General features: G+C 42.6%; 1 protein-coding gene across 4 annotated transcripts; it reads right to left on the bottom strand.

Moving 5' to 3' along the window:
• Positions 1–29,016: 29,016 nt before the first annotated feature.
• SLC5A7 (solute carrier family 5 member 7) lies at positions 29,017–63,085 on the bottom strand. 4 transcript variants are annotated; one of them, XM_028727982.2, is made up of 10 exons: positions 63,025–63,085; positions 51,335–51,552; positions 49,948–50,175; positions 44,698–44,811; positions 42,950–43,105; positions 39,644–39,792; positions 37,898–38,041; positions 36,039–36,192; positions 34,350–34,567; positions 29,017–33,419 (listed from the first exon to the last, which is right to left on the bottom strand). In XM_028727982.2, exons 3-10 carry the CDS (start codon positions 50,123–50,125, stop codon positions 32,805–32,807), a joined length of 1,728 nt encoding a protein of 575 aa, XP_028583815.1. In that variant the 5' UTR covers positions 50,126–50,175; positions 51,335–51,552; positions 63,025–63,085; the 3' UTR covers positions 29,017–32,804. The 4 variants fall into 4 exon arrangements, with proteins under 4 accessions (XP_028583815.1, XP_028583817.1, XP_077783755.1 ...); XM_028727984.2 differs by lacking the exon at positions 51,335–51,552 and having other exon boundaries at positions 63,025–63,083; XM_077927629.1 differs by lacking the exon at positions 63,025–63,085 and having other exon boundaries at positions 51,335–51,918.
• Between the last annotated feature and the right edge of the window lie 9,004 nt (positions 63,086–72,089).

The raw sequence follows: 72,089 nt of genomic DNA, 5'->3' as shown, positions 1-72,089 counted from the left end.
TTATTGACAGATGCTAAAGAAAGAGGTGGATTCTCCTTACCAGATCTGAAATGATATTTTGAGGCCTCTTGTCTTTGCTGGTTAAAGGAATGGATAGAGTTGGAAAATGGTTCCTCTCAAGTGGGTGCCATTGCCATTCTTAGAGAGCAAGGAAGGCATTCTTGGTGCATTCTGGCACCTCTTTTTCTAGAAAAATAGGTATGAAAATGGCAACCATCTTAAATGAGGTATTCTCCTTTCTCTGTCAATAGAAAGAAACGCCTCTGCAAACCTCCCTACAGCATAATTATTTCTTTTCTTTTTTTAAGAAAGAGGACTTTATGCTTCAGAGGCATTTCATTCCCTATGAAAATGTGACTAGTCAGTTATTGAGTAAAAATTATTTAACTGTGTAGTAGCCATACAATAAATAACAATAGCTGTGGCTCAGGAAAAGCTTCACCTACTGAATTTTTGCTTGTCAAAGGTACTGGAACCTTTCCAGAAAAAAGTGGAAAATCCTCAGTTCTGGAAATTCCTGATTCTACCCTTCAGATCAACATATTAGTGAAACGCCCTATGCTCCTTGGGATGGTGGCTGAAGAGGCCATAGGCTGCTATAAGCATCCCTCTGTGCCCTGTCCTTGTATAGAGCTCTCCTGAGAGCAACAGCAGAAAAACAACAAAAACCCTGACACACACCCTTGGAAAGCAAAAAAGTAGTAGTATACCTGTCTCATTTTCCTTCCCATTAGTGTCAACAGAAGTAATTCAAAACAGCAACAACTTGGAGAGAAAAACTGTAGAAAATCCATCGCCACAGCCTTCCACTCTGGTCAGTCTAGATGCTCCACTGTAAATCTCCACCTTCCTGAGTATGTGGGATTGTCTATGGTATTGCTGGGTAATTTTCAGCATGTTTATTTTGATGCAAGTCACACTGTGTTCAGTGGGGCTTACTCCCAACTTCCCAAGTAAGTCCTTTTAGGATCAGAGTTTCTTTGGAGGGCTTTTAATTGAGCCTGGAGAAATCTGGGACACGATTTTAGCACTTAGCATCAAGTGTGCATAAAATTCCAAATAGATTAATATAGTGTCCGGTCATATTTTATTGTCTTAAAAATAAAATAAACTGCAGTAACCCAGTAAATATCAATTATGTCATTGTTGAGAAACCTGCAGGGTCTATTACCTCACATAGTTTAGTGGCAAGAGTTCATATTGCATATGACCGCAGCAAATGGTCACATCTTGAAAATAAGCTTGCAGTCTACCCTGATACCTAACCACAGAGCAGAAAACAGCAATATGTCTAGAAGAGCTGTTTCCTGCACATATTTCTTACTGCTGTCTTCAGTTTTGCTGCAGAAACATAGTATTTGATCAAGAAGACCAGTCACAAAGTTCAGTTATGGTGCTAGCCCTTGTTTGGCAAGGCTCCTGTGTCTTTAATAGTTATATAACATGGAGAATTCAACAGGTGTAGTGTGCCTGGCATAGAGCTGTGCCAATGCAATTAGTGTCATCCATTAAATGTCTACCTGCCGTAGAGCTGTTAAAGGCCCAGGAACACAGCCAAACAAAGGTAGCGACTTGAAATAATCACCCTGTAATAAGCATACAGTGGTTACTGTCAGAATTTGTTCTGAGGACATTAGGGGAGAGCGCGGGTGGTGCTGTGGTCTAAACCACTGAGCCTAGGGCTTGCCGATTGGAAGGTCAGCGGTTCGAATCCCCGCAACGGGGTGAACTCCCGTTGCTCGGTCCCTGCTCCTGCCAACCTAGCAGTTCGAAAGCACGTCAAAGTGCAACTAGACAAATAGGTACCGCTCTGGCAGGAAGGTAAACAGCGTTTCCGTGCACTGTTCTGGTTCGCCAGAAGCAGCTTACTCATGCTGGCCACATGACCCAGAAAAACTGTCTGTGGACAAATGGTGGCTCCCTTGGCCAGTAAAGCAAGATGAGCGCCACAACCCCAGAGTCGTTCATGACTGGACTTAACTGTCTTGGGTCCTTTAACTTTTTTTAAGCATTGCACAGTCTGTGATGAACTGCTTAGTCCAAATATTACATGGTTCTTTCAAGCGGAAAGAAGAAATAAATAATTTTATGTGTATCTAGTACCTGTTGCTTTTACTAAATAAAACAAGTATTTGTTTCTCTAAATAGGGTTTCAATGGCAACACTCTATATACCTGAAGGAGCGTCTCCACCCCCGTCGTTCAGCCCGGGCACTGAGGTCCAGCTCTGAGCGCCTTTTGGCAGTTCCCTCATTGTGAGAAGTGAGGTTACAGGGAACCAAGCCGAGGGCCTTCTCAGTAGTCGCGCCTGCCCTGTGGAATGCCCTCCCATCAGATGTCAAGGAAATAAACACCTATCTGACTTAAAAAATATATGTGAAGGCAGACCTGTACAGGGAGGTTTTTAATGTTTGATGTTTTTCGTGTTTTGATATTTTGTTGAGTGGCTCAGACACTGACTCAGGTCCCGCTTGTCCACACCTTATCCAGAAGTTTCAGAAAAATGGAGCTGGGTATCACCAACATACTGATGACAACACCGTCAGCCCCAAGACTGCTCACTCTTTGGTTCAGTTCAGACATGCATGTATGCCATTTATCTTCTCACCACTTGATGACTGGCAGCTGAATGTGTGAACTCAACTGGTTTTATTGTAGACTGAGTAGAACTGTAATAATTCATCAGCCAAACAGGCTGATGAAGTCATCGAGGGATGAATTTCTGCGTGTGACCCATCTCTTAGCAAGGGCTGCTTTTCTTTTGTGTATGTAAATATTCTGAATCTTGTACTGAGCTTCTTTCGCTAAACATCTCAAAGCCTTACCGAATGCCTTAATTATATCTGTATGTGCTCAGTTGCCTTTATAAGTCTCTGAGGAAGAACACACGCATTTCCTCCACACAATTCTCCATTTCTCTCGCTTTTAGTTTTATGAAGAGGAAGGGACCATAACTTTGTATTGATTCTGCCCCCCCCAACACAATACTAGTTTATTGCCCAAATGGGAGCCGTCATCTCATTAGAAACGGGCAGTTTAATTTTGACCCATGCAATCTGCTCTTAGTTGCAGCATGAGATAGATTGTATGCATTAGCCCAGAAGACACAAAATGTTTTGAAGCTAGTGAGTTAGAACGGACAGAAGGGGAAATATAGGGAAAATATAGAATCTCTCAACATGATGTCAAATGCTAATAATAACTAGATTGAACGGACAAATCTAACGTGATACTTTTAAGGGAAGAGCATGAACACACTGATCAATACACTTGGGGATGGAGTGTGTACATGTGTCTTAAAATTACCTGGGCAGATGTGTCGCCCATCTCTTGCAAATCTAACCATCCCCGGACAATTAAGAGATATTTCATGTTTTCTGCTTTAGTATTTCTCTGACACAGTAGCATCTGGATAGTCTTAATTACTGATTTGGCTCAGTGGGAAAGAGAAGACATAAGTTGTGCTCACATGATTAAAAATCTATTTTCTTCATTGAGGTTTCTCCTTCTACTGTAATGCAGATACCCTGGGTGCCTTCTCTGAAAGATCAGTATGTTAGGCTGGTTCTACTCAATAGGAACTCCCCCTCCCCCCGACTTCAGTTGAGTTAAAGACTTTAAGACCAGCAAACATCCGAGCCATGAAATGGTAAGGGAGCACTATGGCATTCATTCATGCAGTAAACTCAGCTAAGGTCTGAAGTTAGACACAGAATAAATGTTATTCTGCAAATGGGAGACATCTTGGTTACTGGATACGTAGGCACAAGCCTCAGTAATTACACAAACTGATAAATGAAGCTAATATACAGAATCTGGATCCTTCAGTTCATTAATTTTCTTATAATCCTCTCTGAGTGCTTTGGAGGAGGCACAATAGATAATTTAATTCACTAAATTGATACATTTCCGATGCAACCTGATTAAGAGCATTTTAATTTATTGTGTGAATTTTAGTCGATTAATCTATTGATTCTATTTTTTGCATACAGATAAAAACAGTATTTCTGAAGCAAGATGCATTTGTTGCTTTTAGATTATGCAGATTATGTCTTATGCTCATGCATGGGCACAGAATTCTGGCCCCATCCATCAGCCAGGGGAAGAAGGGCTGCTGGGTTACATGCATTTTGTGGTTTGTAATTTATTATTAGATGCTTTGGGAATCATTTGAATTTGAGATGTGATATGGAATGGCGAAATAAATAAATAGCATGAATAATTGGAGAAGGCATTACTCCTTTGTTTGGGGGGAAGGGAGAATGCCTCTTTCAAGATGGAGATTGCCCTCTGCAGTTTTTTTTTTCCATTTATTGTTTGTTTATTTCAATGCTTTTCACACTGCTCTGCAGCCAGAAAGACTCCCAGAGCACAGATTCATCTACAGAGACTCTCTCTCTCTCTCTCTCTCTCCCTCTCTCTCTCTCTCTCTCTCTCTCTCTCTCTCTCTCTCATAGACACACACATACCATGATTAATCAGGGCCTTTTTTAACTGACAAAACGCAGGTGGTGCTGTGGTCTAAACCACTGAGTCTCTTGGGCTTGCCGATCAGAAGGTCGGCGGTTCAAATTCCTGCGATGGGGTGAGCTCCCGTTGCTCTGTCCCAGCTCCTGCCAACCTAGCATTTCGAAAGCACGCCAGTGGAAGTAGATAAATAGGTACCACTGTGGCAGGAAGGTAAACTGCATTTCTGTGCGCTCTGCACAGTGGGACATGCCCACTGTTCCGAACAATCAGGGGGTGGAGGAGGCTGAGGGTGGAACTGAACTTGGTGTGGCTGGTGGCTCCTCCTCTTCTGTAATGGAAAGATGGGGGAAGCATTCCCTGGCCAGTGATGGCGGCAGCAGGAGGAGGAGGCTGAGAATGAGATAGGAGGGACCACTGGTCATTGGAGCCTCACTGCCACTGCATTTGGCTCTACCCTGGCTCCTCCTGATGTCATGATGCCCCAACATCACATGTGTGAATTCAAACATGAGCCATCAGTCAAGTTGGTGCCTCTGCGTGTTACAAAAAACAGGTGCATGTAGCATTATTCCTCTTACTCCCTTCTGGGTTGCCAGTATAAGAGTTCAGACATGCATGTTTCAGTTCAGCTTTGTTGCTTTCAACCACACGTTTATCAGCTGTTATTTTGCACATGCACAGCTCAGCCACCACAGACAGGGCTTCAGTCGCAGCTCGCTTTGCTGCAAATACATTTCCATCCAGCAGAGGCAATTCACACAGAGAAAAACCACATGGCAAGTCACAGAGTGACGTCCTGTTGGATAATGTAGAGATGTGTGAATCAGTCCTTGAAACCCTCTACTAAGAGCCAGTCCAACAGACTGTTATACACCTTTCCATGCTTTTGGAACACAGCTCAGGTGCACATCCAAGAGAGAACGAGATTGGCCAGTAATTAATGGATGCACTCTGTGGCAGCCATGTGCAGATTTGGGACAGCAATGGGATACGCAAGATGACACTGATTATATAATAGGAGTTAAGAGACAAGACAGGCAATATTTTTAAGTATGGAAGTTCCAAGTTGCACAAGTAACACTTTTAATATGACTTTGATAACCAATCCTTCACAAAGGCTTAACTTTCTGTTGGAAACTAAATAGAAAGAAAGATTCCCCCCTTGGGTTATGAGTCCCCCCCCCTTTATTTTTAAAAGCCCTTTGAAGAGCTACTGTAATCAGTTTAGGGATTGCTCGTGCGTAAGTTGCCGCCACTCCTGGCTAGGTTACCTGGTTAACCCTTTCTGACTGAACAGCCTCCAGCATCGTGACTGTCTCAGTCGCTGGCAGAATCCGTCAGTGGGCGTTTCTTGAACCTTTTTCCAGCATAAAAGCTCTTTGACGCCTAGTCTCCTCCTACTCTCCCTGCGCGGAAGTCTTCTGTGCAGGGAAGGTGTGGGCAGCGGAGTACCCGTACTCTCTCCGCTGGTCTCCGGCGAAGAGTCCTGGAGCCTCCTCTCCGATTCCCCCATCTACCCCCTTTCTCCACTGGTGTTACGCTGATTTCCTTCCCCAGCAGATGGGCTGCCTCTCTCCCTGCTGGGACCCTCTCCAGCATCACTCTGGAGCCTTCCCTCCGCCTCTAGCTCCGATGGCAGTTCCCTGACAGCTACAGATTCCTTACTAGCAGTGATCTTCATCTCTCCCTGCTGCTTATTCCATTACATGATGAAGCGGTCATTTGGGTAGCAACATGTTGGCTTGCCACAGTGAGAACTATTACTTTCCCAAGAAGAAGAAGAAAAGCAATTAATTCACCTCAAGCAAGCAATTATCACCTTTTATTGAATATAGAGTGCCACTATAAATAAATAAAGTCCCTTGTTGCAGTGCTGTCCAGGTTTCTTCTTTTCATTCTGAATAATGCCTCAGTGAAGAGAAAAATAATCCAGATCACTCGAACTTCAGCCAAGAAGTAAACAACAGGTTCAGATGAACTCAAATAATTACAATATGGTAGAAAAGAAAGCAAGAGAAACATGCAGCAGGTAGAGCGATAGCTTTGAATGGCCAAGATTGTCTGCTTCGGATTTTAAAGTAGCAGAGAACATGTTGATAAATTTTCTAGTGTGGTTGAACCCATCTGTGCATCTAGGCTTGACAGAAAACATGGTTTATTGCCTCCCCCCAATTTTAGAAACAGCCATTTCACTTTTAAGTATAGAAATATTTGATTCAAGACAAATTGTTTTCCTAACTTCCTGTTGGTTCTGTGACCCTAATGTCAGAGCTGGCGGGGGGGATTTATAAGGAAGATTTGCCAGGTCGAAGGGGAGGGGGTATCTTATCCTTTGCCTACTCATTGGTTCTTCTCTGGAAAGGCCCCACCAATAGCCTGTGGCGTAGGTTGGAAGCAAGTCTGGCTGTGCTAAAAATGCCCAGGTGTGATTTATAGGGAAGAACTGGCATACATGATTAAACAATCTCGTTCCATGCTGTTTCTTCCTTATGAGTGTCATCTCCCAACAATTCTTGTTGCATCAGTAAACATAGGGTTGTGTATGCACACAAGGAAGATGACATAGTGGGGTAAAAGATTGCATAAAATTGCCTGCCAGAAATCTCTCTGCTAATGCTATTGCCTGAAACAGCGGAGGAGAATGTGGTTCCCTCCAAATGTTGTTTGACTTCCATCCCTGACCATCCTACACAGAGTCAGTCTGCATCCTATTCCCACTTACCTGGGAGTAAGCCCCACGGTACTCCACGTGACTCACTTTTGCTTGTACACTTACTCACCTGGAATATTAAGCACAACTTTAAAGAGAATAAAATATCTTAAGAGAGTTCATGACCTTCTTTTATTTTTAGAAGAAAGATACGATTATGCAACATTTCTCAAATAAAAATCTTGTTAAAGCAAACAGCATTTTAATCTAAAGGATGATTGCTGCAGTTGGTTCTGAGTATTTTCAGTTTCATCTTGTGTATATTGGGGGTTTTTTTGTGGGAAAGGGGGAGAGCTTGAAATTTCATTATTTACTTTTTACCAAAGCGAAGTACTACTGCAGTCGTACCTTGGAAGTCGAACGGAATCCGTTCCAGAAGTCCGTTCAACTTCTAAAATGTGCAGAAACCCTGCCGGATGTTCAGGTTCCAAAGAACGTTCGCAAACCAGAACACTCACTTCTGGTTTTGCAACATTTGGGAGTCAAAACATCCTAGTACCAAGGCGTTCGGGATCCAACGTACGACTGTGTTAAGTTGTGGGTGAACATATCAGACGACACAGCAATTCTTCAAACAGCTCTTGTTTATTCACAGGCCAGAACAGAACTGAACTGAAGGGTTCAGCCAACCTGCTTATATAGAGCTCCAGAACAACGTAATTGTAACAACTTTCTGTAACTATCCAGTCACTGAACGTCACTTTAGATCCCTTATTTGCATATGTGGACCTGAACTATCTATAGTATCCCCCTGCTGGCCCAGGTTGAGAACTCAGTACATAACAGACTGTACATTGCTTAGGAAGCTTTGGCCCCTTGCCATAAGACAAATTGGCACCAGGGAAGGAGGGAGAAACTGAGCTACACACACAGCAAATTACAATAGGAATAAGGTGGTGTCGTTCTGGCATGGCAGAATGGACCGAATCACTTTAGATGGGCAATCAAATTTCAGAATGTTTGTGAAGGTGGGGAACCTGCGGCCCTCCAGATATTGATGGACTGCAATTCCCATCATCCCTGATTGTTGCCTAGGCTGACTAGGGATGGAGTCCAACAACATCCGGACAGTTTTTCCACCCCTACTGTAGTTGAAAAATTTGCCACAAGTAGGAAATTAGTACATCAGGGAGCAGGCCAGTTTACTTTAGATATGAATGAGACAGGGATGTGAATAATAGACTATCACTCCCCATTCCCAGCTCTCAGAGTACTAAATTCTGTCCGATATTCAGTGTTGGGAGTGCATAGCAAGCAATACCGTGGATAACCAGATACGTGAGCAGTAGAGAGTGCTGGATTGTGACACCAAAGGTAAGAAGGGAAGCACATTTTCCAAAATATGCTGCCCAGCTGTTCTGAGTGCCACACTTGTCTTTAACATTTCACCGTGTATAATGGATTTTTCTGCTTCTGTGTAACAGAACTTCAAAAGGGAGAATAATGACAGAACTAAATGGATTTCTAGGGTAGGTTCACATTAAATTTCTAACCACTCAGTGACACTATTATTTGCTAACTTAAGATGCCTGCTGGCACGGTTCTTTCCCTCTCCCTTAGGAGTTGAAATACCTGTACATTTCCAGAAAAGGTGGTTGTGTGTAAAATAAAGCTTTGGCAGATGTGACTAATAGGCTGTTACACAGTTCAGGCCTCTAATAATTGCATGCCCTTTACAAATGCTGCATTGTTTGTTAATACGGCAATGCAGAGGTGGCATAGAAGGAAAACCTGCTCCTCCTGTGGCTGCTGATTAACCTATCTGACAATACGGTTGGAGTATGAATTTATGATCAGTGTAACCAAGAAGCAACAGCCTCAGTTCCAGGCTCAGTTCTCAGGCGAATAGAAAAGCCCTCCCTTCTGTTTGCTAATTCCAATGAACTGCTCCTCCTTGTAAAGTGTGTAGGATTACTATAAGATAAATCAAGCCCTGGAGAGTGCTAGTACACTTGTGTCCTTCTTGTGGACACCAGGATGAAGGACAATATTGGTATTCCACCTGACCCACCAGGGCTCTTCTTAGAAGGCAGAGAAGCAGTTGTGGGGAAAACAACTTAGGATATTTAATTTGTACCTTTTATGAACAACGCCCCCATGAAAAATGGTTAAAGTGGAGAGTAAATTTTAAGCGCAAATCAGACACTACAAAGTAGGACTGTGGTATGTAGGGAGTGGGGTTTAATACCCTACCCCTCTGCTGTATTCCTCCTCCCCCCATGATGACAGTGGAAGCTCCCAGGACTGGCAGGAGAGGAAAGGGTGAAATATTCCTCCCTGTGTGCTGCAGTGTTGATGTGCTTCACCACCTGGCTTTTATTGTTAAAACAAAACAAAAATATATCAGATACATTCAGGGCTTTTTTCCCCTCAGCCAGAATTCAGTTCCAGCACCTCTCGATTGGGCACCATTATAAGAGAACCAGGGAGATGTTCAGGGTGAGTTCCAGCACCTCTTTTTGCTAGAAGAAAAGCTCTGGATATGTTTATGTGCTTATTGTCCCATCTATTTTGACCCTTAGGGACGTGGGTGGCGCTGTGGGTTAAACCACAGTGCCGAGGGCTTGCCGATCAGAAGGTCGGCGGTTCAAATCCCCGCAACGGGATGAACTCCCGTTGCTCGGTTCCTGCTCCTGCCAACCTAGCAGTTCGAAAGCACGTCAGAGTGCAAGTAGATAAATAGGTACTGCTCTGGCGGGAAAGTAAACGGTGTTTCCGTGCGCTGCTCTGGTTCGCCAGAAGTGGCTTAGTCATGCTGGCCACATGACCTGGAAGCTGTATGCCGGCTCCCTCGGCCAATAAAGTGAGATGAGCGCCGCAACCCCAGAGTCGGTCACAACTGGACCTAATGGTCAGGGGTCCCTTTACCTTTATTTTGACCCTTAGCTGGACAGCTCCCCTGTTGCTTCAGCAACCTTGCCATAGTCTTGCTCATTTGACTTGCTGGACTGGTCCCTGGCTTCTTTAGTAAGACATGGACACCAAATTACGTAATTCAGTAGTGGTGGCAGAAAAGGGGTCTGAAGCTTCACTGGAAAAAGCCATATCAAGGTAGGAAAAAATTGACATTGTATCTGCTTGCTTCCGTGCTATCAAAACTAGAGAAGAAGAGAGCCAAGTTCTCTGTGGGTAGCTGAGAACCACCCAATATTCTCAGTGGAGAGGTTACATTAAGTAATATGTTTGAACGCTGAATGTGTAAGTTTACATCTTGAGTCCATGGATAAAACAAACACCATCAGATGTACTGCTGGATAAGTCTTTAATGGTTCTTATTTTTATATTTATTTAAAACCAATTAAAAATGGCATATTTATATGAATCACATGTTTTAGTCACAGAAACCTTCCTGGAACATGGTGAATGATACTCAGGGGAAAAAAGACACGCTGAATAGCAAAACTACACAGTCACATATTCTGACATACAAACAACGTGGCTGAGCTTGAGCTGTATGCAATGCAGCTGGGATTTCTCCTGACATAATTGGTTTATCTTTCATTTCTCCATAAATCCAATTTGCCTCTTTGACTTCCTGTATTGATACAAATGGGGTAAATCGGAATATGGCTTAAGCAGTCATGTCTAGGCAAGCATTTTTTCATTCCTGTTTTATCAATTAAATGAGTTGCAATTGCATTACGGACGACTCTGCCCCAAAAACCCATAAATATTCTTAATGCCTTCTGTCTAGCTGAACGGAGAGTGACGCAGACAGCTGCATTCGTGACCTCCTTTCTTTTCATTCCTTGACATATGGCTTGGACAGTTGCAATCGTGTGTTTTTTTGTTTTTTGTTGCATGAGATGGAGAAATGGCAGAAGGGCTTTTCTTTTGTCTTCTTTTTTTCTTGCTTACACAGAAACATATTCTCTGACTTTTGTTTTGTTTTGTTTTGAATACTGATAGGATGTCAACCGATTTAGCTGGAAGGGCAATTTTACAATGGCAAGGGCTTGCGTTCAGAAAATCATTGTGGAGCAGCCGACATCTGACACTCAGAATTTATTTTCCAAGTGGCTCTCATTAGATAGGAAACTAGACTTGCAACAAAAGGGGTAGAAAGTAGCATCTTCTGTTTTAATAGACCCTTAATACACACACACACACACACACACACACACACACACACAGACACACACACACACACACACACACACACACGATGAATGATGAAGTAGGAATGATACAATTTAGAGGTGGTGCTCATTTCGTCACTTTTAAGGGTGGAATTAGGTGTACTGTCTCCCAAAGCTGTCCTGTGCTAAGTTCCTTACTCCTCCTTTATTAATGTCTGGTACCACAGACATGTGAGGAAGGGTATATACAGCGGTGGGGGAAGCTGTGTGTCATAAAGTGGCAGGACTTCAGGGAGGAGGAAGAGGTGGAAAGGATTCCTGTTGAGGGGTTTAGTTGGGACTGGCACACCCGGGGAGCAAGCTGGGGATGGGGAAGGGGAGGCTGGTGTAGGTAGTACTCACAGGGTGACAGAGGATGATGAGGGCACAGGGGTCAGTTCACAGGAAGTCGAGTTGTGGGACCCCTCGCCAGAACCAGAAGGGCCCCCATCCCCATGAACACGGCGGGTCTTGAGACATAGGGAACAGTGAGCGGGGCACTTCAGGAAGCAGAGGCAGGCCAGTTCACTAACTGGCCAGGTAGGGAAGGTGGCATGTGACTCCTTAGCTGGAGTAAACAGGTGAAGGTCACCTGCCTCATCAAGCCCAGAGGCTGCAATCAGCAGGCACAGTACAAGAAGGCAGCAGAGCCGAGGTGATGTGTCTGCTCAGCTGCCCATGTTGAGGGACCTTGTCTTGGATATTCCTGGACCTCCATGGGTTTCTACTTTGGGCTTGACACTGGACTGCCTTTGAACTAGGATTGACCCTGAACCTCATTTCAGGACTTTCAGTCTTTAACTTTGGATCTCGGACTGTGGACTTTGCGGGTGCTGATTTGCTGGGATTTTTGACTACGTGCCATTCTGGGCAGCTTCACACAGAGTCAATTAAGAGTTGGCCGACAGCCAAGATGACTGAGCAGAGAGGAGTTATCTGCTTGGAGATATGGGACCCTGGATACAGCTTTACCATTGGTTGAAGTCTCACACAGGCATGTTGACTTATGACCTTAATGACGGGATAGTTTGTTGGTCAGTGTGGTGTTCTGAGAGTCGTTTGGAGTTTGTTAAGAGAGAACTAGTTAAGATCCTTGTATCTGTTCCTGTATATAGTAATTTGTAGAGTCTGCTGTAAATAATAAACACATCTAAGTAACCAAGTTACTAGTAGCAGCGTCTGGTTCCTGCTTCGTCCATCCTGCCTGCAACTGATTGCTTTTTGGAACTCTGCGTATGCTCTGCTAAGGTCTGGCTAAGGTCCTGCAACAGGTCAAAGTTGCAAAACACCAATATGACTGACCCTTGGATTTTGGACTTGGTCTTGGCACACTGTCTGACTGCCAGGTAAGCCAGGGGATAAGGACACTGTGACTCTCCAGATGTTGTTGGATGTCAGGCTGCTGCCAGCGACTACCGCGGCCTGTTGCTCAGGAATGTACAAAGACAAGGAATGTTCTTACCGTCCACTTTTTATTCAGTATTTACAGAGAGAGGCTATAAAACCCAGCCTCTTGGATAATGGCATTGTCCTGAATGAAGCTCCACTCTCTGTCTCTCCCACTTCCACATTCCTCATCTCTACAGGTGTTGCTAAGTGCCCTCTGTCTTTGAGCTCTTTGCTCTCCTACTTTTAAGGCTTGCCGGGTTCTGGGAGATGCTTTTTAAAGACACTGTGTCGGTCAGCTGTCGCCCCTTCCCGGTGCCTCCTCTTCCTTCTCCTTCTCTCCCATTATTTCCCAACTTTCCCCCTCTTCTGCCTCTGAGCTGTGACCTCCCTCAAACCCCTGTTGTAAATCTAAACTGTCTTCCTGTTTTCTGGAAGGGTCAGGCTGGGGAGGTGGTCTCCACCATTCCTCCTCTGCCCAGTCCTTGACATTGGACTCCAATCCCCATCAGTCACAATTGCATATACAGAAAGTCTGAGGTGAAATAATGCTGAACTTTGATAGAATTAACCAACAGCAGATAGTTCCCGTCCCTCCAGCATGCATGACTTGGGATCACAACTAGCAAATTTATTCAGTAGTAGCTTTGTTTGATTTTTTTTTTTGGGGGGGGGCTTTCTGTTGTTGAAAAATAGAACACTTACGTTGATGAAACAAACTACTCGGACGCTGAGTGAGAGAACTACTGCTGTGGCTTGAAGCGTGAAAACACTTTTCATATTCTCTGCCCTCACAGCGTGCAAGGAAAGCTGCAGCTGGGTTTAAAAATGGACAAAGTAAACAACTAACTCTTCACAAGAAAGCACACCATGACACTAACAGGGCCCTGCGTGGATTGCTCCCATTTTCATTGGCTCCCAACAATACTAACTTGATTGCACCGTTAGGAGGACAGTAATAATGATGACGGGGGGCGGTTAAAAGTGGTTTCCAGAAGTATTTGTGCTCTAGTACATTTCACTGTATTTTCATGATTGAGCACATCTGTATAAAAACATTCCCAAGGAGTCAGATGTGTAGCATTTGTACTGATTTCATTCAATTCAGCACTGCTAGTATGACTTCATTTGGTATTCTGGCCCACTGTGGTTCAAGAAAGGCACAGGTGAGCTGAAAAAGATTCAGAGAAATGTTCTGACATAATAATAATAATAATAATAATAATAATAATAATAATAATAATAATAATAATTTTATTATTTATACCCTATCCATCTGGCTGAGTTTCCCCAGCCACTCTGGGCAGCTCCCAATCGAGTGTTAAGAACAATACAGCATTAAATATTAAGAACTTCCCTAAACAGGGCTGCCTTCAGATGTCTTTTAAAAATAGGATAGCTGCTTATTTCCTTGACATCTGATGGGAGGGTGTTCCACAGGGCGGGCGCCGCTACCGAGAAGGCCCTCTGCCTGGTTCCCTGTAACCTCACTTCTTGCAGTGAGGGAACCGCCAGAAGGCCCTTGGCACTGGACCTCAGTGTCCGGGCTGAACGATGGGGGTGGAGATGCTCCTTCAGGTATACTGGATTGAGGCCGTTTAGGGCTTTAAAGGTCAGCACCAAAGACAAGATATTTATTATAGCTGGTTGATTGTTGATGGTTGCAATGCGCATTTTGTTATACAGGTTCTACTAATTGAGTTGCATGGTATTTAGTATGCAATAACTGCTTAGGGGATTAGGTGAAAGGTGTTGATGTATGTTGGGTGTGAATGCAGTTGCATTTGGAACTAGAAAGTGAGAAACTGACTGACTGTGTCATATTTCAGATGATATGGGCTATACTGTCTGAACAATCCTGTGAATATATTTTTTGTTCTTTTGCAATCTACTACTTGGCCTGATCTGAAATTGAATTTTTTTATATTATAGAGGAAGTTTGTTGTGAAAATGACATATGTATATTTGTTGCGTAATACCATCAATGATAAAATAAAAGGTAATTTTAAGAAGACCTAGTGTATAATCCTCCTGGAGGTTCTCCTTATAAGCCCCTTGTTGTCTTCTTCTTCTTTGGTGATCACTTGCAGCCGAGTAAGATTGTCTTCCATAAACACGGTTTTAAGAATGAGTCCATAAGTGACTGTGGAGGCCAATTCTGGATCAACACATCATTCCACAGTGGGGACATTGGTTTCCGGGCGGGAGTTGATCACGGTGTGGATTTGCCATACGTGCCTTCCTCTTAGCACATTTCTCCCTTGTGTCCTGAGTTTGAGTGTCTTCAAAGCCCATGACACCTTTGGTAAGGCAATTTGGTCCAAAAATGTCACATTTTACTTAGTGCAATTCAAGATTTAAGATTTTATCATGTTGCAAGAACCAAAGATCATAGGAACAAAACAAATGTACAAACATATACATAAAGAATTGCAAGGTATTAAACAGCCTTAATGATACACATTTGCCAGAAAAATGTAATACATATCAAATGTCCTACCTAGAAATAATAATAAAAACCCAGCAAACTGTAATAGAAATACTTTGGTAAAACCAAAGAAGAGTTGGGAGATGCTGGATGGAAGTCATGCTAATGAAGAAAATGTATGGTTATGTATCCAGTTTACATAATTTATTCCAGTCTCAATGTGGATTCTTTTGGCTGAACAATTTGAGATTCTTAGTACAAAATTAAAAACCCTCTGCCAGAAGACCTTTTTTATGTTTTTAATCATCACTTGTTCGGTGTTAGTGAAAAACAGCTCCTCCTGTGAATTATTACTATGGTCTCAGAACACTGAGTATATCTTTTCTTTTTGCCCAGGGCAAATATAACTGATTATTCATCCTTTGGGAAGAGAAATGCACATATGACTAATAGCTAACTTCTAAGGATGGAGCCTAGCATTAAGCAAGGACTACTTTTTCTTCTCCTGTTTAGGGCACATTCTTATACAATTATAACAGCACAGAATATAATGACGAGCCCTTTGAACAAATGGCAGTGATTTAAGATGGGGGACGGTGCCCACATCAATCTGGATGCAATTATCCCAACAAACAAAACAAATCGCAATGGGTTTCTCAGAGCTTCTAATAAATAAATAAATCACTCGTAGCATATCAGACCCTTATTTTGTGCGCAAGGGTGTTGGTTTCTATCTCCTGTAACGTCATGTCTTTTCTCCATAAAGTCAACTGAGCCCATTCCCCAAAAGGCCTATCTATTAGCCATTTAGCAGATTAGACTCTGTGTCAGTTATTTGTTTAGGAAGCCATGGAACTGGCAGTCAGTTGCTGGAAATGCAGAGGCTTAAATAAAGCCTGCACAGCTTGTAACTCCACGATTACTGCCTTCCAGCCAGGGACTTGATAAATCTCATGATTTGCTGCCTATAAACAAGAAGGACTTGTAAATTACCTTCCAGGCCAAAATGCAGAGCTACTGGTCTACTTTTGACCTGGCTTGAATTCTTATCTCAATTGCTTATTTGCATCCCATCAACACACAGACTTGATCACATGTGCCTGTACATGGATATTTACAAAGGTCAGCAATGATAGTACAAGATCTTAGGCTTAGGAACTTTATACACCAGAAAGACATTGGGTTGCATCCAGCCTGTCATGGGTGTCAACTTTGCATTTTTAAAAACTCATTTGTTATTTTCCATGATGTTTTTGATGGTTTTCAAAGCTATTTTATTATATTGTACATTTATATTGTATTATATTATATTGTACATATTATATTATACATCAACTTGAAACATATACCCTCCAACATTTCTCCGATGAAAATAGGGACGTCCCATCCATGATGATAATTTTACTATTTATACCCCACCCATCTTACTGGGTTGTCCCAACCACTCTGGGAAGCTTCCAACATATATAAAAACATAATAAAACATGAAACATTAAGAAAACTTCCCTGTACAGGATTGCCTTCAGACGGCTTGGGGTCGAATAACTCCATACTCTCCAACATTTCCCCAATAAAAATAGGGAAATCCTAAGGAAAAGCAGGACATTTCAGGATCAAATCAGAAACTGGGATGGCTTCTCTAAATTTATTCTGAATAGGGCCACCAATGATTACAACTCGCTGCCTCTTTAATAAAATATATTTATTGTTATTTTTACATAAGCTAATGATTACATAAGTAATAAATCATACATTCCAGTCATGAGGAAAAGCAAGAGTTTATATGTATTACAGAACAGAATACATGGAATGGATACAAATATATTTGAGTGGACCACACCAGCAAAACATCGTCTGGATCAACAGCTAAATTGAATTAGTTTTGTAGAAGAGGACTGAAACAGTAGGAGATGTTGGTGGTGGGACTATTGCTGCTCTACAAGGAGATGGGAGGTTGCTAGGGTTCCTGCACGGAGGCATGGAATTGCAATTGTGGGGAGCCTGCCAGGTGAGCCTGGGCCCAATTTCTGAGGATGAGGTGTTTCCCATCAACTTCCACCGTATAGCTTCAGTTACACCACCACACATGACCAAGCTGAATGGCCTTAGGGATCCTGCATAAATCAGTTCCCCTGTCCTATTGTTCTTCTACCCCTAAGTTGTGAGGGAGGCCTATGCCCTCCTAAAAGCACATCACTATCGAGTTGCTGCCATGGCAACTCATCTGTTCTTGATCAACACTTTAGACATGTAAAAGGGGGGCTTACAAGCCTGACTAGGGCTATTAATGCAACAAAGAAACCGGTTTGACCACTTTAGCATTTCCTTCTTCAGTCTTACAGATAGAAAATCATAGGATTAATCCAAACGAACCCCACATCCTATAACAGGGGTCAGCAAACTTTTTCAGCAGGGGGCCGGTCCACTGTCCCTCAGACCTTGTGGGGGACCAGACTATATTTTGAAAAAAATATATGAACGAATTCCTATGGCCCACAAATAACCCAGAGATGCATTTTAAATAAAAGCACACATTCTACTCATGTAAAAACATGCTGATTCCCGGACGGTCTGCGGGACGGATTTAGAAGGTGATTGGGCCGGATGTGGCCCCTGGGCCTTAGTTTGCCTACCCATGTCCTATAACGACACCCATAAGGGAGGGGAAATAATTTTTCTGGGACGTTTGGAGAATTTCTTGTTTTTTCCACAAAAGGATCTAAAACATTCTCAGTGAGGTTTTTTTTTTTGGGGGGGGGGAAGCAAAAAAAAAAAAAAAAAGCTATCCCATTTATCATGTCAGCACTCTCTCTGAGTAGGATGACTTTCCAATAAATTTCATGTCAATGTAGAAGACAAGGGAACTGCTGATGCTCCGTGTGACAGACTAACCAGCTTCTTCTAGGCTACTGAGAGAAATGTTAAACTCCTAGGGACCTAATGTTCATGGTATATCCTGTACAAAACAATACAAGATTCTCCGAAATCTGCACTAGGTTTTGAGCAAACCTCTGGTTTTATATGTTGTTCTTGATGTTTTATTGCACTCTTTTATCCTTTTGTCTTTTCAGTCCCACTAGATGTGAACTGAAAGGAGAAGCTGACAGCAGCCGTGTCTGGTGCTGGTGTTATTCGCATTTTATAAAAATTCAAAACCTTTGCTTCCTTTCTGTCAAAACAACTGGCTTTCTCCTGGCAATAAATATACATAAGATAACCTGTCATGACATTTGGTACCAAACCAAAGATTAGTCATCAGAGGAGAACACTGTGTTTGCATAGCACTCATTTCATATTTCCCACCGTCTACTTTCTGAGGAGAAAATAACAGCAGAGCTAGAAATAAATCATGGGATGCAGCAGTGACTTGATGAACAGTCAATAAATCATTTCTGCAGAGAGCAAAACTCGAGAGTTTTTGATTTTCCTCTAGAGGTGCTGGTTGTCATTATCATCATGAGCAGCGGTTTGGAAAGCAAAACAACAACAAAGTCATCCCTGCAAATGGCCTGCTGAGGCATTTTGGGGCATGGACTGCAGTGAGCAATAACACCCAGTCACAATTGCCACTCATCCTCTAAATACTTCAGACTGATGTTCATGTGGTTAATCCAAGCATGATTGTACAGACCTACATAATCAGCTCTGATTGCCTTGCATACTTTGTTTTCTGTTTTGCAAAGTCGGGAAAGAATTAAAAAGAATTCAGGTACATAGAACTGCATTACAAACAATGTTGGGACATCCAGACATTGCTTGAACTACAACGCCCACCAGTCCTGACCATTGGCCATGCTTGCTAAGGCTGTTAGACTGTGGTTCAACAACATTGGAGGGAGACATGCTCTCTGCACCCAGGGCTTTTTTTTCTCAGCCAGAACTCACTGGAACTCAGCTCTGGCGCCTCTCAGGTGGGCCCCATTGCCGTTATAAGAGAACAAGGGAGGCGTTCATTGTGAGTTCCGGCACCTCTTTTTCTAGAAAAAAGCACTGCCCAAACCTGATCTAAAACATGCATGAAAATATGTGATGTGTATATTTGGACATGTTTTCTTACCTGATTTTGGTCTTAAGCTGGATAAAGAGTATGGATGATGTTGATAATAGTAACAGCAGTAGCAATACTACACAGGAGTAAAGAGATCCACACATCACGGTATTGGGGAATTACTGTTGCACACTCCCCAGCGGTGGGAAGTTCCATGGGTAGCACAACCCATGTTTACTTTCCTTTGCAAATGAGAGCACTGGAGATATTACAAAAACATATTATATTTGCTTTGTTTGCAAATAAGCAGGTAGGCCTACCAGATAACAGAGCAATGCCGGATTTATGTATAAACTAAACAACTATAGCTTAGGGCCCCACTCTCTTGGCCCCCCCCAAAAAAAATGTAAAGGGAAAAAAACCTGGATGTACATTTCCAAAATATAAGATAAAAAACAAATAAAATAAAACCCACATACAGCAATAGTGTTTTGTAGGCTCCTATGATGTAAGTAATGGGCCTCGCCTGCTAGCCTGCTCCTTAAATATCACTAGTTTGCTCATTTCTATATACAGTGGTACCTTCTTAATTGTATTTCAGTTCAACAATTACTTTGATAAAATACATATTTTGTTATGTGCAAATGGCTTTAGATACCTATTAGGTCCATAAATTGACATATAGCATATATTCAACACAAAAAAACAGTGACAATTTGCTGTTGACAAAGGACAGCTGGACATATATAGGGCCCCATTACCTTCTGTAGCTTAGGGCCTCATCAAACCTAAATCCGGCCCTGTCCCAGAGAGAGGTGTCCTGCACCCTAAGGGTCCTTCAGTTCTCTCACTACTCTTCCCTCTCTCTTTTATGAATCAACAATCTGTGCTATCCCTTCTCTCTTGCACTTGTAGACCTATGGTCAGAGCTGGTCCGCCAATGAGGTGGGGTGAAACACTCGCCTCAGGTGGCAGAACTGCCCGGCCCACTGCTTCCACCACTGCCGGAACACTCCCCTCTCGTGGGTGAGAGGGAGGAGTTCTGGTGTGTGGCATTGACACTCATCCCCTCCTGGGGTGGAGAAGACGAGTAGTTATGCCTTGTGGAAAGCCCTGGCTCTCGCTGAGTCCAGTGAGAGCCGGGGAGGGGTGGGGCATGGCAGGGCAGGGAATGGCACATTCCCCTTTCACCTCAGGTGGCAAAATGCTATGGGCCACCCCTGCCTATGGTAACCTGATGAAAAAGAGGTCAGGGCTCCTCCATCTTTAATGTATAAGACGGACCTTCAGGAGGTGTAGCTAATCTTTTTTTTATTAGTACATGCCATTTTGAATTGGAAATATTTGTTGAATAATTCTCCTTTTTGGTCCCTTTGGACCAAAACGCAATACAGTATGTAAATAAAGTATAACATAATATTTACACAGGACCACACAGTTGTTTCCTCTGTACTGATAAATCCAGGATATTTACTACTCTCAGATTCTATAGTCACAGTTACTGAAATAATACTGAATAACTATAAGCATTTTTTAGAGGGACCAGCAAGGATCTGGAGTCCTAATTTGAACAGAACTATTCAATGGATGGACAAACTTTATATTAAAAAACAAACAAACATGATAATATTAATCCTATGGGACTATATTTGGCTTTTTAAACTTACAATATTTGAAAGAAGGTAATGACAAGAAGGGGGGGGGGGAATCCCCAGCACTTCATAATTCAGAGACCAATATCTTCTCTTGAGACCTCACATCCTGATGTTGAACTAGACCTTCTGCTTCAATGAGATGTGCTGCATCATATTCCCGTGACTCATGCTAGGAGCTGGAATTCCACCATATGGATGTGACTGTATTATGAAAAGGGCAAGAGAAAGCACGAACCTTTGACGAAGCCCAGCCAGAAGATCTTGGCTAGTTCTCAATGCCATTAGCGCTAATGAAAATGCACATTAGTCATTGGAGCCTAAAAGCCTGCCACTCGGCAGGTCAGCTGCTGTGCAATGTTTGGCGACACAAATTGCCAATCAGTCAGGAGGACCTTTTAGCTAGCTAATGAAAATGCTCTGCTACCTAGAAGTGTATTCAATCATTCATTTGTGGTTTTGGCGCAAAGGATAGATATTGTGAACAAACATGCTACACTGCACTGCAAAATATTTTCAGCCTCTCGAGTCCACAGCACCAGTCTTTTTTTATGAAGTCCCAGTAATATGTCACCTACAGTTTGATCATATATACGCATTGCTGTTTTCTGTATTGACAGGTATCTTGTGGGAGGTATCTTGCTGAGGCCTGCTTAGACCAAGTTTGGTTCCTGGCAATCATGGAAAAATTAACTCACAAGGTGCTCCTACTCAAGGAACGAATTAAAAGAGACACACTTTATTCCAATTTATTATGCACACAGGAAACGAGGAAACAACTCAGAGGGTTCCAGCAAGTTATGCACTTTTATGGAATTTGCAGCCCACCAGCCAAGTAATGTGTAGAAAAGTGCATATACTAGGGCAAAGTGTCCATATATATGCAGGTATTAGTGAAAATCATGCAAAAATGTATTATATTAGGCAAAATTCTATGATTCTGTGGGATAATAATTTTTCAAGTTAAATAAGAAAGGAAAACATGAATCCTGTAGGCTTCCTTTCTTATCATTAAGGTAAAGGTAAAGGGACCCCTGCCCATTAGGTCCAGTCGCGGACAACACTGGGGTTGCGGCGCTCCGAGGGAGCCGGCGTACAGCTTCCGGGTCATGTGGCCAGCATGACTAAGCCGCTTCTGGAGAACCAGAGCAGTGCACGGAAACACCGTTTACCTTCCTGCCAGAGTTTATCTACTTGCACCTCGTGCTTTCAAACCGCCGACCTTCTGATTGGCAAGCCCTAGGCTCTGTGGTTTAACCCACATTGCCACCCGCTCTAATTAGCAAATTATGCAATTAGCAAAGAAGGGGAAAGGTGATCTGTTTGGGGGATCAGATGTTGTACCTTTGTGTGAAATCCCTTTTCTCATTTCATGCACCAAGGTAGAAATATATGCCAAAGAAATCAGAACAAACCCCTCCGTTGAGATGTATGCCTTTCGGCTAATATATCAAGATTAATTTAATAGATGCGTGAAAGAACAGCAACTGTGTTTATTCAGTGTGCAGAGGAGGAGGTGAGGGAGTTACCAGTATTTTGAGCTCTGGTTCCTGAAGCTCGACTGCTTCACAGAAGGGAAACAAATGCGTGCTAAATCCTCAATAGAATATATGCAGCATTATTTGGGGCTGCATTGCTACTCCATGAAAGAGAAATGTATGCAAGGGGTGTCTTAACATCAGCAATACATCCCTGGTCACAGGTTTGCATTCCTGCTAAGACCACTGCAGAACCAAAATGTGTTTCTGGCTCATGAAAGTATCTCTCTCACTCTGTCTTGCCTTAGCACAGGTTATTTTGCTTGGCTGCAATCACAAAATGAGCTGAGCCTTGAGTCTTGGAAGGTTACCCACTAAGAGAAATGCAGCCACATGATGCCTTTGTCATTCACTTGTGTACCCCTAGGCAGGTTTTCAGCTTTTATAAGTGATGAGCTTATTAAGGCTCCTGCATCTTAAAAGCCCCTCCAGACAGACATTCGTCTGACTTTTTGCTCGCCTGTATTTACAGTTTGCAAGCAGCGAAAATGGGGGCGCTTCTTTTCTCAGACTCCCCACCAGCTCCCGACATGTTATAAAACAAGACTTTGTGAGGGTGAGCAGTTAACGAAACGCTGTTGGAGATCAGCTTTTGTTTCTTCATTGATATCAGAGCTGCTTGTGAAGGTAAATACACATTGCTCTTCACTAAATGTAAGAAATGATGCATAAGGGTATCTGAAATCCTCCCTTGAATAGAACAATATTCACAGGAGTGTTTGTCTAGAGAAGGTACATAGAGTGGTTAGGTTAAGGAGTTGCTGCAAGTCTCCAGCTAAAAGTGTAGTCAGCCCAGGGGTGCCAATTTGAATAAAATATTGAGGTGAGCCCTGCCCTGTATAATTGATCATGTGATGTGGCGTGCACACACCATTTAAATGACAATGCCCATCAACTTGGACTGCAAGAAGATCAAACCTATTCATTCTGAAGGAAATCAGCCCTGAGTGTTCACTGGAAGGACAGATCCTGAAGCTGAGGCTCCAAGACTTTGGCCACCTCATGAGAAGAGAAGACTTCCTGGAAAAGACCCTGATGTTGGAAAAGATGGAGGGCACAAGGAGAAGGGGACGACAGAGGACGAGATGGTTGGATAGTGTTCTCGAAGCTACTAGCATGAGTTTGACCAAACTGTGGGAGGCAGTGGAAGACAGGAGTGCCTGGCGTGCTCTGGTCCATGGGGTTACGAAGAGTTGGACTAAACAACAAGAACAAGATGGCCTCATAAATTCCTTCTCCTAGATGGGCTACCTTCTCAGGTTGACAAGCCTCATCTGCCCCTCATTTCCCTCTATGACATGTGCAGAAACTGTCTTCTTGACTGTTTAATCCACTATTGGTCTTATCTGCTCAATCCAGATTCAGGGAAGTCCCTAACTCACCAAAGGTTTGAGACCCATTGGCTACCTTCACCTGGTTTCGCTGGCCAATCACAGCCATTTCCTAGGATGTGGCCCCTGTCGCATGCTGACAGCTCCTAGGAGCCACAAGTGAGAGCTGAGTGTGGGGTGGAGACCAAAGGTGGACAAACTACCCCAGAAGGAGCATGACATGTCTTCCACCAGAGGTACCACCCCTCCCCTAACACCCCATACACCCGCAGTGTATCTAAGTGTGAATAAAACCAATTCACATCACCCCACCCACTTTAAAATGAACACGCAAATGTAACGGAATATAACAGGACAACATCTAAACCCCAAACACATCTAAACCCACAATAACTAGCCATTCCCACCCCCCAAAAATGCTATATGATACTGCATGGAAAACAATGATTAACCCAGTAGAAGTGGGTAGAAAATAATATCCAAAATGAAATCATGTTACACAATACATGATTTATTGAGGCGTCAGTGTTGCTTTTATGGACTGGGAGGGAGATCTTCATCCTGCGAAATCTTCCATGTCCTTCTCGGCATTGACCTTGCATTTGAAGCTTTGATTGCGAATGGATCAGAATTGATGGCTGTAATTTATACCTCATTTTCCTTGCTTGGAGTCACTTGATTTCTGTAAGAAACAACTAAACTGCAAAATCTTCCCCAATCTCTTAAACACCGAAAGAACAACGGCTAATGCAGAAGAAGCTTAAGGCTTTAAGGAAAGTGACCTTAAGCCATCCACTTTAACTTGAGGAAGTGAAAGCATTGTGGGAATGGTGTCAGACTTTTTAGCTGCCTATAGTGGAACAGTAGAGAGCCTGTTGGTGTGATGAATTAATCTGAAGCTCTTTAAGCCGCTGAATCTCACTTGGGTGGGTGGTCACTTGTGACCCGTAACTGGGTATCAACTTGACCAAAAGTGACTTGCACCACCAGCACTATGATTATCACTTGCAGGAGAAGAAGAAAGAGAAAGAAGAGGGAGGGAGGTAAACAGAAAGAAGGAGACTGAGAGAAGTCAGTCAAATCTCAAGTTGAAGTGGGGTGGGTGTTCTTGAGCCTTTTAGGATAATTTTCCAAACCTCCTCCTCCTCCTCATTATTATTTTGTATTTTTTTCTGGAGGATTGTTTGGTTGCCAGGCCTTGCCTTGGGGCTTCATAGCTCTGGCTTCTAATATGAACAGTCAAACGTGTTCTCTTGTCAATTGCTGATACGTTGTTTTCCAGCATTTGGGATTATTAAGGATGACTTCCTGCCTGTCTTCTAGTGTGAGATCTCCAGCCCCATGGAATGGTTTTGTACATGAAGAGTCCAATCATCCTCATGCTGTCAAACAGCAGGGCTGGATTCATGTCAGCACCAGTGTTTGAGACTAAAACGTTCCATTGTCAGAGCCTGGCATGACCTCGTCATCTGGAATCAAAGTCACGTTACATCCACTTAAACTGCTTGTATTGTAATCGCAAAAGAATAATTAATAAAATGATGTGCAGTGATTTGGGAAAGGCAGATCTCTTGGCAAACAAAAACAAGGTGTAAGTGAACTGCTAATATATTATGAGCTGCAGTCCTGTTCCCAGTCACCTGGCTATGGAACAAGCCCCACTGAACATCTAGGTCCTTGAACTCTCTTGCTTATCTGGATGGGAGAGAGCTGTTTGGGTGCGTCCAGAAACTAGCATCTTGCACAAAGGCAAACTTTACATTAATTGCCCCACCCACTTTTGCCTCTGACCTTTCGCCTCTGGCATGTGGCCCTCGAAAGATTGCACCAAAGGAATGTGGACCCCATACTCCACGGTCTCCATGTCTGTTGCCTCGTTCTGCCAAGTGTAGCTGAGTGGAAGAGGCCTCCCCATGCTGTAAGATAGATCTGTTTCAGTGTATGATCAAGAATAATGCATTTCTAAATCGGCTTTAATTTTTCAATATCAAATTACACTTTGTACCTACCTCTGCTAATTGGATAACTGCTATTTATCAACCCCACCATCTCTGGAATTCATCAAGCAGTCAGGCTCACCTGTTTATCTTCATTATGCCGCTCGGGGAAAATACACGTTCACCAGACTCCTGATATTGTAGGCTAGACTTCAGCTGTCAGGATTTCTGTATTGACTCGAGTGTTTTCTGAATATTGGTTTTATGACATCCTCTGTCATAATGCAACCGGCATGCCATTACTCTCTGAGCTGCGCTGACAAATTTACATTGCGTTTGCATTGTAGGGCATTTAATAAAGAAATATTGTAATTGAAAGCGAGCTGGGCTGCAACCCCCCCTCCCCTTGCTATGGATTTCATAGAATCACAGATTTGGAGAGTTGGAAAGGACCCTGAGGGTCATTTAGCCCAACTCCCTGCAATACAGAATTTCAGCTAAAGCATCCATGACAGGTTTAACCTCTGCTTAAAAACCTCCAATGAAGGAGAGCCCACCACCTCCTGAGGGAGTCAAACAGCTCTTACTGTCAAAAAGTTTTAGTCAGAAGCTCCTTTCTTGTAGCTTGAAGCCTCAGGTCCTACCCTCCAGAGCAGGAGAAAACAACTTGCTCCATCTTCCCATATGACTGCCCCTGAACTATTTGAAGATGGCTATCATTTCTCCTCTAACTCTCCTCTTTTCCTGGCTAAACATACCCAGCTCCTTCAACTGTTCCTCATAAGGCTAGGTTTCCAGACCCTTTATTTATTTATTTTCATTTATTTTTATTGATTTTCCAAAATTTTAAAAACAAACATAAATCTTATGTATACTTAATCCAATCTTCATAACATTGTTAGGTGACTTCCTCTAATCCCCCTGGCTGAATTTCAGTGTATATCATTGTAACAGTTTTCCAAAACTGAATTTCTCATAAAATTAACTTAATCAGTTAACATCATTCTTTCTTTTCATTTTGACGTTAAACATTTTATTCTCTATCATCACCTGTTTAAATCATAAACCTATCTGGTATTTGCAAGTATTCCCAGTTAAGTTATCTTAGCATGTTTAACTAAATAGTCTTTAAATTTCATCCATTCCTTCCGGTACTCCTCCTCCTTCTGGTCACGGACTCTTCTAGTCAGGTCGGCTAGCTCTGAAAAGTCCATCATCTTCATCTGCCATTCCTAGGTTTCCAGACCCTTTATAATCTTGCTTGCTATCCTCTACACATATTCCAACTTGTCAATATCCTTCTGTTGATGCAACCTAGAATAGCAACCTCTTTTTTTCTTTTTCTTTTGCTACTGCATCACACTGTTGACTCATGTTGACCCCTAGATCCTTTTCACATGTACCACTAGCAAGTGCCACCCATCTTATATCAGTGCAGCTGGTTCTTCATGCTTAAGTGCACAACCTTACATTTGTCCCTATTGATATTCATTCTGTTAGTTTGGGCCTAGTTCTCTAATTTGTTATGGTCACTTTGAATCCTGATTCTGTCTTCTGCAACATCTAGCTTGGTGTCATTTGCAAATTTGATGGGCATCCCTCGAGTCCAACCTGTATGGCAGAACCTCTATGGATATGGCACACCTAGAGTGGCACTGGGACATAGTAGGGAATGAAAAGGAGGAGGAGGAGTTTGTATTTGATATCCCGCTTTATCACTACCCAAAGGAGTCTCAAAGCGGCTCACATTCTCCTTTCCCTTCCTCCCCCACAACAAACACTCTGTGAGGTGAGTGGGGCTGAGAGACTTCAGAGAAGTGTGACTGGCCCAAGGTCACCCAGCAGCTGCATGTGGAGGAGCGGAGACGTGAACCCGGTTCCCCAGATTACGAGACTACCGCTTTTAACCACTACACCACACTGACTCACAGTGCACCAGTGCTCAAAGGGTACCAGACTCAGCTGCTTATCACTTCTTGAAGCACTGCCACTTCTCCCCAAGGAAGCTCACCATGACATGTTGAGAGAGGATTGGGCCAACTGGAGGCCTATTACTTTGCACACAGCCTATTCAAATCTTCGCAAAGCTCAGCAGAAAAGGCATGTTTGTGTGTTGGTGTACGTGTGACATGGGGAGTATGTGTGTTAATTTTACAAAACCATAGCTTATAGAGTAGAGATGTGTGAGGTTCAGGACTGACTCTATGGAGTGTGGTGCCCACCTCAGGCAGCAGTGGTAGCTCCTTAGCTATAGTTACTGAGATAGCTGCCATTGACCTCTGTTGGAGGACAGAGTTGAATATGAAAGCCACATAGCTTGGTCTGGGCCTCTAAACTATCCTGGTGCTTCAGGTGCAGTGGAAGAATGCAGTCCCATTGCCAGTGTTGAAGTAAGATCCAGCTGCCAGTCCAGTGGCCTTCTATATGTGGAATGGGGAGGGGAAACCATATTGCTTTTGCCTCAGGTGGCAAAACATCTTGGCCCAGACCTGATGAGGCTCCATCATAAGCTTAAGCCCAGGACTCCATCATCTCTACCATCTTAATCTAGTCTTGATACCAGTTTTCAGCCTTTCCTGAAATGAATATTCTATCAGAGAGATACTAATTGGGGTGAGTATTGGGCAGAACAGGAATGTACAGGAGATAAAGTCATGAGACAAAGACCAGAGAAAGTCATTGGCTGTCATGAACAGCTTGTTACAAGTTCCATTATTCATGTCAGTGGTCCTCTTGTGTCAGTCTTGCTGACTTGATCCCCCCCATTACGGTGCAGGCATGGCAGGTGAGAACGGCAGCGTATTAGCCAAAGCTGCCATGCTTTCTCCGCCTATTATTTCAAATTAATGTGGAGATCCTTAATTGAAAATACAGAACAAGCCCCTTAACTGCAGGCTACCCACTTCCTTCTGACATATTTGGCGTCCATGAGAGAGGTAACGTCTCTACTAATTAGTGAGGGAAAGAGAAAGGAAATTGTATTCACTGAGGCAAAAATAGGGTGAAGAGTAAGGTTGGTTTATGGTTATTGAATGAAAAGATAACCTCATGAACTCTAAGGGAAGATCTCTTGTTTCTGTGTTGATTGTGTTACCAACTGCTTGTCAAAGTAAACAACTGTATTTTCTAGCTTAAGAAGTCTTTATACATTACATTGGTTCACTTTCTTTTCTTTTTTCTTTTACCTTTGCCAGGAAGCAGAGATAGGAAATGGTTTTATTTCCACATTAGATTGAATTGTAGACACTTAGCCAGCCTCACTGTTGGCCTCAGACTTACATTCTCACAAACGTCCTAGATTACCTCACAGAGTTGTTGGGAAGCTAACATTGAATTGTATCTAGAAATCTGTCTGATAGCCATAAATGACCAGGAATCCCAGGCGTTATTTTCTTTAAAACTCTGCAGATATTTCAAGAGCAAAATGTTTCGTTATATATCAGACACAACACACATTGCTTAATAATAAAATAAATGTATATATTTTTTAAATAGCTGGACAAAAACAAAGCCAAAACTAGACAATATTTGACATTTCCCCTCTGAACCTCTTGGGCACTATTGAAATACATTGCACATGCAGAGAGAAAACTTACACGTCTACAGCATGGTTCTTATTAGATCCAACCATTTTTAATATATTTCTGACACAGACAAAAATATACATCTATTAACAAATAATAGCCACAGATACTACCCTGTTTAAATAGCAGACTTACAATTATATACTGACGAGTTGCACATTTTACTCAGTCAAATCAGCTTGAAGGGTAGACAGGTGATCTTGACCATTTTCTTTCTACTATTTAAAATATTTTAGATACATTTCAAAGATTAAATGGCTGTACTCTATGAAAATAAAAGGCTAAGATCTTATTGTTGCTGTGTATATGATTAACACTGTTAACGTTTACATTCATTTGAGGCTCTTGTAAGGTTAGTAATGTACATCTATCACCAGCCCTTGAGGGCAAAAAGAGATAAAATAATATTGTACTGTTGACATGGGCTCATCTGTGGACAGGCTTAGAATCTAGTCCCATCCCCTTCTCTTAGCATTACAGCTTCTAGTTTGTGCAAAGCTGTGCCACTGTTAATAGCAGTGAAACTTGATCAGTTTGGGCAAATGGGGCACTGCCCCACCAACCTCAGTTTGTCCCCAGGCAACTCCCACCTGCCGCTCTTTCAAACAACCAGTCCAGGACATGCCTATCAGCTTCCACCCTCAAAGTCTCAATGCTTCCCTTGTTCAATGCAGCAAGGGGATGAAACTAGCATTAGCTGGGTCTGACTGCTATTGGCTCTGGTTCCACCTGTTCTTGGTCACCCAATGGGTGCCCGTTCCAATGGGCACAGGATGGAGTGATGGAGGACCCACTCTGTGGGCTTTACAGGGCTTGGCTCTCCTGTCCACATCTGAGCCTTTCCTACCCTAAAAAAACCCACTTGGCTGAGCCCTTGCGCCATGTTGCTCTTGCAACAACATCAATGGGCTACTGCAGTGCTGGAGCTCCTTGCGACAGACCTACAGTTTCAATAACCATTGCTAGTTATCAGACGCCGTGGTGGGGAGGCTCCCTCGCACTCATGTACAGAAAGAACAAACAACAAATAAAAATAAGATAGAGCGTAATCCAGTCCCACACAGGCACAGTGCCCACAGAAATGGAGGATTTTTGTAATGGCAAGAGACCCTGTTTCTCACCCCTCCTCCCTGCCTGCAGGTGCAAAGGCAGGGGAGCAACGAGGTCTCTGTTGAGCCTACGGGAATCCTTCCTTCATGGACTGGGCCTGTCCTGGTCCAGGAGTCAGCTTTGCCTGTTGAACAGCAGCCTGAAGAGGAGAAGGCGGAGTGACTCCACCTTCAGCTGATCAGTCATTGAGGAAATGGGGGAGATGTCAGTGGTGAAATGCAGCTGGCTTTGGCATTCTTAAATGGAGCTCTCAGCAGCAGCCTGGGGTTCCTAGCTCTACCTAGCTGCTTCCTGCTTTCCATCTGGACCGTTGGTCCCGTGGATTCTCTATCCTCTGAACTGTCTCACTATGCAGATTGGTGCCTGTTCAACCCTCAGAATGGATTTGACTTCAGATGTGGATTCTGCTGTCAGGCCAGCGTTTCTTGGAGACTTCTAGCCCCAGCTTGTTCGGCAGTGGGACCCAGATGGGCCCACCATTTTTAAGTGTATGCATTCAATGTTTTGCGTGAAGATATGGAAAGGTCATAGAGGAAAGAGCAGCCAGTTCCCAGCTCTGGAAATTCCCAGCACCTGAAAAACTCAGCACAAGAATTACCATTCAGTCTTTGGTTGTACATTTCTTTCTATATATCTCTGGATACAGGTGACAAAAATGTGCACCCAGCCAATCGGCTCAAAGATTTCCCATCTGGCACATACAGCAGAATTATTACAGATCATTTGCCAGGTTTTTGTGGTGTTCTGAACAGTGCTATGGCGAGGTTTTCATCTGTGAAAAGCTCTAGGCCGTCCTGTTGTGCAACACTGTATGCTCGTACAATCATTTTAAGAGATGGCCATAGGAAAGGCTATGCAACTAGGGAGGCCCTCTGAACCTTCGGCCATCGATGTTGTGAGGGTGCCTTCACAGAAAACATATGGAAACCACTGCAAAATATTGCTTCCTTCAGGTCTACCTTGTGCCAGCTGTCCTGACTTGAAATAGTGTGTGATAGGCTCAAAACATCCCTACTTTCTTCTTCTTGTTAAGATACTCCCTGATATGATACAGGAAGATGAGTCCTGATTGCTGAGCCATGATAAACCTGGGTAGAAATGTGGGAACCTGCTACACTAGAAATGTACCAAGCTGCAAAAAATTTGATTACTTAAAAATGCCGCAACTTATCCATAGTTTTGCTTTGACACTCAGGAAAGCACATTTACAGCAATTCATTATTTGTCCCTGTCCCCCGTTTCATAAAGAACAGGGTGAAGTAGTTCTCAGAGTGAACTTCTGGAACTCCCGAGATATTAATAAATGTTTTAAAAAAATGAAATACTTTTGGATGGAAATTTGCATCATTTAATTTTGAAACAAAACTATTATCACAGTTCATTATCCCATTATCGGATCTACTTAGGATTAAATCATGTGCTATGTAAGAGATCTGTGAATGGATCTCTCCATGTAGTTTTGTTCTCCTAAATGGAATATCAGTGGGCTAGGGAAAGAGGAGATCTAAGCCTTGCGCTGTATTCCCATTCCTCAGGCATCACGGCCCATGGCCAGGGGTGCTTTTAGCTAGAAGTAGCAGCCAAGAAATATAGTTTTCCTCAGGGGATCATGGGATTTGTAGTTTTCTCTGCTTCATTAATTGAAACCCATGATCTTCGTCAGCAAATACTGGCTGAGATGCACAGCATTTTTAGTCGTCGTCCCCTGCCTCCCAATTAAATTTGAAGGGAGAAAATGACAAACTCCCTAATTCCCAGCGGGAAACAACACTCCTTAACACCAGTTTCAGTTAGGAGGCACCACAAGTTCCCTCCCATATGTAGTGAACCCTCCCTGATGTTGGTTGCTCATGTTCTCTTTGCAAAATTAAGGTTTTTATTGCTTGGGATGGAGGATTGGCAGGGAAGGACTGCCTAGCAGTTGAGGTGCTGAATAAACCAATCAGATGGGTGGGGTACAAATAATAAAATTATTAGTATTATTATTAAACCAGATGGACCCAAACTCAATGGAGTGATGCCTCTCCAATTGCCCTTCCAATTCGCAGTTCATTTCCAAGTTTAATTGAAACATTCAGTACTGTCCTACACACTGAAATGGTACAACCAAGCAACAAATGAATTGCATGGGAGGTTCTGTTCATTTGTAGTAGGGATTGCTTATTACACTTCCTCCGAACCAGATGCTGAACATTCATTATGGCTATAGTTGATTCTTTCAGGTACCTGAATAAAAGTAATTTTAAAATAAAAAAGTTACTTAATCTTTTTATTTTCAAACATTCCCCTCCCAAATACTAAGTTACTTGGCTTCATTCAAATGCTAGTAGAGCAACTTATTCTATTCCAGAGCATTTTATCGTAAAACACAACAATTTATTCCACAGACTATTCCTAGAAATGAGCTGAAGAGGGTTGTGCAGTGGTTTTTGTTTGCTTGTTCCCTGTCCATTCTTTCTCCCTCAACTAAAACGCCTCTGATCTCCCTTTGTTGCATACCCTGTTGCATTGTGGGGGATGTGAAAGCGATCTCTCTCCTCCGTTGGGCCGTTGTCACTTATCTTCTGCTGCGGATACATCGGGACTTGAATCGATATCACTGAAGGCCTCTTTGTTTGTGAAGGTGCTGCTTAGAGTCAAACTGTGCCGAGGGTTCACAGGGGCCAACTCGTTTAAAACAATATTGTCACTTTTCACAAGAGTGGCCTTGTCCATGTTCTCCTTACTATGCTTCGCAACAACGGCATCCAAGAAGTCAAATTTGGGTGGCAAAGTGCTGCTTTCAAACAAGTATTTTGCCAGATAGGATACTCCAATGTTAGTGAAGAAAGAGGTAAGCATGGCTAATGTTTTAAAAGGGAATCTCTGAATTTGCTGTTCTTGATCCCAACCAGGATAGAAAATCAAGGGTTGCAAGTGCAAATACGGTTCTCCTCCAGTAATTCGTAGTATGACACCAAACAGATACCCTGCAACGGCGCCGTAGGTGTTGGTTCCTTTGATGAAGAGGACACACAAGAGCTGGGGGAAGATGATGATGTAAACCAGGTCAGAGCTGAGGTACCAGAGCCCATAAACCGACTGAGCTAGTAGGGCCATTGCTGTTGCTGCTGCTCCAAACACAAAAATGGTAATTCGCATGACCCAGACTATTTCTTTGTCTGACGCCTGTAAAAGAAAGGAACAAAACATTGTTTTCTACCAGTGAGTTTTCTTACAGGAATATCCATAAAGGACAGAATTATATAGATTTAACGTGATTAGCGGGGGAAAAAACCTCTTGAATCTGAAACATCCATAACCAAACTGACCTGAAAGGATTCTGATATTTATCAAGTTCACTCTTCAAATCTCCAATGACTACAGAGCTTTGGAGAGGAAATCCCGTTGTAGGACACGGTACTTAATATTACTGAAGTCAAGAACAGGTCTCGAAATATCACAGACCATGAGCTGTATACAATAGAACAAACATTGGTTGCAGCTTGAGGTTAATCTGGAGAGACCTAAACAGTGATCCCAGATTTGGAAGACGCACTAAGCCAAACTATGACTTAGCTCAGTGCAGCGCCACAGCAAAATGACAGGGGAGGATTGTGAATCATCTTCAACAAGTAGCTTGAACCGAGGCAGAGGTTCATTGCTCAGAATATACAACCACTGAGTATACCAAGAAAATCTGGGCTTCTTTGTGTACCAATTTAATGTGTGCTCAAGGTATTGAATTGCCTTCCCTTGTTCCTTGTGGGTAGAACCAGGAAGGCATTTGCACACAGCCCAGAGTTTCAGGGCATCAGAAGCTACAGTTGTAGGTTCCTTAGATCCAGGGCTATTTTTCTAGAAAAAGAGGTCACAATCAGCACCTCCCACATTCTCTTGGAATGGCAATAGCACCCACCTGAGAGGTGCTGGAACTAAGTTCCAGTGACTCCAAGCTGGGGGGGGGGGAAAGCCCTGCTCATATCTCTATATTTTGTGCAGCTCAGAAACAACTAAGTGCTCATCTTTCTTTCTGTGTTCATTGTGCCACCAGTCACTATTGGCAGCATGGCTAATCCTATCGCAGAACGAAACTGGGGTTGCAATAGTGAATCTTACACTTTGCCGAAAAGATAGCTGGTAGATGTTCCGGGCAAACATGGAACTCGCCGATAAGATGGAAGAGTCGGCAGATGACATGACAGCAGCAGACACTGCCCCAAGGCCAAAGAAGGAGATATACACTGGGCAAAGGTACTGGAGGACGATGGGTAAAATCATGTCAGCTTCATAGTTGTCTTTGGGGTCTGAATCACCATACTCTGTCTGGTTCCAATCTGTAATGCAAGCACACGAGTATTATGACCAGATCAGCACAAATGAAGCTTTGACTTCTGCACTGAGGGAAGCGTTTGGAGCCCCATTTGGAGCATTTCAGGGGTGTCCACTGCCAGCGGTGGTTGTGGCCAGAGACAAAAGTTGGGTGGATCGATGGATGTGATTCTTACCTTTGACAACAGGCTACATCGCACTCACCTAAAACTCAGGTTTTTACACCAGTTCACCTCTCCTTCCAGACAAGCAGAACACATTGTCACTGTTCAAGGACACCTTCCAGCTAGGCAAAAACTCTCAAGGAGGGTGTGAGGCAAAAGCAAGGAGAGGTGTTGCTTTGGCAGGAGCAAGGAGGCAGTGAAACAACTGAGGACCAGATAAATCGGCCTGGAGGACTACGTCTTGGCCCTGAGTCTGATGTTATCTACCTCTGCATTAACCCTTCTTTTATAAGAGTAGTATTTCCAAGTATGGTGTGTGTGTGTCCATATCTATCTATATTTATAATCTATCTATCTATCTATCTATCTATCTATCTATCTATCATCTATCTATCTATCTATCTATCTATCATCTATCTATCATCTATCTATCTATCTATCTATCATCATCTATCTATCTATCTATCATCTATCTATCTATCTATCATCTATATCTATCTATCTATCTATCTATCTATCTATCTATCTATCTATCTATCTATCTATCATCATCTATCTATCATCTATCTATATCATCTATCTATCTATATCATCTATCTATCTATCATGTATCTGATTTTGGGATGGGATGGGGAGAAGAAAAACTTCCCAAGATCACCCATATATATATATCCATATCCCCACCCCAAGTGTGGGCAAGTGCTGAATACAGATTTCCTAAGGCTCAAACTAGTTGCTACATGTATGGCCACATTTAATAAACAATTTGACCCTTAGAAAACCTCGATTCAGCCTTTGCTTGGTAGGTGGCTCAGCTTGGGGACATCCACACATTTAACGTGTGATAATATAAATGTTCTATGCATCTCTCTGTGCTTTAAAAAAGGAACTTCAAGGGGAATCAAATCCAGACTGCAGCGCAGAGGACCTTTCCCTCCATGTCATGGTCCCGATGGAAATTCCCCCCTCACCTACAAAGCTGCTGTTTGTGCCAGAAAGGAAGCTGCTATTGATGCCAGTACCAGCTTCCCTGGTGGGTCAAAAAACATCTTCAACAGAAGGGAGAGTGCTAATCTCTTTCACCACTCACTGTGGTCCTGATCATTGTCCAAATACTGTATTCCAAAATTGGGATAAGTGCAAATTTCTATGGATAGTAATGCTTCATTTTGCATATTGTTTCAGAAAGTGCAAATTCTACGGATTTCCTTGTAAATGAGAACTGGATTGGGTTTCTTCGCCATCCCTGCAGTAACGTCATTCCCTTTGTACCCACTGCTTTAAGTAACGGTGATCTGGGCACTCAGTGTACCTGTTGATGCGCCAATGGCACCAATGAGTACAGCAGGCACTGCCATCACAATACATCCAAAAGCTGCCAGAAAGGATAACACTTGTGCGTATGTAGCAGAAGAGGAAGAGAGAACCCGCTGGAAATATGCTTGCCATGGGATTCCTCCTAAGGTCTGCAAGGAAAAGGAAGGAAACCCTCCATCATTTCTGGGCTAACAGAAGATCATTTGAGTTCATTTGAATACATGCCAAGCTACTATTTTACTATTTCAAAATGATTTCACCCAGTATTTAAACCTGTAATCATGAAATAGCGGCACCTTCAGCTCGAAAATGTATTTAAAAACAAATATTGGAAGGGTTTTCTTCTGATGGCAACATGTGGAATTGAGGCAAGAAGGTGTTTGCTCCCATAAAGCTAGATTTGCTCTGGTGCCATTGCTCCTTGGCCCAAGTGTCTAGAGAGCAGTATCAGAGGAGAACATTGATGCAAATTTTCAGCACCCCACACTTGCTAAAAACACAGCAGGAAAGGTCAACTCAGTCTTTTAACATCAGGAACGCTTGTGCTCTCTTATTTCTGAACAAAGCGTAATCCCAGAGAGCAGCTCCCTTGTAAAAGGGAGATGTGGCAAGCCTCAAGAAACATAGTGTACCCTGTTATGGTGTGTAGAAACTCTCTTCTCGAACACAGCATCCCCCCCAAAAAAACTTCTGCTCATTTCCAGTCTTGTTCAAATTATCTACCAGTCTACTTTCCTTGCTCCCTCATTATTTTTCCATTCTATCCTCCAGCGGGTGCAGAATGCTGCAGTGAGGCTCCTCACAGGGTCTCTGCCATGGGAGCATATTCACCCAGTGCTTTTCCAGCTGCACTGGCTCCCGGTGGAGTACAGGGTCAGATTTAAGGTGCTGGTTTTGACCTTTAAAGCCCTTCACGGTCTAGGACCCTCGTACCTATGGGACTGCCTCTCCTGGTATGCCCCACGGATGACTTTCAAGTCCATAAATAGCAACACCCTAGAGGTCCCGGGCCCTAAGGAAGTCAGATTGGCCTCAACCAGGGCCAGGACCTTTTCAACACAGGCTCTGGCCTGGTGGAACGCTCTGTCTCATGAGACCAGGGCCCTGCGGGATCTGATTTCTTTCTGCAGAGCCTATAAGACAGAGTTGTTCCACCTGGCCTTTGGCTTAGAATCAGTTTGATTCCCTCCCCCTCTTTCTTTTTCCTTTCTCCTCCTGTGAAGAGGCTGCATCCTAATGTTTTAATGTTGTATTTTAATCTTGTTTTTTAAATTGTATTTTAATCAACTTGTTTTTATTATTGGTTGTTAGCCGCCCTGAGCCCGGTCTTGGCTGGGGAGGGCAGGGTATAAATAAAATAATATTAATAATAATAATAACTATCCTCCGTGCCTCCTTAATACAAGATGCTATGGAAACTGGAACTGGAAATCATTTTGAATTAATCACTGTTAAGCTTCTTTAACTTTTCTCTAACCTAATCTTCTTCTTCGTCTTCTTCTTCTTCTAAAAAAATCTATCAAGTGCCACCATATTCCTGCTCCTGACTATTGGTATCCCACCTTCCCACTCCCTTTAATTACAGATTCAGTCATCTAATGTACCTCAGTATCCAGCCAATCCAATCATAATAAGAGTTTCCTAAGTCACCTGCAACAGAGGTGTCTGTCCACTTTTTCAAAGCTGCTACATTAATGCATGATTATTGTTAAGTGGCATGTGGTTTGCTTCAACATATGGTTAGATAATTAAAAAGTAGTTATTGAGCATCTCTTGCTTAGTTGGTCTGCAATTGTAGAGTTTGTAGAGTAAAACTGTGAGTGGCAGGCCATGGTTTGTCACAGGAGTGCTCACCAATAAGAGGAAATTGTCAATCCACTTGTAGATGTCAGGTTTTTTAATGTTTCCAAGCCAAGGCTCTTGAAAGACAGTGTGTACAGCTGTGTATCCAATATCTGTCACTGCAGGATGGGACATGGCAAATGGAACACTGATCCACTAAAATAAAAGAGAAGCTATCATTCAAAATTGGTCACTAAGGAAATAATGAAGAAATAGCAGCAATATTTGATTAATTAATCTCTTCCTCTTTTTCCTTTTTAACTGTTATTCAGGTCAAATATAGATTTCAATAACTAAGAAAATACAGGCATTAGTTTTTCTGAGTACCAGGATTTCTTTCAAACAGAAATAAAATTTGGCACAGAACATAGGTAACAACAGATTCAAATGGAAACATAAAATGAGTATATTGCAGACAGGATATTTTCTAAGCTAAGCTTATAGGGCAGGTGTAATACCTGTCCTACCTTGAATGAGATTGATAAAGACGCGTGAATGTATTGTTAGGATATTCTCTTCTGAAGAGTGAGGACACACTATGCAGTATTTTACAACCAAAACACATACACAAGTTAAAAATGAACTAAACAAACTTTAAAAATGATAGACCCAACAAAATAAAAATAATAATTTTCCCCTTTGAAAAAACATCAAGACAAAATCAAACGGCAATGCAATATCTCTGGAAGATACTTGGGTTCTGATTCTGCTAAGTTTCCAATGGGAAAGAATGTGGACATTTCTCTGTGCACCCTTCCCACATGCATTAAACACCAAGTTAAGATGTTGCTCTGATTAATTTTGGATATAACGTCTGTAAAATATAAATGGTCAAAAATATATAAGGTCAAAGCCATCCTCTTGACTTGAGCCTGAAGCATAATAGGGATCCAGTGTAGAAGAAGAAGAAGAGTTTGGATTTGATGTTCCGCCTTTCATTCCCCTTCAGGAGTCTCAAAGCGGCTAACATTCTCCTTTCCTTTCCTCCTCCACAACAAACACTCTGTGAGGTGAGTGAGGCTGAGAGACTTCAAAGAAGTGTGACTGGCCCAAGGTCACCCAGCAGCTGCATGTGGAGGAGCGGAGACGTGAACCCGGTTTTCCAGATTACGAGACTACCGCTCTTAACCACTACATCACACTGGCTCTGTGTAGGAACAGAGCAGTGGTCTAGTAATCACTCTTGTCAAAAGACAATTGTGTCTACCACTACTTTTCATGGGCTGCACCACACACAAGTCCAGCCTTAAGGGTCACAGGGGAATCACAAAGAGTCCAGTGTTTCTCAAACTTGAGACTCCAGCTGTTGTTGGACTACAACTCCCATCATTCCTAGCTAGGAAGACCAGTGGTCAGGGATGGTGGGAGTTGTAGTTCAATAACAGCTGAGGGCCCAAGTTTGAGAAACATTGTGGGAACAGTACTAGTATTCAAACTGGAAGCTTTGCTATTGGGGTAAGGTTATCCTGTTGTTGTAAAGAGGTGGGCACAAAACATCTTTGGTTCTAGTTCTTTCCTGACCAATAGGAGTCAGTTAAAACTGTAAATGTTGCAAAGGAACAAGGCATGTTCCTTCTGCACATACTACAGATACTATAATTATAATTACACCTGTACAGTTTGACTGATGAGAACATTATTCCCCCCCTTCCACACACCCACAGAGTTGTGCAGCACCTCTCTCACAATTCAGGCTTAAATAAAGCACTTGCAAGACAACCATCGTTTCAGACACATAAATATTATACAGAAACTTACCAGTCCAAAGAAAATGCAGAACAGCTGGACCACATCAGTATAGGCTACTGAGTAAAGTCCACCCACCAGTGTGTACAAAGTTGCAATTAGGGCAGAAATAGTAACCGATATATTGATATTGATATCAATGATCACACTTATGGTGGCACCTGCAGCAGAGGTTGGGGTTAAGGAAGGGAAACAAACCTATTTTAGAAATGCACGCTCCTTTTCAATCTGTTTCAGTTTTCCCCAGTTTCTAAAACAACACTATTGCTTGCTGGAATCTTTTAAGACAGATTCAGAAATAGTCTAATCTTTTGTAGGAAATGTATACTTTTTGTGCATTCTGCAATTTTGTTCATTCTGCAACTATGTCTTTTCAGAAGTCTGAGGTACATGATTTCTTAATTTAAAAAAGTGGTTGCTTCTTGAAAATATATCCACGTGGTATTTTCTCAAAACTACCACTGTCAAGTTGGTCTTCCCCATGACAGAGTGTTTCAAATTCTCCACTGGCCATCTTTAGAAGCATTCAGCGCTGGTGTGAAAATTCTGTAGGCCACGCAGGAGAACTGCATGAGGCACTATCACCACAAACTATCTTGTTTGAAAAAGGGACACCTGCCTGTAGAGTTGTGAGAAGAAAACACAGAAAAAAAAGGAAGAAGGAAGATCTGGCGAACCCTGAACTCTGTGACAACAAAACTCTCCAAACTTGCACAAAGTCATTATGAGGCAAGAGTGTTCAACGTATGCTGACATATTTTACTCAAACTTTAAAGGCAGCTCCAGTCTCTGAGATAAAATGTTAAAGGCATACCTAGAGGGGTAGGCTCTGATCTGCTTTGGGGTTGTAAGTCAAAAGTCTGGGCCAGATTAAACTAAATAGTTGTGCTAGCGGGAATTAGTCCCTCTGCTTTCCCCCCTCTTCCTCACCTCCATCAGGTGTGTGTGTGTGTGTGTGTGTGGTCATCTCTCAGAGCAGTGCATTTGGGGTGGGGGAGGAGGGGAGACCATTCCATTAGAAATAGAACCTAAACACACACACACACACACACACACACACACACACACACACGATCTCTTGAGTTGTGATCTGATAACTAGATTTAGAATTTTTAAAAAATCTAGCCACCCAAAAGAGATCTTTTCCTATGACATTCAATAATGTTATATGGCAGCTACACCTCCTATAGCCTCTCTTTGATGGAGAGGCTTCACATGACAACTTGCTTTTCACTTTCTTTGGCACTATACAGTAATGCACACTTTGGCTCAGTTTCACTGCGCTTAATTGCTATGCACTTGATGGCTTGCTCCTGAATAGTGGGGTTACCTGACCCCACTTTAAATGTTGCATTTGAGTTGATCTGTCAGTTCTATCTGTGGTGTTAAATCTGCAACAGTCTTTCTGAGCGTTCATGATCACACATGGATGAGTGAACCAGCACTAAGTGGATCGGAAGGACCAACAAGCTTATACTTGAGTATGTTGCTCTCCAAGGTCCTATCTCAGAGTTGATTTCAGCCATGCATTGTGTTGCCTTAACGCTCATAACTGATAAATTCCACCTAGCTCCTAGTCTGCAAGTTGCCCTGTTATGAGCCTACCAGGCTGAAAGGCATTCACAGTGCTCGCTTTCTCATTGTGAAGCCACAGAAAACCTTTATTAAGTTTGAGCTGTGTGCTTTTTTTTAAATAAAAAGAACACATTTTAAATTCCCTGAAAGTTGTTTAAGCCACTCAGCTTCCATCACCTCAGCATGCAGTTATTCTCAGACTCTTGAGCACTTGCAATAAAATTATGGTTAAAAAGTTCCCCATTGATTTCCAGCTAATCAGAGCACAGTTGGAAAGAAGGCTGATTATTTTATTTTTAAAAGAGTGCAACACCAAACAACTTTATATGTGCAGTTGATGGGGGTTTGTGTGTGTGCTTTTTAAAGTAGCAAAAGTTGCAAAGGTCACTTACAGTAATTCATCTGAAGGGTTTCCCCCCCCATGCTAGAAGAGTTATCAAACTTGGTTCTTGCAACAGAATGAAAAACATTCAGATACAAAATTCCACCAGGGACTAAAATTCAGTGATTTCATACTAAAAACTCTAGATAATAACTTTGTACATGAAGTTTCAATGGAAAGCATCATGCAGTTTCATTACTACCGGTTGAAAAAAGAACTTTTTCACATGTTAGAGAAGTGCAAACACACATGATAAAAACACACTCTTTATACAAAATATGACATGCAGACATAGCACATACACAGGTTTATGTGTGCACAGACAATGCTTTAGGTATGTAGTAGTCATATCCCATGTTAACTCTTTCATATGTGGGACATGCCACTAGCTCCTCTACCAACCAAACTGGATCCTAGATTTTTAAGGCTGCAATCCTACACATACTTATCTGGTAGTAAGTTCTATTTAACTCATTGGGTCTTATTTCTGAGTAGATCTGTATAGGATTGCATTGCACATCATTAGTTCAGATTAAAAGATATACAGTGGTACCTCTGGTTATAAACTTACAGTAATTCGTTCTGGAGGTCCGTTCTTAACCTGAAACCATTCTTAACCTGCCGCCGCACAATTTCTGTTCTCATCCTGAGGTAAAGTTCTTAACCTGAGGTACTATTTCCGGGTTAGTGGAGTCTGTAACCCGAAGTGTCTGTAACCTGAGGTACCACTGTATGTATTCTACATTATTTGATCAGTCCCAGTTCATTGCATGCAGCAGAATTATGGGGAAAAAAATTCCCATGAAATCTTCTATGGTAATCAAAGTACAATAGCCAAACACTAGTAATGAAAGATATCATTGCTGTGTTTTGAGCTCTTCACTACAAAGGCTGAATTGCTTAAAATCAACAAGAGCATTTTCAATTGCAATGTAATCTCTTTAATATTAAAACAAGTTGGGTAGCTAAAACCTTTCATGATGAATCTTCTCAAATGTTACTATAAATAATAATGGTTCTTTTTTGCCGTCAGTTTTCTGATAAACAAGTATCATCACATGACTAGGGTCACATGATTTTATGGTGAGCACTTGGGTTTAGCTATACATTTCTCTATGCCAGTGTACTTCAGGCTTGAGTTCCAGATATTACTATACTTCAGCTCCCATTGTGCCCAGCCAGCTTAGCCAAACATCAGGGATGAGGGAGTTGTATTCCAACAACATCTAGAGACCCAAAGTTGAAGACCACTGGTCTATGCCACATGGATTGTTAGCATTTGTATTGATCGCTTTTCAATAGTTGTCCTCGAGCCACTGGCTGGATTTCTTGGCTCCATGTTATGACATAGTATTCCTTACCTAATGCAGAAAAGATGGCTGCAGCCCAGAACATTTCCCCCATTAGGGCAGGTATGAAGATAAGTCCTCCCATTCGTTTTCCATAAATTTGCTGAAAGGGGTCCAGCATTGTCACATAGCCTTTGGAACGCATGGGCTTTGCAAAAAACAAACCACCTGAAGTAACAAACATGAGAAAGACAATAGACATGAATAATAGCAAGTGATCTCAGATATGCCTGGTTCCATCTCCAGTAATCAATCAAAATCTGTGGTTCTGCACTATTTTAATATATTTTCCCATTTAATAGAAGACTTCAGATATTCAGCGGACCACTAGTGGTGTCTTGGGGTTGCAGTGCTCACCTGACCTCCTGACAGCTGAGTCACTGCTGAGAGGAGAGGGAAAGGGGTGAATTAGTAGGAAGGTCAGTGGGGTGCAAATGGACTGGTGGAGCCAGGCCAGTGCATTTGCACCACACTGACCTCCCCACTGCCTTGCCCCACCCCCCACCCACGTTCTGGTAAGTGGTGGTGATTCAGCAAAGGGGACCGTGAGCTTTTGATTATAAGTACCACCTTGAACATATGGGCATGTTTCACAACCATACATAGGCAGATGATTCCTGTTCTTGTCTCTGAGAGAAAACATCGTGTTCACACAGGGGGATGTGAATGTATTGGCGGCAAATTACTTTTCATCTAGATGAGAAGAAGGAAAATCCCTCCCATATTCAAGATTCTGGAACAGTTCCTTCCTTAAGGGCCATTGATACAGACCTGAATGAAGTAAATCATTGCACCATTCAAATTCAGATTATGCCCAATTGCATTCTGTCTCAGGATGCAAGCAAAAATGTTAACTTTGTGAAGTGCTGAAAGCATTGAAAAGATTTTGGATTCTCATGAATTCCTGAGTTTGGTGGAGGCAACCAAATAATGATGATGGTGCTTAGCAGTTTTGATGTGCTGTTACATTACTAAGCTTGTGAGTAACATAATTGGCGTCTAAGCACAGACTAGGGCTTTCCCTCTACCCATCATAAACTGTCCAATGCACCATTACTAATTACTGCCAAAGAAATGGCAATCTGGTCATGGGATTGGCTCTTGTTGCTGGCAGCCTTACTCATCATCACAAAGGTGTAGTGAAAAAAAGTACACATCGCAGAGAATACCCATGACAATTGTGTTAAAGCTCCCTTCCTCTCCAAGACCCCCGCAATGTGTTCTTAAAGAAGACAAGAACAAAGTTGCAGAATATACCTGCAATATAACAGCAGTCTTGTTTAAGAACACATTGCAAGGGTCTTGCTATCACATTATTGCTGTCTTATAGTGCAACAAAAACCGGTCAAAAATAAACCAAAACATTTGTGGCGTGACAAGTTACAGGATTTCAGCAGGAAGTTATGAGCTTATGCACTGATTCAGGTTGAAGAAGTGTGACTGCCCCAAACAGTGTTAAAAGTGGGAATGAGTCTTACTGTCCCAATAACACCATGAGCAGGAAATCATCAAGAATGCACAAGTAAACTGATGTCTGGAGAGGCCCCATGTCTTACTGCAGGCCAGTTAAACATAGGTCCCATGTCATGTCTCAAGTGCTGAGTCCCTCCTGCCCATTTCGCAGAAATATGTCTTAATGAAAAGAGGAACAAGGAGACAGTCAATCTTCTAGCTCAGTGAAACAATTCATCTTAGCTTAAGCTTTAACTAGACTGTTTCAATTATACTTGACATTTGCTTGGGTCATAACTCCAGCTTACCTACAACAAGGCTAAGTGCATATCCGATGGGTGCCTGGGCCCAGGCCAGTCCATAGCCTGGTACATACACAGCCTCCGCTGTCCCGTTTATGTAACCACCTCCAACCCAGGTGGCTGAAGAAACGGAGATAAGCGTTAAAGCATGTAGTAGACAGGAAAAAGAGAAACAACATCCTTTATTTGTGCATCAAACACAGAATCGTAGAGAGGAAGAAAAATCGCATCTCAGCTAAAGAATGCATAGTAGATTTACAGCACAGAGTCAGCCACATCTACTAAGACATCAGTTCTATTGAATTCAGCAAGGCTTACTCGCAGGTAAGTGGCTTGGGACTGCAGCCTTAGCTACTCTACAGAACTAGAGATAACTAAAAGAGAGAGAAGTAAACTGTAATAATCTAGTACACCCACCCATGTGTTAACCTTGACGTCATTTGCTATTTTATTTCAGGTGCATGGCTGAATTAAGCTTTGGCTTTACTCATATGTTTTGCCTGCACACATAGAGGAAATGGCAGCATCTGTGATGTAGCTCTCTCCTGAGCAGCTAATGAGTTGATTCTCAGTGGCATCTCCATCAAATGGGGGGGGGGGGGTGTTGAATGCTCTTAGGCAGCTCACAGACAGAACAGATATGTTATTGTTATGAGTTTGGTGGGGGAGGAGTAAACTGTATGCTGAGATCCTTTGCCTGGGTCTCCTTCTAGTTCTTGGAATAGCCAGGCTAGCTTCCTGATGAGGTGATTGCCTGGGTGATGGGCCATTAGGGGGAACAAAGGAAGTGGAACTGTGTGAGATGGCAAACGGGTGGGGCACCCTCCTCCATCTTGCGAGTAGTTAGAAAGACAAAGCCAGAGTTGAGAGCAGAGTGTAGAGTGATGTAAGCTAAAAGCAAAGCTTGACGTAGTATAACATCATACTATAATGTGGCTAGCTATTCTTCCTGTCCTGTGATCTCGCTGAAGGCAATTGCTGGTCTGTCATCAGACTGCACACCACCACCTAGTTCCTGACTCACTGCGGCATAAAATCCCCACAGACTGAAAGGGATACAATAAAGCATTCATCCAGTACCATGTTTCTGGTGGTTTAGTGATGGATAACAGACATAAACAGAGGTTGTGTGAAGCATGTATCCCAGTACTAATGCCGTACATGCTACCAATCTCCCCACAATGGAAGAGTTGCAAGGGGAAAATAATAGCAAAACTCATGTTGCTATCTGCTCTGCTTGTGGTCATGGCAGAGAAGCTTGTTGTGTACTTAGCATGGTTGCCTGTCAAGAAAATGCAATGGGATGGCACAGATGGTCAATGCCGCTAAAAATCTTTTGTGTGTGTGATAGATATATGGGTAGGTTCTTAATCTTCTTTATTATGTGAAGCACAGACATGATCTGCTGAGTGATTTTGCCAATTACCAAAGCTCAGAACTGCTGACTCTTCAGGTTGATTTCATTTTATCAGTATTCAGTTTACATCTGAGGTGTTTGGGGTTGTTTTTTTTTTTTTAAATCCATTAAAGAACACCATCACCTAGGGTGATGCCTTATTAAGTAATACTCAGATCAGACCACTTCAAATTAGTGGATTTGTTACATGAGTAGATTGATTTCAGTGTCCTCACTCTGAGTATGACTAACCTCAGAATTCAGCCCACGACTTTATTGTTATCTGTTTAACAGTAGGATTATCAAATACCAGACCCGCTTTACAGCCAATTTCAATACTTTGCCAAAAACATTCCTGTCAGTGTGAATGACTCCCAAGTCACTTTCAGACAAATTTACTCATCCCTCCCACAATCCATGCACTAAGATTATTCCATCTCCCTTAAGCAGTGCTGAACTGCATGCTTACCTCAGAGACTCTGAATAGAGCCCAGGTTTTCTACAAGCCACAGTCTGTCACCTATGCAACACGGTTACAGATAGATATGCCAGAGGTATGCAGCTGTTATCATTATGCCATATAGAGATTCATTGTATATTGTTGTAATAATTTACAATTCTACCTCACTCTTCCTCACAAAAAGCCCAGTTCAACAAACATAAAACAAAACAGTGTTTTTTTAAATGTCCCCCCCCCCAGCCTTTTTTAGGAGCCCATGTCTTACACCTGCAATTGGTGTTTGGGGTATAAACTTAGCAAATAGAAAAAGGTATCTGAATCTGGAGCTGTGTTTCATCTGGTTTTAAGAGCATTTGCTAGAGCAACAAATGGCAGAGTTTTGATTTTAATATCAAGGCAGTCTTTCCCCACCCCTGGTAATCTTAATTCAGGATATTTTAAAACTAGGGAATCTTATGTTGAAATAAAGTTACAAATTCAGTCAACTAAAGGGAAGAATACATGTAACTATGCAAAAGAGTATGTAATTAAGGAGAGAAGGAAACAGACTGCAATCTTCTGCCTCTTTAAGTCCCGTTTAACACAGTGAGTTGTCTCCAATGCCAGTCTCCTCCTCAGAGCCCTACCCATTGACATTAAAGGACATGACTAATTTAGGTGCATTCATTTCAAAGGTCTACTCTGAATATATTAGTTGGATATAACCCTGTGAGACTTACTTCAGAGTAAACACATAGGATTGTATTGTTATTGATTAGAGTCCATGGGGTCTATTGTGGATCAGCTTCTGGCTTGTGGGGCAAATAGAATACAACAATCTAAGAACAAGCTCGTTGACTATCTTGGGTGTGTAGACAAAATGTGTAGCTGAATTGTAGACAAAAGTATGCATCTGTATTTTATTGGAATGCAATCAATTCCAAACTCATTTAGTTCATTTATTTTGGAGATGAGAGTTTAACTTTTTTTTAATACTAGGAAAAACGATTATATATGCGGTGCTAGTTAAATGTGTTTTGCTATTCCTTGTGTCTAAATCTGTTTAAATGTGTTGTTTCTTCTTAGTCCTGCCAGTAGGATTTGTTTGCATTTTGCGAACAGACACATTTAGCTTTGAATTCTTTTCTAAAATTTAGATGTTTTGCAGTCTTATTTGTCTTAAAGGTATCATTGAACACATTTTGCCACTTTCTAAATATTTATTAACATCACTAATCACAGTAGACAGCTGGTGTTTCTCCTGACGAAACTGCCTGCAAAATTCTCATCATTTTCACGGCTGGCAATCAGTTCTGTTGACAGAACTGCATCTAGTTTCCTTTGAAATGTTAGAACCTTTTATTCCTGGCTGACAAAACACAGATCAGCAAACATCCCCCTGGCCGCTATTTTACAATTTGCACACTAAAAATCAGTGCATAATTACTTACACTGCAAAAGTATAAATGCTAGCAGAATTGGGAATTATAACCCTACCAAATATTCTCTTTTCTTTACATGGTGTATGAGTGGGTTCTCTAATGTGGCAGCTGTAGACACCCTGGAAACCTTAGAAATTCCCATGGCATACACCAAGATCCTCTTTCCTCCCAAATTTTTAAAAATTTAAGTTATCCAGGGGAGGTTTTTAGTTGTGGAAGCATGTTCAGTTTTTTCTGGTCTGTGTTTCTTTCATTTGTGAGGCATGTGTGTGTATGTTTTGCCTATTTGAGGTGTTGTTGTTCAAAGTATCACCACTTTTTCTTCTGTGAAACGGGTATTTTGTGGTGTTCACAACTGTTTCTTAGATTTTAAAATGTGTCCCTGGACCTAAAAAGGTTGGGGACCCCGTGTGCATGGCTCCAGAATCTAACCTTTTAGACAAAGAGTCTTGCGACTCTCCACTTCATCAATGCTAATGCCACAATAAACTGATTAGCCTTCAAGACTCCTTGTTGTTTTTGCTTCCACAGACTAATGTGGCCGCTACTCTGGAATTTTTGTTCACAATAGGCAGCCTTTCAAATCATGAGCAATAATTACACCCTGAAGTAAAAGGAGAATAATGGCTCCAATTCTTTAATCAAAATGGTGGAAGAAGGCAGACTTTTTCTTGCTTTAACTGATATACTATTTCCCCTCCCCAGTTACAATCTGAACCCCAACCTAGCCAGTATTTGAATGAAAATTTCAACGAAATCAACAGGAACTCATTCGTTCAACAAAGTTATGCACTTATATGCAAATTAGTCCTGGACAAGTTTAATCGTAAACCTGAAATTGACTGCACAAAGAGGGGAAGAAAACACTGAAAGAGTAATCAAATTTGGAACTGAAATGGTTTTTCTTTTGAATGAATTATCTTGTTTCTGAAGCAAAGCCCTTTATAACAAGTAGAGTGGGGACATTTCATATCTCATGCCATTTTGCACCAATCTGAAATGTCACTTTGGCAATTCTTGTAACTGAAGGCCCAGCCACAAACAGGTTAAACATTTTGGTGCATGATGACTCACCATTCGGCTCCTTTGCCCTCTCTGATGATGTCATCATGGAGTCAACACGGCCTGACATTGTGTATAGGAAAGTAGACGTGTAGATTGACCCATCTTTTTCTTCTGATATTTGTGCAACATGAAGGCTGCAATCCTATGTGACTCACTTGGGACTAAGTCCCATGACACAGAGCCAGACTTACTTCTGAGTAAACATGTACCAGATTGCACTGCATGAACTACTCAACTATGTTGGCTTAACTGAAAATATCTTGCCTAAGTTGCTTTGAAGATCACCATGTGAGATCCCAAATTACAGTATGTGGTTAAATTATAATAAGGTTGGCCCAGTGAAATTCTTTGTGAAGCGCTACTGTAGTTGATGGCTACGTTTGGTTTAGATTTAACTTGGTGCACCTAAATTGCATCTGTCACATGATATTTTGATCCTTCCCTATATGCAACATGCTTGTCCTATTCCGTGCAATGTTCAGAAGCATATATATATATATATATATATATATATAGATGCATGCCCCATTGATAAACTGCTCTGGCTCCTGTTGGATATTGTGAAGGTAATAGGAGATGCGACTCATTCATTAGATAGTTTTTATAACAAACAACAAGGGGGGAATATTCTATAAATCATGGTTATATCGACCTGTTCATACTGCATTATTCAGTAAGCCCAGTGGGGTGCATTTTCCAGAGGTGAAAAGAAAACGCACAAGAGTACAGTTCTCAGTGTGACTACTCAGAAGCAACTGGTTGAAGCCTTCCTGTCAGAACTATTTATGTGGCATGCAATTTTACTGGCAGCTAAGCAGCACCGTGAAGTTGTGCCTTCGCACAGCGTACATTTAAATTCATGTCAGAGGAAGGATGTAGACACTTGAATAACAGGTAAAAAGAGAGGAACATACCCGTCATGGTAAATCCACCAACCAGCAAGCCAATATCTCTTCCGCCAACTATAATAGCTTCCCTACGATCTCCATCACTACCGCTGTTTTTGGTTTTCCATGCAGCCCATATTCCAACAAAGAGGATAGCCAGGTAGAACACAATGATAGCAATCAGTCCCGCCACATGAAAAGCCATGTTGAAGCCTCTCGACACTTCTCTGGATTGCTATTTCATTAACATGAGAGCTAGACAAAAGGTAATAACATATTATGCATATCAGTTGTACATGGCAAAACTCCCCAACAACCCTGAGTCCAAATCAGACAATAACATGATTGTCTTATCCTACAGTTCATCCTGATATGATTATGCTACTTCAGATGTAACCTGTTTTATGTTTCAAATAATCCACACACATTTCCTAAACATTGTAACATCTCCAAACAAATATTTCAATCTAAAAATCAAAGTGTTGGCTAGAAACTTGGTTGAAACAAAGTCACTTTATTTAAATCTTTCTTATAGATGATAAAACCGAAATGTCAGTTCAAAATCAAAGAATTCTCCATAAACCTCAAGAATATGAAAAAAGCAGCTTAAAATAGTATACAATGGTGAGCACATTTACTTTTTTTGGTTAAAAAAGAGCCAACACTTCCTTAACCAAAAACCAGTATCACAAAACAATTAAATTATTGCTCAAAGAATGAAGGTCAGAAATGAAGTTATTTCTGCCACTTTTGCAAGCGTAGCTCTCATTTTCATAAGAATGACATTTCTGTCCCTTGAAAAGGTCTGCCTCAAGTTTGCTGTTAGGAGAAACTCATCACTAGAAGATTTAAAGTGTGAATAGAATCCAACAAAATCAATAGCTCACATGAACGAATGACAGAAAAGAGTAGAACTATTATCAACAGTTGATGTACCTTAGTCTGTCTCCCCCCATTCCTTCAGAATTTACTTTTGCTTTCACAGCTACCCTACATTTAACATGGAATCGAAAAGTGTGTTTTTGATCAAAACAAGAATGTCCATGAAAGGTTTTCTGTGTGACATAAATATTTAAGTCTCCGTAATAATCAGAGTAAAGTATGATCCAATTAGCTGACATAAGCAGGGGGCATCCAAGCGGGGCTTGGTAATTCCTTTCCCTCCACCCCATCATTAGTGACAATTTCCTTAGAAATTGTTGATCAGCTACTAAAGTTTGAGCAAAAGCAGGTTGCCGGAGGTGACATTTGAGTTTACACAGCCAATTTCTAAACTCCCAGACAAGCGTCAGTAACAAGTTAGATTTATTGGATTACTCACAACCCTCGCAAAAACAGACATTGTTCCCGGCAGAACTATCAACTCCTCCCAACTCCCCCTCTTTTGTTTCACTCATCCTCACCCCCAATTCACCTCTTTTTCCAGCAGATATCCTCTTCTCCCTTCTTCCTCTGCGTTCTGCCTCTACTTTCCCTTGATCTGGCATCAAGCAGCTCAATCCCAGCACCTTGTGTTCACCCACAGAGGCAGAGTGTGAGAAGCAGCTTTCCCTTTCTTTAAAGGGACAGGCACAATTGCAAAGAGCTCCAGTCCTACGAGAATTTCAGGCTAGTCTGTACACATCCAGGGTCCTGTGTAGCACAGAAGGGAAGCCAGACATCTTCCTTTCCCTAAGAGGCTGAATTTCCTCACTTTTGGGGAACTGGTGCCTTCCCTTCTATTTCACCCCGTTCCCAATGGTTCTGTGAGACTACAGCTATGGAGGCAGCCAGAGCATCAGCCATCCTCAGTGGGAGAATTACCTAGGGCTCCACTCTCAAGGGAGAAGCAATTCTTTCAGGAGGTGATCAGGAACAGCAAAACAGAAGGCCTGGATTAACCCACTACCCAGCCCACTGCCACAGATGCTGTTTCCCTTCTTCTCCCCCTCCTATTGAACCTATGCTCATTTGGGGGCCTGTGTGTGGTTATTGGATTAAAAGAGGCGATTCCGTTATAAAGGAGTGGGGTGCGGAGACTGCATCCGTCAGAGCTGGGACAAACACGTCACAGGGCAAATGGGGGCTGTGGGGCAGAGATGACTCAACAGAGCGTGATCTGCTACGTGGGGGAGAGAATGAAGAGAAGAGTGGAAAAAGACAATGAGTGTGGGACTGGAACATGAGACAAAATGCCAAGGGGTGAGTTTTAGGGTCCAAGACTGAGCAATCAGGAAAGTGAGACTTTGTCAGCAGTAGAAGTTCCTCTCTCTCTCTCTCTCTCTCTCTCTCTCTCTCTCTCTCTCTGTGTGTGTGTATTTGTGTGTTTGTAACATTGTTCGAAAACATTCAAGCGGCTTAAGTAAAATGATTAGGTTTATTAGATTTTTATCCTGACTTGCCTCCACAAAAAGGAAAAAGCGCTCATATTACATTTGCTGAATTCAGGAATTTTAACATCACTATGGGGATTCTCTATTGTCCCAGTAACTTGGCTGTCACAGAGTTTTGCCATAAAATTGCAAAATCTGTGGCAAACCATCTCCTATAATTTCCTTTCATTCTCAAAGAATCTATTTCATTTGCCAAGAAGACCCAGTGAAAGCTTGAATATTTACTCCCAGTGTACGAGACAGCAGCTGTGCAGGAGTGTAGATGCAGAAGCTGGGAGTAAGTCCCGTTGAGCATAGCAGGGCTTAGTTTTGAGTAAATATATATGAGGTTAAAGAGCCCTTTAAAATTTTGTACTTATTGCTGATGCAGGTGAACACTGTTCACCAACTTCCATGTGGGGACCATTGTGGGCCATTTGCCCATGGTCATCTTCTGAAATGAAAGTTGGTTAAATGAGATTTGGCAGTCTAACAACATCTGGAGGGACACAGGTTCCCCATCCCTGCTTTAAGATAGTAAATAGCTCCAGATGGAGCTAAGTATTAGTGACCCCATCATAAAATGAGTGCTTCTACTATCCCAGATTGTTTGGGCATCTTTCTCTGGGTTGTTAGTGTGGGAGATTAACACAGCCAAACATAACAGTACATATTCAGCAGTAAGAAAGGGGTTAAGGATCACAAAATTCTGTATTGGTAGAGAAGACTCAGATTGGTTGTGACTTCTCACCTTTGGGGAGGGAGGAAGCAAGCAAGGGTTGTTTCCTGTCCCCCCCCTCTCCCTCTCCCTCCCTCTTTGAACCATGTAACTTAGCAGATGCCTGAGGCTGGGGCTCCAAACTTCTGTATTTCATAACCAAGAATACCTTACCAATGTTGTTTCTGCTGTAGCATTCAATGATGCATGGGTGAGACCTCTGATTACTGTAAGTAAAGCATTTAAACTTACTTAAGGTTGTAGTCTATTCACTTTGAGATGGGTAGAGGTGGGGAAGCACATTGTCAGTGCTTAACACTGGGATATTTACAGGTCTACCAACCTATATTTTCCACACTTTGCAAACGCTGTTTTAAACTCTACTGGGGTCTATTTTGGCTAAAGAGTGAGTCAAGCCCCACATTATTTAATTCAGGCAGTCAGCTTTCCATTTTGTTTTGTTTTTTACTTTTTGTTTTTTACTTTTGTAGTTTCCCACACAAGTGGGATTTCAGAATTAACTGGTATCCCCCAGTTATTTCCCAACAGTTAGATCCTTATATTTGAATACCTGTCCATGGCTCAGGCTGCTGATTTCTAACCCTTCATTTTCCTGCCTGCAGTCCTTGCTTGTGCAAGGGACATTGCTGATCAGGCTATAGGCAGGAAGAGGAAGGTCTACAGTGGGAGGGGTGGGCAATCATGAAGATTGTGTGGCGTATAGGCAGAGGAAGCCCATGTCTCACGCAGTTGAATTGTACCTAGTCAGCTCTTAAGAGGGCTCGGATCCAGGCTGCCTGGACAATGGCAGTTTTCAGGTGCAAGGGCACATTATCCAGGCCCTTGGCTTGAGATAAACAAAACAAACAAGAATAATACAGCATGAAGTTGTATTGCACTTGTTTTCTTTATTGCCATACTAGCCTGAAATCCTAAGGGCATTTTTGTGGAAACAAGTTTCCAGTGAAATCAGTGAAACCTGCTCAAGTTTGCATGCACAGGACTGGCTGTATAGATATGAAATGACAAAAGTATATATAGCTTCTTGATTATAGCTTCTTGGTTTACATTTCACAGACGTTTGTTTTCCCTTATTAAATTTGTGCACTTGTATTGCACACAGGGACACGGGTGGCGCTGTGGGTAAAACCTCAGTGCCTAGGACTTGCCGATCGCATGGTCGGCGGTTCGAATCCCCGCGGCGGGGTGCGCTCCCGTCATTCGGTCCCAGCGCCTGCCAACCTAGCAATTCGAAAGCACCCCCGGGTGCAAGTAGATAAATAGGGACCGCTTACCAGCAGGAAGGTAAACGGCGTTCCGTGTGCTGCGCTGGCTCACCAGATGCAGCTTGTCACGCTGGCCACGTGACCCGGAAGTGTCTGCGGACAGCGCTGGCTCCCGGCCTATAGAGTGAGATGAGCGCACAACCCTAGAGTCTGGCAAGACTGGCCCGTATGGGCAGGGGTACCTTTACCTTTTACTATTGCCCACAGGCGTTCTCACAGCGGCTTACAAAACTAGCTTAAAAATTCAAATGACAAATTCTGCAAAATCCTATATGTTGGCCTGTTCCTGACCTGCCATATTAACCAAAGTCTATGTGGCTTTCTAAATAGGATCTTTCAGATGAGACATTCAGCACATTCAGCTTACTGACTTCTTTCAACAGAACTGACATCTGAATAAGGATCCTTAGAATAACATCCCTTGCAAACTTCAATTCCTTTATGGTGCAGGCTGTTAGGCACCCTTAAGTGATGGAACAGATATCTTTCCAGGGGAGTAGACCAACATTTTTCATTTTTAAATAAGACTATGTAACATGGAAAAAGAGAGAAAATACAGTATACACCAGTGTTTCCCAAGCTTGTGCCTCCAGCTGTTTTTGAACTACAACTCCCATCATCCCTGACTAGCAAGACCAGTGGCAAGGGATGATGGGAATTGTAGTCCAAAAACAGCTGGAGGCACAAGGTTGGGAAACACTGGTATACACAATGAAGGTATGTGGCAGGTGTTTTGGGTTCACCCCCTCCCTTGCAAGTATTCTGATAAGTTATCCTACACAAAACAGGCTTAAGCAAAGTACTGTAGTGTGCTTTCATATGGAGTAGAAGACTATTACCCAAATGAAAGAAGCAACTAAACTGTCTCATTTGCTCTCTGTGAGTTTATGACCAAGAACCTCATCACTATGATATATAGACTCTCTGGGACTCCAAGAGCACACGAGCCCATCCACATCTTCCCTCAAAGCAATCAGTGACTGTTGATTTCTTTCAGAAAGATTTTCCATTTCCATGCCTTCCTCTTCCCCTCCCCCCTCAATTCCAGGCAGGTGGTTTGTCTAATCAATGGCCGGATAATTTCTTTGGGGACTCTGTAGTTGCTTAAAGAGATTGTACTGGGACACTCAAGATGAATGACATCCTGAAAGCCGCAATTTCAGTCTGTATGTATGTATGCCTTCTGATAATTCTGCTGTAAAGCATTTCTTAAATTAAGCATCTGCCACCCAAAAAGTTCGCAAACCGGGCTTTAATGGGAAAGCCCATGCTAACCGAAAGCCCCATTTTCAATTTGCTTACACGTAGTTTGCCATTCCTTCTTTTATATTGTTTTAGTATTTTTAGTGTATGCTGCTGTGATCTCCTTCTGGAGGAAAAGTAGGCTATACTTGATAACAAAACAATAATAAGACTGAGATAAGTGCCTGACTTTAGCCATGGCGATTGGCTGTGCAGAGAGGCTGATCCTTGTTAGTATGCACTGCACACTTTAGAACTAAGCCACAGACTCCCCAAAAGCATAGTTGAGAAGGAGCTGGGGTACTAACAATAGTTAGCCAAGTCTCCTAACCTCTGCTACAGGTTTACAGTGCTAACAGTGAAACCCCTGTTCTAGGGTTGACACCTCACAATCTGGATCCTGGACACACCCTTTCACTGTTTACTCGTTCACTAAAGTAGTAGATGAGCTCTACTGCGGCTCTTCTTCCCTATTCACTCCGTGGTCCTGTCATCGGATCCTTTCCTCACCTGCTATGGTCTACAGATTTCAGGGTGCGCTACGCAGCAGATGAGGGAAGGAGCAGGAGACAGCATTGCAAATGGTGGGAGGAGCCATAGCCGTTTTGTCTTGTTCTAAATGAGAGATTAAAAAGAGTTGTGCTTGACCATCTGGGTTGTGGAGTGGAAACGTTATCCTTTCCCCATTCAGTCCAATTGGAGTAGGGCGAGTTGAGAGGCTCCTGGTAGTGTTAAGCAAACAGCCCACCCAGCCAGCTGAAGGAAGGACAGAACTGGAATTAGAAGGGGACCAGCCCCTTCCCTTCACCTTTTGTGATTGACCCTAAATTGATGCTAACGTATGTTTGGGCTAAAATTGCAAGGAGGGCTTGTGGAGGATTTTATGATGGCCTTCCCTCTCCTCTCATCGTTTGATCATCATTGTGGGACAAATGGATGGTGCAGCCATTTTACCATTTTGGCGTATGATGTTTGCCTTGCCTAAAGGCTTCATCTCTTTACATGACAGCTGTGATGCACAGGGCCTCATCATGGGAGCCCAGTTACCTCACTGACATGCCACTCCTCACCTCACTGAAAGCCTAAGGCCAACAGCCAAAACTTTGTTTGGCACATCTTTATATTTTGTTCATACCTGTTATCTAGTACAGTGGTACCTCGGCTTCAGGTTACATACGCTTCAGGTTACAGACTCCACTAACCCAGAAATAGTACCTCGGGTTAAGAACTTTGCTTCAGGATGAGAACAGAAATCGTGCTCCGGCAGCGCGGTGGCAGCAGGAGACCCCATTAGCTAAAGTGGTGCTTCAGGTTAAGAACAGTTTCAAGTTAAGAATGGACCTCTGGAACGAATTAAGTACGTAACCAGAGGTACCACTGTACTGTTCGTTGACCATGGCCAAAGCATATCTGGATAAAACGTCAGAGGACCTGCATACATATTGTGCGCTGGATAGAGGAGAGTCCCCCGCGGCTATGGGAAAGCACACCTTGGTTTAAGAACGCTTTGGTTTAAGAACGGACTTCCAGAATGGATTAAGTTCGTAAACCAAGGCACCACTGTATAGAGAGAACAGATTTGCTTATTTAGTTTGTACAGGGAGGAGAAACATGTGGATTCATAACATGGATCTTCAATATTTAATTTGGACCTGGTTCACTCAGCTTTTCCAGGTCTTCTCCACTTACATTCATTTTTGACACTGTAGACGGAAGTGCCCATAAAGAAGTGAGACAGAAAGGCCATAAATTAGTCTATTTTCACAAAGCTGCTTTTTAGTACAGTGGTGCTTCTGCAGATTTATTAGGAGGTTGTCGCAGCCTCTGCTTTTATAACTTTAAACAAATTACACAGAGGCTCCATGCTTCCCCTCTTCCACCCCCCAGCCCGGAAAGCTTTTTATAAAACCATATTTCAAAAGTGGTTCATAATTTATTATGTATACACTGGAGCTATGCGAGCGACACAGTTGTTAGACCTAATGAGAAAACATGAGAGGCCTTGTGCGATTCAAATAGACGACATAAAACCTACAAGAACCTGAAATCCTTTCAGCTAAAGTTTAAGGAAGCCTCACAAAGTCAAAGTCGAATCATGCTTCTTATTCCATTCTTTACTCATGCCAGGGCTGCCTATATTCAGCATGGGGGCTAATTCTATCAGTTTTTACTGACAGAAACCCCTCACAACCAGAGTCTCACAAGGGCCCTCTCCTTTCTATTACTCATGCTCCATAGGGTTAGGGAACCTTTGGCTACCCAGCTGTTGTTGTTGCCCTTCAGATCCCATCAGCTCCAGCCAGTGTGGTCAAGTGTCATGGATGATGGGAGCTGAGATCCAGCTATACCAGGAGGACCACAGGTTCCCCACTCCTATCCCAGAAGAAACCTTTCTTCAACTTGGTCTCTGCACTGCTCAACCATTTAGAAGCAGGATTAGCCCCCCCCCCCCATAATCTATTTTAGAAAAACGGCAGATATTTCTGGGTATCTAATTTCCATTTCATACCCCATGAATTTTTTTTCTTTTGCCCTTTCCTGAAAGCACTCAGTGTAATTGGCCAGGGTCGTTTAGGTAGCCAATTGCACTGCTTTTGGGTGCCATTTTGTTTTCTGCATCTAGGTCACATGTGCTCTAGATCTATATTAAGGTAGTCACTCCTTACTCTGTGAATGTTAGTCTTGCCCCTCTACATTTACATGTATTAACACTCTACCTTTTTGTATTTAGAATCTTTATATTGTTCAGTTATTTTTCATGTATTTATTGAACTATTTATTTATTTATTTATGAATGAATGAATGAATTCCATTTTTAACCCACCTTTCACCATCAGGTCTCATGGTGGGGTACAACAACTTAAAATTCAATATTGAAACAAATTACAGTCATATGACTTGTTTTTGTTTTCTTGATATTATGTTGATATGGATATTTTATTTATACATTTTGATGATGTGCTACTGTCAGATGGTTTGAGATCAACACTGTTGATGGAAAAGCTATTTACAAATATTGGATGTCTGGAGCATGCATGGACTATGCCTGTCTTGAACAACTTTGAAAACAATGTCCTTTTCCATCAGCATTTTTTTCAACCACACCTTGATTAGTACAGTGGTACCTCGGGTTAAATACATAATTTGTTCCGGAGGTCCGTACTTAACCTGAAACTGTTCTTAACCTGAAGCACCACTTTAGCTAATGCTGCTGCCGCGCCGCTGGAGCACGATTTCTTTTCTCATCCTGAAGCAAAGTTCTTAACCTGAAGCACTGTTTCTTGGTTAGCGGATTCTGTAACGTGAAGCATATGTAACCTGAAGCGTATGTAACCCGAGATACCACTTTATTTGGTAGTGTTGCCAGTGTGTAGATAACGTTGCTTTGGGATCACATTCTGTCCATGGGTCTAGACCTTCCCTAGACCTTTGAGGAAAAATGTGCTGATTTTGTGAATTTCCCTTTTTGCTTTATTCTTGCCTTTTCTGTTAAAAACAAAAGCTTGTACATCAGATTACAATATCTGGCCTTTCGAGATATCACAAGTTTATATTACAAAAAGGGATATGACAGGCACACAACAATGAAGTCACAAAAGAGGAGAAAAGAAGGGGAATAACCAAGATGCAAGTCAAGGCTGGATACATTGGGCTGGATCCAGTCCAAGCTGTTCACACTTGGTTCCCATTAATACCAGTGAGATGAGTTAAACCATAACTAACATTTTGCATTGATTTTGACGGGACTTGGGTGCAATTAACTTAGTTTGGGTTCTACCTATTTACAGCACAATCCTCTACATGCCTACTTAGAAGTAGTCCCACTAAATTAAATGGTAAGTAGGTATAGGATTGCAGCTACAATATATCTGAAATGTGACTACTACAAACATCCAAGGACTAATCTTCCCAAAGCTACTCAACCATTTCATTTCCTTTTGTAATTTTTAAAAATACCATATTCATATTATGGCTCAATTCAGATAAAAGATATGCAGCTGAGGTTCCCCAGAAGTGCCTGTGCAATTGGATGTAATATGTTTATGTAATATACCTAATTTGTTTTCCAGTAGGTGCAAACAACACTATTCGTCTTTTCTGCTTATTATATGCTGGAGAGATACAAAGCACACAGCTAATCAGCACCATGGACAGAGAGCAAAGTGTCCCATGCATTTACTTTTGAAGCTTTTAAACTGGATTTGTGAGATCTGCTTTTTTTTTGGGGGGGGGGGGGAGGGAGTCTTCAAGTGAAAATGTTGAAACGAATCTTGCTTCAAAACCTGTGTTGCTGGACTCCAACTCCCATCACTCCCAAACAACATGTTCAGTGGTTAGGGGTGATACACATTGTAGTACATCTGGGGGTCTACAGGTTAGCCATCCCATGCTATAAGTCAGTCTCACTTTACTAAGAGACCCACTTTATAGAATGATTCTATTAAAGCAACCTTCCTCAACTTAATGCTGTGAGGACGTTTTGGACTACAACTCCCATCAGCCTCAGCCATTATGGCCAATAATCAGGGATGATGGGTGTCATAGTCCAAAACATCTGGAGGACATCAGGTTGGAAAGTCTGTGTAAAGCATTATTAAAACAGCAACCTATACACACAAGCCTGAGAGTGAGACTGCCAATTTTGGGGATCAGAAAGACATTATCCAGTACTCTCAAAGGGGTTGTGAGAGGGTAGCATTTGTCAAAAAAGGGTTTGTGCCCTTGGGTTTTTTGTTTTAAAAAAATAATCTGAAGGAAAACTAACTTGGTTGTTTTTATAACAGAACACACCCCATTGCTTTCCTTTTGTCTCCCTGGGCCTGTCATTCTTGGTGACAAAGGGTAGGAAAGTGGAGAAAAAGATGAGCCCCACATTGAAATTCTTGTTTCCCCATCTCCCTTTGCTGTCTCAAAAAATTAGAGAACATGAAGAAGAGCCATAGCTCAGTGGTAAAGCCTCTGCTTTGCATGTGGAGAGTCCCAGGTTCCAACCTTGTCATCTTCAGGCTAAGAAAGATGCTGTAATTCCACTGGTTCAACAGCCTTCTGTCACCTCCAGAACCTTTGCACAAAGTCTGGAGGGCTGGGGACCAGTGCAGACTTGGAAGGTGTATGAAGGGCAGAGAGGAAACAGAAGTCCCATTGTACTAGTGGAACCCTGCTGGTGCAGCAATTGATACAACTCTGTGTCTGAAATCCTGGGAAGCCAATGCCTGTTAGTGTAGACAATATTTTGTCTATTTGGTTCAGAATTTATAAACATCCTTATATTCAGAGAATACATGGTGTACAGAAACAGAACATAAAACCCTATAGAGATAATAAATCAGTGTTAAAGCCTAAACCCTATCCAGAATTAAGAACAGCGACAATAAAATAGACTAATTTTGGGAAGGCTTAAGAGACATAGTGGAGCAATTGCCTGGTGTAATATAAGGCAGCTTCGTGTTTTCATATATTCCTATGCTCTTTCAATTCAGCCCCCTGAATATTTTGCTTTTTAATTCTTTTGCTGTAGTTTTAGAAGATTTCATAATGCTGCAACCGGACTCAACGAAACCATTGTACATCCATGTATTATCAATAAATCAAATGTTGGGATGCAAAAATAAGAAACAACCCCTCACTCTAAAAAGAAAAAAAAAACAAATTTGATCTGGAATCTCAAGAATGTTTTAAAGATGGCTAAGATATGTCAGCTGACTTTTTCTCTGCCAAAATCTTTTATCTGACAACGGCTTGTCTGTTACATGCTCCCCCCGCCCTTCCTCACATCAATCTTTCATGCAGCAACACAAAAGGAAATATAGCCAAGCATGTTAAATGACCTGAGGAAATATGGAGAGCAAAACAGGATAATTTCACTGGGTCTATGAAAAGACAGAAAAACTATGCTATGAAGGCAATTGAGCAAACAGCAACAAAAACAAAATGGTAAACATGGATGGAAGCTTGCCCAGAACTCAGCTAGCCACCTGAAATTTGTTTGTCCAGATGACAATAATCAGGGCATCTGTTCCATCAAAATTCCAATCAAAACTATGAACCTGTATGAATTATAGAAGCACAAACAATACTGTAATGTGAGTGCTATCTTGACAGTTCTTTTTTGATGGCTTCAAAGTCATCCTCATCCCAACTGAGTAAGGGAGCACCTCTCACAGAAGGAGAGAGAAAGAGACACATAGAGAGGATGTGTACACATAAAGCACATATAAGTAGATACCAATCCAGGTCTGTGGAAATCTATGTGTTCTTCCAACCTCAATTTGGACAGCTAAGTTAGTTTTGCTATCTTTTACAGGATGATTACTTTAGGGCATGTCATTTGATTGCCACCTATTCGTAAAAACCTAATGACCAATTACAATTCTGTTATCATATCCTGAAATTTCTCCACTTTCTTGCACAGGTATAATCATGTACTCTTGGACAGAGGCTTTTTTCTGACAGAGGGGAAAGCAGTTCACCCCCATGGGTGCAGACATTATAATGTTGCCTGCTTGATATTAAAACTGTCAATTTTCTTTATTTGCAGCAAAGTAAGAAGTAGTATATTCTCTTTCATGTTTGCATTGATGTGATTCCCATCAGTTTACTGCCAAGCAAGCCGACTGAAGCAGAGCAGAGTTGTGCAAACATTTTATTCATTGAGCTGGTATATATTTTTTTTAAAAAAATTGTATGCAGAAATATTTCAATGCCTAGCTTTCTTGAAATACCTTTAAAGTAATTCCTTCAGTTCATTCCTGGCATTAAAGGAATGGCAACTTCTGCATATAAGCTATTGATTGTTATTGTTCCTGTTTGCTCAGTTTTGATAGGAATGGAACTCTGGGATCCTGAGAGAAAAACTCCTGTCAAGCGAGGATAATAATACTTCATGCATTTGATTAAGTAAACTCTAGTCCAGGAAAGCTTATGCCTCAATAAATGTTATTAGTCTTCTTAAGAGTCCTGGCTGTTTCGGCTAACTCTGAGGGTGTTACTCAGATTGTAGTTTTGTACACAGCATCACAACTTTCCCACAAGTTCTGAGCCCAGTTTATTATCTAAAGGAGCGTCTCCACCCCCATCGTTCTACCCAGACACTGAGGTCCAGCTCCGAGGGCCTTCTGGCGGTTCCCTCACTGAGAGAAGCCAAGTTACAGGGAACCAGGCAGAGGGCCTGTGGAATGCCCTCCCACCAGATGTCAAAGAGAACAACAACTACCAGACTTCTAGAAGACATCTGAAGGCATCCCTGTTTAGGGAAGCTTTTAATGTTCGATGTGTCACAGTATTTTAATATTTTTTGGAAGCCGCCCAGAGTGGCTGGGGAAGCCCAGCCAGATGGGCGGGGTATAAATAATAAATTATTATTATTATTATTATTATTATTATTATTATTATTATTATTATTATTATCTGAGGACAACCTTCAAGTCCTTGTGAACAGTTACAAGAGAGCTGACTATGATAACAGGCATTTTTGACATCTGAGGTAAACAAAAAAATGGTGGCTCACCAAGCCAGAGAAGAAGGATTGCGTGAAGATCTGTATCAGGAACAAAGGGGGGGGGGGGGGAGAAGCATAAAAATCTACATTGAGAGCAAGTGTGGAAGAAGACCAGCAGTGCCTCCTATTTGCCAACAGGCTACTGTGGCGGTTAATTTTTAAATCTGGCCTCCAAGGGGAGCACTTCAACTGTCGCTACCACCACTGAAGCAGGCGCTGCATTCCTTGAAGGCCTAATCTTCTGCCTCTGTGGATCCTGCCACCTGAGGCAGTCACCTCACCTTGCCTCATGGTTCAGTGAGTAGCTCCTCAGTTCATCATTCAAGATACAGTGGTACCTCGGGTTAAGTACTTAATTCGTTCTAGAGGTCCATTCTTAACCTGAAACTGTTCTTAACCTGAAGCACCACTTTAGCTAATGGGGCCTCCTGCTGCCGCCGCACTGCCGGAGCACAATTTCTGTTCTCATCTTGAAGCAAAGTGCTTAACCTGAAGCACCATTTCTGGGTTAGCAGAGTCTTTAACCTGAAGCGTCTGTAACCTGAAGCGTATGTAACCCGAGGTACCACTGTACCCCGTTCTGTTTTCCCTATAATGAACCACAGCTTTCCATGCCTTACTGAGCATGCTCAGATAGGCTGCTTTTTATTCCTTTTTGGGGTTTTGCTCCCATAGGTGTTTTTTCTCTCTAATTGTTGTTGTTGTTTTACTTTGGCAACCCTTGATGTTTCCCCATGCAGGTGTGTGGGTGGTGCTGTTTTGGCGGTGGTAAGTCCTGCCACTTGGAGAACTGAGATCACTGTTAAGATATGGTTACCAGATTTTTTTCAATAAATCCGGGGGCACTTTTTATTTTTTTGAAGCTGAGTAGCGACAGGGACGTGGGTGGGATGTGGGTGGCACTGTGGGTTAAACCACAGAACCTAGGACTTGCCGATCAGAAGGTCGGCGGTTCGAATCCCCGCGACGGGGTGAGCTCCTGTTGCTCGGTCCCAGCTCCTGCCAACCTAGCAGTTCAAAAGCACGTCAAAGTGCAAGTAGATAAATAGGTACCGCTCCAGCGGGAAGGTAAACAGCGTTTCCGTGTGCTGCTCTGGTTCGCCAGAAGCGGCTTAGTCATGCTGGCCACATGACCCGGAAGCTGTACGCCAGCTCCCTCGGCCAATATAGCGAGATGAGTGCCGCAACCCCAGAGTCGTCCGCAACTGGACCTAATGGTCAGGGGTCCCTTTACCTTTACCTTAGCAACAGGGAATCAGTAGTGGAGATGGTGAGGCAAAAGACCCTAGGCCCAAGTACATATGCATATTGTATAAAGGTGCAAAGCCCTTCTTTCGCACCCTGTGAAACATAAATGCGCAGAGTTTTTTAAAAACTGGGCAACGGTGCTCCCCTGATCTCCTGCCCCCTTCCTCCTTTGTTTTGACTGATTGAGGGAGGCTTGGGAGTCACAGGTGGGTGGCTGTTGCCCAGTTTTTTTTAAAAAAACTCTGCACATTTATGTTTCACAGGGTGCAAAAGAAGGGCTTTGCATCTTGCCTGGCAGAGAAACCATGTGCCTTCTGCCCCTCCTGGGCGGTGCCTGCCCGCCCATGACTCCCAAGCCTCCCCTGATCTGTCAAAACCAGGGGGGGGGGGGAGGAGATCTGCACCACCGGACATCCCTGGTTCCCCTTCAGCAGTGGTGGCGTTAGCGAGCAGTGCCTGAAGCCAGCCAGAGCCAACTGCGCTACCAGGCTGGCTCTGGGCTGCTGAGGCTGCTACTGCCACGTTTCCTGGGGACAGATTTGCAAATCCGGGGACTGTCCCTGGGAACTGGGCATGTCTGGTAACCCTATGTTAAGATCTTCAGTGATGTTTTATGTTTGAAATTCAGACCAGAACCATGAGGCTTAAAAAAAAAAAAAGTATTCCAAAGCTTTAAAAACAAAACAAAAAAACACCCTCCGATTTATGATGTGCTTTTATATTTTATTTTGTTAGGAACATTGAATAAAATCATTAAACAAAGCATTGCCAAACACAAATGCCAATGGGATAAAAACAGCTGCACTCCTGGACAACGTTGCCTCCTGCATCTCTCAGATGAGGCTGTGAGGCTTTGAATGGTGACTTTTGCGTGGTTTTTCCATGCGACATTTGAAGTTTTGTTCTCATGCAAATCATCCCGACGGGAACATCTGCACACTTTACTGGATGCCAGTTCCATGAGAGCTGATGACTCCTGATCAGGCACAGAGCTCAGGGGGGTAAGGAAATAAGTGGGAGAGGAGATGTCTGGGTGTTTGGTTAGTGAGGAGCAAAAGGAAAGAAAGAAAGGGCACTGGAATGTGTGGAATTAGGGGGTGTTTGTTTGTTTGTGGGAAGGGGTGGAGTTACACCGAGGTTTGGGATTACTGACCAAAACAAAATGCCTTATACCTATACCTATAGAATTTGTATAGTTCCATATAAAATTCATTTGCCTTGCAGAATACTTAAAGTGAGATTTTAGGGCAGGCCAATAATATTTTGACACCTGAGGCGAAGGAAGGCATCATGCAGAAGTCAAGTGGATTGACAGTTGAATCTTGCTTCACCTCTGGTGACAGGAGAGCATCGTCTGCCACACCTGAGGCAGCAGGCCAGATTAGGGACAGCAGAGGTAATTGGCAGGGAGTCTGTCCATTTTGGTTCATCTCAGTTTCTCATTTTTCTACTATTAAGTTCAGGTCTTCTACACATTCTGGCACCGTTTGCATTTTTAAAAGAAGTCCTCATGAAAACCCACCAGCATTTTGCTGCAAAATTCTCCTAATATGCAATTTTGAATTTGAATGCCATTTTGTTTAATATGCAAAGCAGATGCCCACCATACAATGCATTTCTGTATGTCCTTTTTTTTTGGACTAGCGTATGCATTTATATGCACACCTTACTTCAGCGTATGCATTTTTGTAAATGGTACTTGCCTGGAGAAATGCAGCTTGCAGCTTTGCTTCAGTCCTTATCTTGTTTCAAACAGTGAAAGTTAGGTAAGTTTGCATTTGAATGCGAATTGAATTAATTTTCTGCCTCATCCCTATTTCTGACAGAGGTTGTGGCTTCACTGTGGCTAATGGCAGGGCCAAACTTGGGACCAGGTTGTGAAGCTATTATATTTACTTACTTACTTACTTACTTACTTACAGCCCTCCATCTGTAGCTCTCAGGTCACTTCACTGCATAAAAATACAACATACAATTTAAATCACACTGGCACATTCTTAAAACAACCAGGAGTGGTATAGACATTTGGAATAATGAACACAACAGACTTTGGAATTGTTAAAATGACTTACTGGGTCATTAGGTTGCTGTTAAATTTCAAAATGGCCTCTTACCTCTGAGCTGGGAACAAATTTGACACATAGCTTCATGTATGTAGTTTAAAAAAAGAGTCATCCTGATTAACTATATTGTCTATCAGGAAACTTAAAACACAAATCGTTCTTTCCCCAAACGTCATGACAAAAGTTGCTATATGGGATACAAGCAGCAGTAAAATAGGTAGCATAGTGCCCCCTGCTGGACAAAAGTAGCATATTTTGAATCTAAAGAGAAGGCAGAAAATAAAGATAGTTAAGATTCGTGACTGTCTGGCGTCCTAAACAGGCTTGGATGTAAGTGCCCCTTCTTTGAATGGAATATAACAAGCAAGAGCTGCTTCACACAGAGGCTGTCATGGTATGGATATTAAGACAGCAAAAAGCCCTATTAAACACAACACAGACAGCTCTTGTGCAATTCTAAGCCAAACCACGACTCAGTATGAGGGTGAGGGTTGCTGGAGAGGAGCATATTGTGGTCACTGGGTTCCTCTCATCGGTTCTTCTGCCATTGGCGGGTCTCACCTTTCTCTTGCCACATGTTCTCCGCTTACGTGGCATTGACCTGAGCAGGGATGAGAAACCTTTTGCACCCTGGCAACCACATTCATTTCTGGGCACCCTTTTGAGGACTGCACGCCATTAGTGGGTGAGGCTACAAGCAGAAATGGGTGGGACAATTGATGTAAATTGTACTATTGTACAGGCAACCCACTCCACCCCCATTTATGCAGGGGTTCTGTTCTGGGCCATAGCGCATTGGTAGAGCATGTGGAAGCCCACCTGCCCCATTCCACTCTGGCCCTGCCCCCATTCTGCTGAGTTCAGCCCCCGTTCCGCCCTCTTCCCATGCCGAACATGGCACGCACAACAGTCCTGGCGCCGTAAGCGCTACTGGTGAAATCTGAGGGAAGAAAGTGCTCGAGGCCTTGGACCCAACGACGTCCCTGCAGGACCCCAGGATTTGGAAATGGCTGGTGATAGGTTGAGTCTGCAGATACTCCGAAAGATAGGGAGGTGATTTTGAAAAATGCATTTACAGTGGACGCCTGGGTTGCGAATGTGATCCACGCAGGAAGCACATTCGCAACCCACAGCGTTCGCAACCCGCAGCGCCGTGTCTGCGCACGCGTGGGTCACGACCCAGTGCTTCTGCGCATGCACAAAGCGCCGAAACCCAGAAGTAACCCATTCCGGTACTTCCGGGTTCAGCGCGGTGTGCAACCTGAAATCGCACAACCTGAAGCATCTGTAACCCGAGGTATGACTGTATTACACAGAGTTGAGGATTCAGCTATCTGTGCTTGTAGGTAGCCTTGTATTGGAATGGGGCTTTAAGGTATGGGAGAAGGGAATGTAGCAGCACCCGTAGGGGTGACGAATGAGGAAGTAGGAGAGACTTAGGGCAATGCCATTATCCAAGGGGCTGGGTTCTATAGCCTCTCTCTGTAAATACCGAATAAAAATAGGACGGTAAGAAACATTCCCTTGCCTTTGTACATTCCTGGGCAAGCAGCCGGGAATCGGTGGCAGCAGCCTGACACTTGGAAGCCACTGGCCTAGGAGGGATATCTATATATCTATGTCATATATCTATCTATATCTATATCTATATCTATATCTATATCTATATCTATATCTATATCTATATCTATTTCATCTATAACCATTTGGCTCGCTCGTTCTTTCTTTCTTTCTTTCTTTCTTTCTTTCTTTCTTTCTTTCTTTCTCTCTCTTTCTTTCTTTCTTTCTTTCTTTCTTTCTTTCTTTCTTTCTTTCTTTCTTTCTTTCTTTCTTTCTTTCTAAAAACAGTTTCCAGAGACAGATTTGAATGGCAAGAGATCTGTGGTTGACTTCACCCGCCACTAACTTTCCTGGTCATGAGCAGCAACCGTACCAAGCTGTTTGGTGGTAGAACTGAGCCCCCACCAAGAATATTTGCTGCGTGTCTTACATAATCCTGAAAACTATAAAGATGAGAGACATTAACTAACATGTGTCTTGCATTAGCAGGCAAATGGAATATCTTTCATGTGCAATACTCCATAGTAAGCTAACAGCCTTGAAATGACCTCATCCCGTATGTATTTTTGGCCTTAGATCAGCATGCGCCACCATGCATGGCCCTTTTAAAGGTTCTGCACAGTAAATCTACATTTCACAGGAAAAGGCTCATGACTCACCTACTGTAAATTTCTGTTTCCCTGCATGCCTTTGCACAGAAGATCTTTGTCTGCCTGCTGTAAATAATTGGCTTGGCTGCCGGCCTCCATTGTTACTTCCTGTGACTCAAATTAATTGAGACACAACTGATGCCGAAGCCTGAAACAAGAGCTACTCCAATAGAGTTTTTAAACTGACTAACAGCACACCATTTAGACATCAATTCCAATTAGCTCCACGACTGACAGCCCTTTCCTACATTCTACTTCTGTTCTTCTGTGCATTCTTCTTTGCTAAAAAAAATAATTTGATTTATGAAGACTCCATTTCCTCAAGTGGCTTGTGATGGGACTACCAAACTTGACCCATAGGTGGATGGGCACAGTGGAGAGAAGTCTTCTTACCTGCAGTCTTCTGGCACAATCTGTTTAATCTCCCCTGTGCCAAGGATTTCCATCCACTGATGTGCTTTAAAACGTTAGAGTAAGTGCATATTCTCTATCTTTTCATGGTTAAGGCATGACTCATCGGTGCTAGCTGATCTTGTGTCTGCATTCTTGCTGCAGAACATGGAGTCTTCTTGGAGTTGTTCCAGGTACAGCTAATTCAACTGCATCCTTTGCAATAACCTAGAAACCAGGAAAAGCTATGGTTTTCCCAGTAGTGATGTATGGAAGTGAGAGCTGGACTATAAAGAAGGCTGATGACCAAAGAATTGATGCTTTTGAATTATGGTGCTGGAGGAGACTCTTGAATCCCATGGACTGCAAGAAGATCAAACCTCTCCATTCTTAAGGAAATCAGACCTGAGTGCTCACTGGAAGGACAGATCCTGAAGCTGAGGCTCCAATACTTTGGCCACCTCATGAGAAGAGAAGACTCCCTGGAAAAGACCCTGATGTTGGGAAAGATAGAGGGCACAAGGAGAGGGGACGACAGAGGATGAGATGGATGGACAGTGTTCTCGAAGCTACCAGCATGAGTTTGACCAAACTGTGGGTCACAAGAGTAGGGGTCACAAGAGTAGGACATGACTAAACGACTAAACAACAACAAGAAACCAGGAAAACACTGGGTGGTCCACCAGACAATGGCCATTGACCCAGCAACCAGGGCTGTCTTTACCTGGGGGTGCAAGGGGTGTGGGGCACCTGGGCACCAAATTCTGGGGAGTGCCAGCTGCCTCGTGGCCAGCCAAGCACTGAGAGGAGCTGCAGGAGGACTGCAGAGAGGTGGAGGAGGATGACAGGGAAGGTGAGGAAAAGTGGCGGCTGCGGCAGCAGTAGCAGCAAGGGGAAGGAGCGCCTCCGCCTCCGCTGGGCAGCGTCTCTCTGTGAAGTTGGCAAAGATCTCATAGCCGATGTGGTGGCACCCTAGAGATTTGCTGCCCTCACCGTCCTCATTGTCCTTCTCCACCTCTCTGCAGTCCTCCTGCAGCTCCTCTCAGTGTCTGGCAAGCCGCGAGGCAGCTTCTTCCCCACTGCAGGGGCTCAGGACGATGGCCAAGGGGTGCGGGGCAATTTGGGGCGCTGGGCGGATCTTTGCACCTCTGTGGCGCATATGCTAAAGATGGCCCTGCCAGCAACCTTTTGGGGGTATTTTTCTCTTGAGTTTGCTATTTATGATTTGTAGCATTGTCGGAAGTGCAAACAGGTAAATGGACCTTTTTTCCTTTTCCTTTTTTCACATGTGGTGGACTTGCAAGAAATCAAGGTCATTTTGGGAAATGATACACAATGAGATAAAAAAAGATGTTTAAAGTGATTGTATATACAGTGGTACCTTGGGTTACATACGCTTCAGGTTACATACGCTTCAGGTTACAGACTCCGCTAACCCAGAAATATTACCTCGGGTTAAGAACTTTGCTTCAGGATGAGAACAGAAATCATGCGGTGGCGGCACAGCGGCAGCAGGAGGCCCCATTAGCTAAAGTGCATAGCTGTCAACTTTTCCCTTTTCTTGCGAGGAATCCTATTCGGAATAAGGGAATTTCCCTTAAAAAAGGGGAAACGTTGACAGCTATGTAAAGTGGTGCTTCAGGTTAAGAACAGTTTCAGGTTAAGAACAGACCTCCGGAACGAATTAAGTTGGTACCACTGTATATAAAAAGCTCGAAATGTTTTTGTTAGGGGATTATAGGGGTAGGAATCCCCACCCCAAATTTTAAAGCTGTTTATGTATGTAACAACAGCAGCTAGGATTCTATATGTGCAGAAATGGGAGGAAGGAGACGTTCCAACGAAGGAAGAATGTCAAGATGATGGACTATGCAGAATTGGCGAAATCAACAGCAAAATTAAGAGAATCTAACGAAGAGTGTATTATGGAAGAATGTGTGCCTTTTCTGGACTATTTAAAGAAATATTATAGTATGATGAACTCATGAGTAGGATTTGAGCTATGGGCAACAGAATTAATTAGATAATAATATTGTAGTTATGATTTGATAGAAGATTGGATGTAGCAGAAGGAGAGAAACAACAACTCCATGGAGAAAGGGGTGGGAAGTCGACAAAAACAAGAGAAAAGACAACATTGTGTTTTGACTGTATATGTTAAAAGTATTGAAACAGAATAAAATATAATGGTAGTGAATACGTGTCTTTTTTCTAACTAGGTGTGGTGGAGTTAAGTCTGATCATTAAATTAATAATAATGACAATAGTAATGATTTCTTACCCACCCTTCATTCTAAGATCCCAGGGCAGGTAACAAGAATGTAAAAAAAATGCAATATTAAAACACATCATGGCCGTGATAGTCAAAGTCCTTGGCCGAATTTTGACACGAAAGGCCAGTTGGCAGCAGGATTGCCTGCCTGAACTTGTCCGAAGTGATCCAATACGAATCCTAATCAATACAGTTAAAGCCCTAATTTCAAATCCAATATCTTTATTAGGCTCTGAGGGAGAATGGCTGGGGTTATTTCATTTTATGGGCCTTTCCATGCCACTTTCCTTTCAGCAGAGGGCGCTGTAGGAGAAAGAATCTTGACAAGGATCGGGTAGCATGATCAAATCAAGGGGGATGTGTCTGAAGTCTGGGCTGTGTGAGGCGACTGCGGAAAACGACTCTTGCCGCTCAAATGTCAAATCAACATGGAGGCAAATCAAGCTATTTGTTTCCCCTGTCCTGCCTGGAGAATAAGCCTTCTGGTGGCGGTTCCGCGAGCTCATCGATCACGAGGAGCAAAAACATTTAGAGAGTTTGATCTTGCCTTGCTGTAGCCAATTAAAAAGTTTACACTAACCATCTCCTCCTCGCGGAAGGGGCCCCATTAGCTGACACTTTGGACAGCTCCCGCAATTTGTCTTTCTTCCAGGGACGGCTTCCACAATTTGTCTTTCTTCTGAAGGGTGAAACGCCAGCCTTTTCCTTCTAATGAGGTCCGACTTCGGCTGCCATTAAAAATAATATTTTTTTATTTTTATTTTTTTTAAAAAGGAAGTTGTTTTGGAATCAAAATATGAATACAGTATCTTTGCATACAGTATATTAATCCTTCTAACAACATGGCAGTCTGCCAACTTCTTGGATAATTCTGCCCTTATTCCTTTTAGG

Source organism: Podarcis muralis, chromosome 4 (assembly GCF_964188315.1).
Source record: "Podarcis muralis chromosome 4, rPodMur119.hap1.1, whole genome shotgun sequence".
Taxonomy (NCBI): Eukaryota; Metazoa; Chordata; class Lepidosauria; order Squamata; family Lacertidae; genus Podarcis; species Podarcis muralis.
The sequence above is the reverse complement of the archived record's forward strand: the minus strand, read 5'-3'. Positions and strand labels throughout refer to the sequence as shown.

What these genes read in the sequence shown, in the direction of transcription:
- SLC5A7 (XM_028727982.2), bottom strand. Translation starts at nt 50,125, where the DNA reads ATGGCTTTTCATGTGGCGGGACTGATTGCTATCATTGTGTTCTACCTG. An exon ending in TGGTGGATTTACCATGACGG is followed by an intron (nt 44,812 to 49,947) that starts GTATGTTCCTCT and finishes CCGTTTCTTCAG; the next exon opens with CCACCTGGGTTGGAGGTGGT. An exon ending in AGCCATCTTTTCTGCATTAG is followed by an intron (nt 39,793 to 42,949) that starts GTAAGGAATACT and finishes CCTCTGCTGCAG; the next exon opens with GTGCCACCATAAGTGTGATC.